Source organism: Protobothrops mucrosquamatus, unplaced genomic scaffold, assembly GCF_001527695.2.
Source record: "Protobothrops mucrosquamatus isolate PMUCROS unplaced genomic scaffold, P.Mucros_1.0 scaffold1617, whole genome shotgun sequence".
NCBI lineage: Eukaryota > Metazoa > Chordata > Lepidosauria > Squamata > Viperidae > Protobothrops > Protobothrops mucrosquamatus.
Window position 1 is genome coordinate 1,997 of NW_015387778.1, and position 72,089 is coordinate 74,085.

Here is a 72,089-nt window from a genome sequence, read left to right on the forward strand (position 1 = left end):
GAATTCCAAATTTAGTATTTGCTTGCCAAATCTCTAAAGCATAAATATAGTTCTATATAAAAGTTTAGACTCATTAAAACATCCAGTGACCAGAAGTACCTACATGCTAATTGATGCAACTCAAATGACTGCTTTATATATAAAACTGCTTTCCAGCTGCCTTTTAGAAAAGCACCTGGATGACCTGGATGATTGAGAATCTCCATAGACTGCTTTATAACTTATAAAAATAAGAAATAAGAATCAGAAATTATTTAATATAGGATTCATGCACTATTTATGTTCATTAATCTTATGGCAACATGATGTTTTCTGTCAAACTCCATCTGGAAAAGAAATTAACTGGGAGATATCACATTAAACCAATAGAAAAGCTTAAATCAACTTAGAATGGTAGAGTCTTTTAATATCCAGTCATCTGAAACAAGATACAGCAAATGGTAAACCTGGCCACTCTTGTCTGTTATGGAAAGCTAAGAAGAATTAGAACAAAGTAATGTTGAATATATACCAAAGTTTAGAATCTGACTGTTTAACAGGAACTATGGTTGTATGGGGGTTCTAATATTAAGAAGTTGGAAATGTGATATTCCAGATGTCAAGGACTGGTTGTCGGATTTATATATATAATCTATATATTTTGAAAAAGGCATTTTCTAGTAAAGTGCAGTAATTTATGTCACAATGGCTGAGACTTTGTGATATTTTGTAATATTTTGTACTGTCAGATTATTGTATCTATCGGTAAACCACTAACTATTGTTAAATATAATATATAAAGTGAGTTTCATCCACCCAAATCAACACTTCAGTTGCCAAGAAAACTGTATAGTTCTGTCCATGAAGTCAACCAAGAGTCAAGCTCAATTCATGGTTGGCTTTAGTTTTTCATGTGAAACAAAGGAACATATACACAAATGTTGAGAATCAGAACAACTTGCTTAAAATATTCAAGATTTTTATTCACTTTATCCAGTAGTTTTTTTTCCATTTTTTAACAGTTTATTCCCTATTTTTCATGGCACTGCTTTAGAACAGAATAAAACTGGATAATAATGTTTGTGGATATTTTTTCCTATTTGCTTTTCTACATGGACATTACACCTATAGTGCAATATTGTACAGAGTTGCAAGTAGGAAATGCTACAAATTCCAACAATTTCCATAGGAGTTAATTTTTCCAATCACAAATCTGTGAAAATCATCAAAACTTTACTCCTTTAACCCATTTGCATGTATTTACAGGCTTGAAAGTTATCTACAAATATGATAATTTGTCTTTTTTTTTCCAGATGCATATATTGCAAATTGAATCAATTATTTACAAGTTAAAAAGCAATCTTTTCCTTCTATACATATGTTATCACCTCAGTAGTGATTAAAATACACTTCTGGTGTATTTTAGTGAAGTCATTTCAATATGAACATGAAAACTTTATGCTGCTCTGAAGCTACAACAAAAGTAAGCTTTCTACATTAATTGCTAATAAAACCTTGCCTCTGGATTTTTTCACAATAAATCAGGTTATTCATCATGTCCAAAATATACCTTTATACTCAAATTTGTTCGAAAGACAATCTCTAGTTTAAAAAATTATATAAACAAGAAACTCATGTGTATACATGTTCATTGTGTAATCTCATTAATTCTTATAAGGAAATAACCAAGATTAAAAGAAATTATTGTCAAAAAGATGTTTGCATTTTTTTAAATAAAGCAAATGGCAAAGAGACAATCAACTTTTCAAAGGAAATTTCATCAGGGAAGTTTCTACAAAGGAAAAAAACTGAACATAAAAACAGCTATTGACAAATTAGCAGAAATGTGATGTCTCATTTCCTCTAAAAATAAAGTTAAATTACTCTGAAGGTAGGCAAAGTAATCAAGAATAGATACACAATTTTGGAACACATGCGTACACTATACAACTTAAAGGAATTTGGATTTTAATTTCATTTTGCCCCCTATATCTGGAATTATCATTGTTTTTGAATGTGATGGAGGCTGATTACTAAGAGGCTACATATATGCACTAATAAAGTAACTGTGTAATCCAATAATTGATATGAGCAGCAGCTAAGATAATTACAGTGAAATTTAGAGAAATGTTTATGTACAAAAATACATTGTTTCTAAGAACTGGAAAAAGTTCTACATATTAAACCTATTTACAAGCTTTGATTTTCACACCGATAAAAACACATTTATTTTGTCCTTGATTTCTGGAACAAATTATACACAGACAAATACATCAGATTATTTCAGACATTTTAAAATAATCATTTATACAATAGATTTACAACTAAAAAGTAATCAGTTGGTGTAAATGTAGTTTGTTGCACCACAAATTCAAACTAGGACCTTAAATTCATCTATAACCAGATTGCAAAAACAATTAAGGCTCCCTGCAGCTCTTGCCTCTTCCGCTTACAGTATGGTATGGAAGCTTGTGTGTATATAAATACACACTTGCTCTTCTACTATATATATGGCTCTGCAGTCCGTAATAAGTTAACTGTAACAGGAAAAGAAACAAACTTTGGTTTTAAAAATATCAAGTGAAATATCCAACAAAATCAATTTAGTAAGACCCAATATATTAACATCTAATCACTAAAGTATTACTTCTGAGGACAATCTTAGACCAGTTTTTGTGTCTTCACTCCAAACTTAATGAATTGTGTGTTTAATTTTAACTTAACCACTTTTGTGCCACTTTACTACTTGCATCAAGGTGTGCATGCATATGTGTCTCTGCATATTATCCCATGTGTTGACAAAATGGTTCTCTATATGGTACAAATTCAAGAGCATCAGCAGACTGATAAATCTGTTATGTTCCAAGGCACAGAAGAAGTTAAGTCTTCAAGAAATAAATATATATCTATATATCTATATATATTCACAACATGTATTATTTAAAATCTTGTAGATCGTTATGGGTTTAAGAATCACTCTATTACACAGAAATTTGGAAAAGTACCCTGGTCCAGGAAATCAGACAATCATGTGACTAGAAAGGCACACACTTTAGTATTTAATTGCCACACTGCAAGACTTACACTGTATGTCAACCTGAAATACTATTTGAGCAGGAACCTAATTATTGAAGTTGCTCAAATTATCAATTTGCAGTAAGCTTCTTTTATTTCATCAGCAGAATGACAGAGGAAAAAAAAATCCCAGAATTTATTTTACACAAAAAATAGCAATATAAACTAGCAGTTACAAGCATCACTGTACATTTAAATTGATACAACTGTCTGCTGTTTCCAGGGCCAGTAAGGACTAAGTTGTCATAGGCCTATTAGTGTTAAAATGTCTCAATGATGAACTATCAGGTTATGAGCTCTTAAAGTGCATTTGTATTCAAGTCTCATGTGCATATTTCTACACATCTACAGAGAAACGTCATGTGACATTGACTTCCAAAATGTGATCATCTTTGCTGGGAATGACAAGGATTTGCATGCCAGAGCTGGAGTTGAAGACCTGTCCAGGGGAAAATGATTGGAGCCGGGGCATGGGCAAACCTTTGTGTTCTGCACTGGTTGTTGAATGTATGCTGCCTCTGCTTTTTATGCTACTGTTGTCAGCTTGATCATCCATATTTTTATCCACAGACAGATTATCATTTTCAATCCAGCTATCTGTAAAAAACAAAAAATTGTGAAGCTCTATTACACATCCATCTGTACATTGTTGATTATAATTAGTTTGCCTGCACTCATTATTAACTAAAATTATCAGAGATTATTTATGAATGCATTTAAAATAGTATATTAACATAAGAAGAAAATCTGTCAAATTTATGACACCAGTTTCACTGGAAAGAGATAGCCTGAAAAAAACCAGCATCCCAACTGAGGCAGATGAACAAATCTAAGTTAAGGAGTTCCTGAGAAGAAAAGAGCTATCTGCTATAATACAGTTTTGTCTTTCTTTTTTTAACTTAGTGCCTTAGCATGAAGGCAACATTTACATATGCTTAATAAAATATCAAAATAAATATTTATAAGATTCAGGCCATTTACTGGAATTTTCAGTGCAGAAGGAATAATTAGATCAGTATTTCCCAACCGTGGCAATTTCCAGGTGTGTGATCTTCAAATCCCAGAATTGCACAGCCATAGATGAAAAATCTGGAATCTGAAGCCCTAGTCCTAGAAGATGTCAAGATTGGAAAACACTGGATTAAATCATTACTCAGAATTTTACCAGCAAAAGGTATATAACCATTGGCAGCATTCGAAGAAGTAATTATACTTCAACTATATGTCATCAGAACAATGGGCTCCATAAGGAACAAGATATAATACCTTAGAAATGATTATTGTTTATGATTATTGAAGTCTCGAAAGCCTACTATTTTTAGATATTTTTAGTTGGGTCGTTGTTTCATAGATATTTCCTTACCAGATTCCTCTGACTTCACTAATGACAAGAGTTTCTAATGTTCTGCTTTCACTGAAAAAGTCCTTAAAAATTCAGGGAAACATTTAGAGATGTATCTGCCTTGAAAAGGGCTCAGTGCCATTTGTACTGTCATAAACCATTTTATTGTAATTTTTGTGTCATAAAATGATTTATAAAATTTGCCAAATTTCAATTCCATGGGAGTCCTATGTCTCAGATTTTGAACACATTCTGTAAGTTAGTCTATTTGAAGTACCTTGATTCAAAAAATGTTGCCCTATAATGCACTATTTTGCCCAGTTAATATTTTTGTTCATGTTAAATTTAACATTTTTTAAAGAACAGGAACATCCACATATATATATCTAACAAAATTAGCCCAAAATACATCTTTTCAACCATGAAGAATTTTGACAGTATAATGCTTTAAAGAAGAACTCTATAGAGAAAGAATATTCTATAATTTTATATTAGCAGTTTCTCACATGACTTAAATATACACATTCTTACCAGCATCAAGCTGCATAAAGTGAGCAGAGTGATGAGGGAGATATTTAAATAGTTTAACATCAGGAAAAGGAAGGTATCCAGCAAAGAGTGGCATTACTTCCATATGCACTTTATGGGTTGCTTGAACTGCTATTGGCATAGATATCACCCCTGAGCTCTTTCCACAGACTGCCCAGTTACTACTGTCATCCACAACTAAAATAAAGAGAAAAATCAACTATTACTTCAACTGGTATGGTATCAAAATGTAACACTGGATAACATCCCGTAAGGCAACCTTTTGTAGATTGGTATCACCTACTGCTTAAATTTATAGATTTAACATGCTTCTAAAAGAAACAATCTTGGAAGTATAACATTTAGAAAATCTAATTTTCAAGCATCCCTGCCTGTTAAGGTAGTAGTAGAACAGATATTTCCACCAGTGGTGGGATTCAAATATGTGAACAACCAGTTCTCTGTGTGGATGCCGCTTCCGGAAGTCCATTCTGGGCCTGGGCAACAAAAAATTAGCTACCGGTTCTGCCGAAGTGGTGCGAACTGGCTGAATCCCACCACTGATTTCTACCATGTAAATATCATCTCTATGGAAAAACAATTCTGTTACAAAGTTTAGGATTATGATTCTACTAGTACTTTTTAAGGAATCGACTACATTTATAAGATTCTTCTCTAAACATCTTCACTTTTCTTTTTACAGTGACAACAACAATCTGATGTAACAAATAACGTGCTGAGTTAGAAGTTGTAAGACCTTGGTTCTAGTCTTTCCTCAACCCTGAGAACTCATGGGGCAAGTTTGCTCTCTCTCAGCTCAGTTCAATGCCACCTCACAGGGTTGCTATTTATGGGACAAACAGAAGGACTGAGCACTGTGTACACTGTCCCTAGTTCTTGTACAAAAGGCAGGATATAAATCTAATAAATACCTAATAATCTGAGATATCAAAAGAAAAGTGCTTGTTTTGACAGATGATGCTAACATTATGGTTCAGTAAGTTATCAACAAATAAATAACCAAACTAAGTCTTGAGTAATATATATTTACTAACCTTCATACATCAGTTTGGTTGTACAGTATCCATCAGTTTCTGTTAATGCTTCATCTTTATCCACATCCAGGAGGTCTAAAAGACGGGTAATTGATACTTCCAATGAACAGAGCGAGCCTGTTTTACAATATTCTGCCCCCAATGGGGGAGAAATCTCAGCTTTCACATTATACAATGTCTGGCAGGAGTACAATAATATTTATGGTCAACATACAAAAGATAACTTTTTCATACCGTTCAAACTGATGAGAAGAGATAATCCATTTTTCTGATTGGATAGAAGACCCTAACTCCTGATCTTCTACAAACACAGCATCAGGGGGAAAAAATCCCATACAAGTCAATTTCTTATATTTAAAACTGATATTTATAAAAATTACTACTGCTGCAATAACATCAAACATTTTGCTAACGACCGTTTTGTAACTCATCTTTGGTATCCCAAATGCAAAACCTTAATGGTGATTGCCATAGACAGATGATAAGTATTTTGAACAATGATTATATCAAATGCTTTATTGCAATCATGTATAGGTTTGCACCATGAGCAGAAAATTCAATGATGATACTGTACTAGAAAGCGTCATAAGACTATCACAATTAAATATATATCCTTCTTGATGCTGCAGTTTTAAAATGTCACTTGCCATGCAACGACAGAAATGGGGCAACTATAAAATATAAACCAATGCATGATGTCCAGTACTGCAGCGGAAAAATAGCATCTCCTACACCAATTTTAATGCAATTTGTCATTACTTATTGCATGCTACTGGTATTACAACAAGATACAACTTACAAAAAAGTTTTCCAGCTGGAATTCATAAGTGTACGGCTTCAGAGAAAATGAGTGATCCTCAGAGAGTGCAGAACAAAAGTTCATTGAAAATATGCACTGCAATGATGGGGGAAGCTCTTTTGTCCACTTCAGTTCCCAGACAAAAAATATTGCTTGTTTACTGTAGATGTGCTGAGAAAGAATTTTTAATTAATATTACATTAGAACTGTGTTGAATAGCAACTAGTAAAACTGAAATATTTTTAAATAAATAAAGCAATTATGAGTTCATTTATGTATTTTCAGAACTAATGGCTTAACTTAGAAACAGTTAATGTTGGTCAGTTAGGGGAGAGATGTATACTGACAGTAGATTACCTCACCTAGTAGTTTCAGGCAGATGTTAAATAAGAGCAGGGGGAAAGATCAGAACGCTGAGAAACCCTTGTCTAGGACAAGACCTCTCCCTCTCAACAGCACTAGTTGGAACTGGCTTCAGAAGGAGAAAGAGAACCATTACAATACTGTGCCTCCCACTCCTAACCCTGCCCTCTGCCAAACTAGTCCAAAAGGATGTCATGATTGATGGTACTGAAGGCACTGAAAGATCAAAGAGGGCTGGCTGGGATGAATGTATTACCTCTATCTAGTCCAGCCAAACATCATCCACAAAATCAACGCCATCTCAGTATTATATCCAGGTCTGGAACCCAAGTGAAAGCACATAATCTGATTCCTCCAGAGCACTTTCTCAACAACTTTCTCTACTGTCCAACACTATTGGATCCAGAAACGGTTTCTTAAGAAGATGGGCACTGCCTCTCTATGAGCTACAGAGACTATCCCTTCCCTCAAGTGTGCATATAGAATCATCTTGATCCAACTACACATTTCATGGAAGGCCTTAACCCAACAAGTGGGACACAGATCTAGTACACAACTGGTCATACTTATAGTTTAAGTCCCTATTGACTTCCTCAGAAGCAACAGGCTCAAACTCTTCCCAATTACTACGGTTACTTTTTTTTATTATAACTATTCTGCAGAAATATAATCAAATGTTTTGCATGTTCCTTAGCTATCAATATATTCTATATTCTAACACGATCTACACAATAGTCTTGCTGTAGCCAATGAAGCAAAACTTTCATTCTCTTTCTATTGTTAGCTATCTGAACTCATGGTTCTCTAACTTTTNNNNTTTTTTTCTATTTCTATTTCTTTTTTGCAAAAACTTTGCTAGTATTAGGAATTAATGCAAAGGTTTAGAAATTTACATATTATTTTTTTAGTATAATTTATGTATGCCAATCTTTCCCAATCTCTAGGGTAGACAATTTTGTTCTTTATTTGTTGAAAAAGTGCAATTAGCACTTCTTCTTATCCTAAATATTTAAGAAGTTCGATGGATTGAAAATAAATGCATGAATAGAAAACTGCAATTCAAATGATCAGAAACAAATTTTCAACTATTACTAGTCAAATAAAATAACCTGTCCACAATACTTTTTCAAAACTCCATCTCTATTGCTGCTTTTCAACTGCTTCTCCAATAATCACAGTAGCATTTACAGTAAGATTATTGAAAAAACAGCAGCCCAAACTGAAGCTAATAGTCTCTCCATAAAGGTGCATTAGAGCAGGGCTTTTCAACCTTTTCACCCATTGTACCACTTTTAGGATATGGCATCATCCGAGTACCACCCGTCGCCTAGCAAGGTGTCAAAAACGTGATACCCCCCCCCAAAGGAAAAAAGTGATAAAGTACAGGTAGTCCTCAACTTACAACAGTTCGCTTAGTGACTGTTCGAAGTTACAATGGCACTGAAAAAAGTGCCCCCCAAGCCACAGCCGAGCAAGACACCTGCCTGCCCGCCCGGCGGCGCTCTTCCTCCTGTCCGAGGTTTCCATTGTTGTGAGCATTTCTGTTGAGGACTGGCAACAGGGGTGGGGTGGGGGGTGTTTGATTTTTATTCCCCCCATCTGCTGGGTGGTTGCAGCAGGTTTTGGTCACTTCACATGACCCACTGTGACCGTCATAAATATGAATCGGTTGCCAAGCATCTGAATGTAAATCACAAGACTCTGGAGAGGCTGCAACATTCCAGCTGATCGGCACTTCGCCAGCTGGATCCTGGCGCTGATCCTGGCGCTTCCGCTGAGCCCTGACAGCCCTGCAGCTCCAGCCGTCTCTCGCTCAGGCTTGTGCGGTGCTGCCACCAGTTCAGCTCATTCCCCTCCCCCGCTACCACTTTTCTAGGATGCTCGCGTACCACCTGCCAGGTGCCAATGTACCACAGGTGGTACCCGTACCACTGGTTGAAAAACCCTGCATTAGATGAGACAAGAGACTCTTGAGGTTCCATTTGTTCTTCCCAAATCCTTTTCAGGCATTACAATAAAATGATAGCTTTCATAATCATTTTTTAAAATAAATACTTATTTTTTTTGAAGCTACATATATGAAGATATTTATAACTTTTAAGATGTGTAACAAAATGAGTGAAATTGAGTTGTAGTTCAAATCTATGTTTTATATTATTACAAGAAATATATGTGAAATAATTACCTGTTCAGCTTTAGGATTTAGAGCTTGAAGACTTAAATCTTTGTAAATGTCAGAACTTCTGAGATTATTGTCAGAGAATTGAAAAGAGATTTCTGACATGTTCTGCACACAAACTTGTATATATTTCCTAAAATAAGAAAAAAATAACTATTACAAGGAGTTATTGCTATATAGTTTAACACACACATCTTTGCACCAGAATTAACCAAATGAAAACAATAGTTTTAAAAAATGAGGAAAACATGCTAATTTAGTCACTAAATCTAAATGATGTTTGAAGCAAAGGTCTCATTTGAATGGTAGAAAATCCCACCACACAATTGACAGTACAATTCTATACATATCTACTTAGAAGAGTCAAACTGAATTCAATATAGCTTTCTCCCAAGGAAGTTTGTAGGTTTGAGGTTGCAGCTTAAATCATAAAAGGACACAAGGGCAGCCTTGGGGTTCAAAAGTATTTCCAAACCTTCCTGCTCATTCAAACTGCCTAACTCATAGTTTTGATAAGAAAAGCTTTTATGGTGGAATAGAAAATGAGAATTTTGAGTAAGTTACCTTGTGCCTGCTGATAATAAGGAATGCTTGGCTTTAAAAGGTACACTGAAGGTAAGTGAAATAATAGTAGAGTAAATTGACCATGGACAATCAATGGTTACCTATATGAAACATATAATAAAATCATCTGATATATTGCTTAAAATTTCTATTTAAATACAAATAGTTTTGTATTTAACTGTTTTTCAATTTTGGACATGGAAGAATAAGTGAAGAGCATAGCATAGAGTAGCGTAGCATAGCACCTCCCATCCAATCCAATCCAATCCATTCCAATCCAGAACCCTGGATTTATTTATTACAGATTTGTTGTCTTGCAATTCTTTCATCTCTGCATCAAATGCCCAAGACAACTATTTTAAAGCAAGCTAATTGGAATAGCAAGCTTAAAAATTTATTCAAACTCTCTCAGGAATTGATGTTTATATATTTAACAAAAATAATGCAAAACAATACAGAACCATTGTAAGATTAGCAAAACATCCCCAGGGATCAAAAAAGCTGTGCAGCAGACTATTAATATAGAAGTATTTGCCAGTTTGAAATATAATATTGACATCTGAATTTCATTTTTAGTTAATTTAAATATTAATCTTTATTCATAATTTCTTACCTTTTGGTCAATTGTAGTCATGCTATTGTAAGATGTCTCTTTCTCTTTGCCTTTTTTCCTACACTCTTTACTTGATAGATTCTCATTTTCCATCATACATATTGGGACTGATGGTGAGTATAAAACTTCAAGTTCAAAGGTAATCACATGATAAGCAGGAACCATCGGTAAACTGATGCTTGTGATTTTTTCAGATGACCGAACAGTTAATGATGCTTCTGATACCTTTTCTACAAATGTAGGAAATATAAATTAGAGACTATAATTTATATCTGAATTAATTAATTATTCAGCTTGTAACATATAAGCAAACCCTGTTTTGACCTCCAAGCAACTGTTTTGAATGTTCCAAGCATGAAATAAAGCATGTGTTTCAACAGTTTTATTTTATTTCTTCTGAGCACTGCAACTGTTTCGAGGGGGAAAGGAGGCAGAAAGAGAACAAGTGTTTTCCAACTAGCCAGCACCACATTAGTGATTAGCCATGCCCCAAATTCTATTGCTTTGGATTGGATAGGCTGAAGTGGGAGTTAAGTACTCAAAATAAAATAGGAATTAAATTCCTTGCTAGTCAGAAAAATAGCTGAGCAAAGTTTTTCTAAATTATTGTTATGAGAAAATTAAAGATTATGTATGTAGAATAGGCTGCATGTGTGTTGTATTATTTTGCAGGCAAATAATCCAAACGTTTTACTATTGGTTGCTTGGTTGCTTATAATTTGGTATAAATTATTATGATTTGGTATAAATCGGTTTTCTATTAATATAGTAATTTTATACACACGCATAACATGTATATATATACATGTATATAAAATTACTTTATTAATACAAAATTGATTTATTTCTTAAGCTTTTTATGGTTATGCATTCTATGCATGTTCTTTATGCCTTGCAGAAGTTGGGAGTTTCAAGTTCAACTGAGGAGGGCTTATTTTGTTTTCCTATGAAAAACTCTAGTTGCCCTCTAGATCACCCTACAACCAAACCTACTTCAGAAACATGTTGGCACTAAGATGGAGAATTCATTATGAAAACACATTCTCATTAATTGGCAACAGCAACAAATGTGCAGATGAATTTTAAGACTTAATGTTGCTTCTAATGCTTTCTAATGCTTCTAATCCCTATGTTTTAAACTGCTAAGAAGAAAGGAGAAGTAAAACTTCAGAAACAGATTTGATTCTAATTATATTTATTTTTATAAATTTATGTATCAAATTTGGAGACTGTCCATCTCACTCACAGAGCGACTATATACATATTATACCAAATCATAATAACATGCAAAATGTAAATGTCACAGAATATTGTTAAATGCCACAAAAATTAAGATCTCAAAGAAAGCAGTGCGCTATGTGTTAACATCTACAATTTCATTGATTGTTAATAATGTGGAATCTCTTTTACCATAGGATTAAAATGCAACAAAACTGAGTACCTTGAGTATAATAACAAAACTAAATACCTTGAGTGTTTGAATAAATCACAGCTTTGCTCTCAGGATGGTACAAGACAGGCATGGCATCAGCATTACTTAGTTGTAGTGCATCTCCACTCTTTATAGTATAGTGGCCAGTAGTCACTGTAAATTTTACCTTCTGAGGAATGCCAGCCAAAAGGCTATCTGGAGAATAATGAATTGATAATAAGGGATGTGGCAAAGGAATCATTGCTTACACAACATAATTCATTCTATTATTAACTCATTCTATTATGTTCCATATTTTTAGGATATTCTCATATATTGTAACAGATACACATTTTAAAAAATATTTAGGGCAATTACATGGCAGTGAAGTTCATTTAACAGTTCCCCTAGACTCATCAAGCTATGATATTTACTTTTGACTTTCAAGCAACAATAATAAAACAGTAAGGAAAAGTTTGTAAACTCTTTAGAACTATCTGTAATAATGCAGTACTGTGACTTCTAATAAGATCTGAGATTTAAACTGCTATTAATGGAGCATTCACAAATATAAAGAATTCACAAACTTTTTCTCAACACTGAAGCTGCTTAAATGTTGTAATCATTAGTAACCATCAGTAACTATTTTCAGGATTTAAATGTGTAAAACAGATAACTAGTAACATCTTAAAATATATGTAAGCTATCACTTAGGAACAATCCAACTACATTTGGTCCAAATATATTATCCTTTTTTAAAAAAAATTGATTAATGGAAGATAGCTACACGGAACTTAGTTCTCACAAGTTAGCTTACAGCTTTTCTGTTTGAGAAATAATTTTAAAACTACAAGAAATAATAAAGTGCAACTTCTAATTATTTACTTACCAGTACATGGTTCCACTTTTAGCTGTGGCTCCTGAGAATAGACATCATACTGCACAATTGGATAAATATGAAGTAGGGCAAATTGCATTTTGCCCACTGAGATGCATAACTGCCTGAGTGTATATGTTCCAGGTTCTTTGCCCTATGAGAACATTTGAAGTATTTATATATTAAAATGTCTCAATGTTTAACTGAAGGCTATTTATACAAAGCAAGAGATTGATATCTCCCTATAGCATATAGCACCAGGCTGGGGAGAGGGGAAAGAGGGGATGGTTTTGGGGGGGGGGGAAGCGTGAGCAATTGGGGCTGTGAGCCGCCTCAATGCTCCTGTGAGGGGAGCTCCGAGTGACCACAACACTTGCAGGAGTGCAGCCCCAAGGGCCTGCAATGCTTGCATGAGTGGGGCTGTGTGTGCGTGCACACACGCACCAGCCAGCCACTCACACGGCCTGGTTGCAAATAGGCCATGAACCGGTAGTGGGCTGTGGCCCACAGGTTAGGGACTCCTGGCATATAAGGTCAGCATATAATTACACAAAACAGAATGCATTTTCATCCTCAAAGGGATATCCATTTAACCTTAACCACTGGTATATTCTATATTTTTATGAACAGAGCAAAAGAACCTAACACAGCTTCAGATGCACTTTTATATTAAATAATGTGAACTCACATTAATTTAAAGAGGAATAATATCTAATTTCTGCTTCCATCCATAAATACTGAGTTCAACTAAATGTGTTCTGCTGTATGTAGTAAGAAAAGCACATATAGGCCAGCCAGTCACATACTGCACTCCATAGTGCAGCTCTATTTTACACAAACAAATTCATTTATAAGAATGGATAAAATAAAATTAATCTACTGTTCCATATTACTAAAATATGCATGCACAAAGAATTCAGGGCATTAGGAATTGTGCTATTTCATGTATATACATGTTTGAATTGATAACTGATAATTACATTTTCACCTATGACCATTTATTATTTGATGGGCTTTATACCAGGCCCTCAATATCATGAGAATTTTCAGATTTAAGAATGGGGTGTTTTTTTGTTTCATATTAATTGATTTCAAACTGAGTTTTGGGTTTGCTTTGCGTTGTTTTTTTCTCTTTTTATTTGTATTTATTTCTTGTATTGGTCAATGTTTTTATGCATACAGTACAGTGATACTTAAAAGCTTGTGAACCCCTTGGAACTTTCAATGTTTCTGCATAAATATGAGCTAAAATACTATCTATATGCAAGTTCTAAAATGAGATAAAAAGAACCTAATTAAACAAGTGAGTCAAAAACATTATATTTGTTCATTAATTTACTGAGGAAAATAATCCAAAACTATACATTTCTGTCTGGCAAAAGTATAAAACATACCTGGGTTCTGAAAGTTATTTTATTGATCCCTGGTTCCAGTATTAAATTGCTACATTTTAATACGTGGGCCCCATCCTCCAGAGTCAGCCCTGTAGGTATTTCCAGTGAAGAGCTGCTCTCCTGCCTTCGTAACAACATATGCACATTTTTGCAGATAATCCCTGTTGTGTTCAAAGAATTATCCGAGGGGCTTCTCTCATACATTTCATACAACTCCAGCCCTGGTAAGCCACTTCTTGAAAGACAGACACCTAGAATTTCATTTGGAAAGTTGATAATACCATTGGAAGTCTTGTGTTTTGTAAGCCATTCAGCTGTCTTCCGGTAGCTATTTTTTTCAATGCTGAAATGGACATTAATAGCAATATGATCCACGTTCACTGAGATGGGCATCAGATTTACCAGTGTCAGTTCAATAGAGAGTATTCCACCCACATGAACCACAGCATTAGGAGGGTCAAAATGTAGATTCTTCAACTGTGCGAAGGAATGCATGGAAAGCATAACTTTCTGCCCTGGGAATAAAATATAAATGGGATTTATGGTACACTATGCTGGCAGGATCAGTTCTACTGAAAACAACATTTCTATTTATCTAGTTATAATAACCTTAAGGTAAAAAAAAATTCCTGGTGTAGTCATTTAAATATATTAAAATCAATAAATATACATTACCTCAGTGATCCTCAAACCAAAAAAATTTAATCAAAGCCTTGCAGTTTGGGAAAAAACATTAAGTACACCTAAAATATTTTTAACCCTACATTTTGCTGAATCAAACACTTAGATAAATAGTAGCTTTAAGTTAACTAAATTAAAATAAGGGGATGAATATTCAGAAAAGTTAATATATTATGCAAATTACACTCTGCTTTCTTTCTCTTGCTGTATGCAAACTATTTTGCCATTTACCATTTTATTCTAGTATGTTCTAGTTACAGGGAGGTATAAAACTTTTGAGTTAAACCTATTTGAAAATATATTCACTCATTTTTCTGGCTTCTGTGGTTTCAACAGATATTACTCATGTACTTCAACTGTATTTTTCTGCTGTAAAGACTAGAAACATGTTGCTCTAAAAACATACAATCTAAAATTGAATTGCCATTTTTTGTAAATGTGATATAATTGATGGATTTACATAGAATTTAAACCTAACTGCCCTGAAATTACATGTTATCAAACAAAATAAAAAGGCAGGCACAAGCAAGAATCTTGAGAAAATTAAGACATTATCTTGACATTCACTGAATGAAGTTGATAGCTTTAAAAGTAGTTTGCTTGAAGTTTGACAATAAAATTCTCTCAAATCTTACCTTCTGTTTCTGAGGGTTGTTTGGCAAAATCTAGTATTTCTTGGCAAAAATGTTTCCGCTCTTCTTCAGTTAAGTTATTATCACCAGCTAAAAGACTGCTTGTCTGAAGGTAGCTGGCACAAGATAAGGAAGGATGGGAAAAGAATGTATATACAAGTCTTGATTTAAAAAATCAGTTAATTCTTTTATCTTCCATTCATCAGAAATACTAAAAAGATAATAATGCAATAATTTTAGTAGTTCAGTAGTGATTTTGCACTGAAATAGTGCAAAAATCTTTTTTCTCTATATTCTCTATATATTCTTGATGCTTTATTTAAAACTGTGATTCAAATATAAACATGTGAAAATATGTATTTAAAGCAATTAAATGGGAGAAAAAGAGATCATACATACAGTACATACATACATACACACACACACACACACATACATACACACACACACACACAGATGTAGTCCTCAATTTACCACAGTTCGTTTAGTAACCATTCAAAGTTACAGCACTGAAAAAAGTGACATGACCATTTTTCACACAACCATTGGCGCAGCCCCATGGTCATGTGTTCAATATTCAAACATTGGCAACTGACTCGTATTTATGAGCCTGTAGCGTCCCAGAATCATTTTGTAACCTTCCGGCAAGCAAAGAGAGATTTACCTAACAATGTAACTAATTTAACAACTGCAGTGATTCCCCTAACAACTGTGGCAAGAAAAGTTGTAAAATGGGGCAAAATTCGCTTAACAAATGTCTCATTTAGCAACAGAAATTATGGGCTCAGTTGTTGTAAATCAAGGACTATCTGTGTGCATGTGTGTGTGAAAATGAATCTATAGAAAAAAATATCAATTTTTGAAATAATCCCCTTCTTCTAGCATATTACATTTGATATGAAAACCTTTAAAACTGTAAAAAATTATTATATATACCTATTTTCTGAAACACTAAATATATAACTAAAGGAACATGATACATAATACCTAGCTAGAAAATGATTTTTTTCTTAGCTTCATTTAGAATGGATGTATCTACTATAATTGTTAGGGAAATCAGGATATAGCAGGCTTCCATGACCCTAGTATTGCATGTTACACTTGACTTAACTATAAATGAATAAATAAAAGAAGACATATGTCTGTGGCTCCACAAACCCTGGAGTTCATTTCAGGGATTCAATGGCAAGGATAGCCAAATAGGGTTTAGCTACAACTTTTAAGCAACTGGAAAGGAGTATAGAAATAGAGGCAGCAATAAATCTTTTCAACAATTTGTAATCAAAACTAGTAACTTTCAGAGTGGCTTAAAAATCTGATTTCTCAATTGTAATCTCCAATTTGTAAATCAACATTTGTTTTCAATTTGTGCATTTATTTAAAACATGTCCTACCGCATCTCTTAATACTTCAATAAATATTAGTCCAATTCAAATAGACTCAGGAGGAGTCTATTCAAACTCATGAGTGTGCTATATATTTACATTTTTGACCCTGTCTGCCCTCAGAAGCTAAGCAAAGTCAGGTTTGTTTAATATTTGCATGAGAAACCATCAATGCCTCCCAGGAGAAGATAACTAGATGGTAAGTCAAGTCTATGGCAAACTGCTTTTATGCTGCTACCAAAGGAACTGCACTGATGTACTCACATAGTTACCAAGAGTCAAGTTTGATTAAAGGATATCTATCTTTAATTTCATAGCAACATGAGCTCACACAGCCTTTTGGAAATTAACAATCCTGCTCCTCTCAGATGTGTTTCAGATTCTACTACCTGCCTTTACTTAATACAATAAATCCAAGCACACATAATCAGCAATTTTCCATTCCTTTTTTATAAAAGGATACTTTTCAGTTTGTCCAAGATGCTTCTGGCATTCTGCTAGTTGCTTCCGTGTATGGGTAATAAGCAATGTCCACCCTTCAGCAAGATAAGTTTTTAGTGCACCTTGAAGATAAACCTCAGCTTTTTGAGGACTCTTCTTTTTCCTTAGGAACAAAAAATCACCAAGAGGAAGGGAAGAGAGGAAAAGACATTAAATGCATTCATATATAGCTTTTGTATGTTAACCCTTTTCTTTAGCTACTATCTATTACAGCTATCAACTAACAAATAGGTGGCAAATTCTTCATTTAGTATAGTAAATTCGCTACTAAACATGTAAAGCCAGTTAGAATATAACTGAACAATATTTTCAGTTTATGGTAGGCTATGTACTACTAGACAAAAAAAGAACGGCTATTAAATTCTTCCCTACACATTTCTTCACATGCAAATAAAACATTTAAAGTTTCAAAATCACAAAAGTATTCTTATTCCCTATCCTAGATCTAAGGTAATTTTCTTTGTATTGTACAGAGAAGCCATTAACTTAACTATTGATCAGTGTATTTTATCAGGAAGAACTTTATAAAAAGTGCACACTTTAATATACTTTAGGACTCCTTTTGCCCATTATAATAACCAATAAAATATTTAACTGACAAACACACTGCTGGTTCAACAATCAGAACAGCATAGTTTGGCAGTAATTAAGTATTTTCCCCCAATACAGAATATGTGCTATTTCATGCTGCTACAAAAGCAGAATAAAACATGGTTTGGAAAATGTTATCTTTTAATATTTAATAAGGCTGCACCATCCTGTAATCAGTGGGATATTTAGCCTCTGCCAATATATGGGCAGGGAACAAGGAAGTTACAGTTCTCCAGCTATTCAAAAGCACTACAGTGTGCTTTTATGGTTAAAGGTGAAATGCACATAGTAGTTAGAGATACCCTTTTCAGAATATTACGATATGCAACAATTCCAATAAGTTTATATACATGTAAAACTCTGCCAGATCCTTTCCAACAAGCTTTGCTGAGCGATTTCTTCCAATATTTTTGTACATTTCAATAGTAGCATGAGAAAGATCCTGTGGAAAAGAAACAAAAGGACTGAGGATACACTATACTGTTACGACTCATCCTTGTTTAACATCAGGTTTAATTTAGCTACATTCAGGAACATAGAGTTCCTAAACTAGGTCTAAGCAAACAGATCTCCAAGATTCTGTAACTTTAAAGTATTCAAGTCACCATTTAAATGTCTTGAAAGAGCTAGTTTGGTCCAGTGGTTAAGGCGCCAGGCTAGAAATTAGGAGCCTGTGGATTCTAGTTCCACCTTAGGCATGAAAGCTGAACTGGGTGACTTTGGGCCAGTCACTCTCTCTCAGCACAAGACATAAGGCTCAGGTGACAAGCTAGTCTTTGACAATTCTTGTCAAAACCAATGGATCAATATTTGGTTGATCTGAAAAGGGCAAATCCTGCACTTGCAGAAAAACATTAGAAAGAAAAAAATAACTGGCTTAAAAATTAGAATGTTATGAAGTTAAAATCTATGCTGAATTTTGGTAACTGCTTACAGTTTAATCATTTTATGATCTGTTCTTGAAGATTTTCAGTCATCTAATTCCTTGGATCATTTCCCCCTCTATTTAAGCAGGGTATTTACTCTCCTCTAGTTATATACCATCTACTTCTACACTAGGACACAATCCTTTTGAGTACAATATCATGCCAATCATCTAACCCTGGAAATTTAAACTTACTCAAAATAAATATAATCAGAGTCAGCAAGTACCTCTGTCTCAACTATTGATCCTGCTCATCTTGCAACTGCTTGATGGGACACATTTTCTCTTGATGGAAAAGACCAAGCCAAATAAAAGTTATGTAATTCTACCTTCTGTGAATTTTACCACATTCACTGTGTGATTCTTTCATCTTTTTACTTTAAACCTATCTGAAGAAACATTTGTTCTTAGTATCCTTTACGAGGCTCAGCTCATTCTGAGTTTTTTTTTCTTTCCTGATATCTTCTCCACTGTTCTGCAGGGAACAGTATTCACTTCATGTAAACAAATCAGAGCTACAAACCTTAGAATTCCTAAAAAAAAAAAAATTACTACTTGCATTTGGCCTATTCTTATCTACTTTTCCATGGATCGTGAAAAGGGGCATTTATGCCATGAGCTTTTTAATGACAGAGCACTTTTATTTATTCAGCTTTCTAAGTGTTTTCTAATATTGAAAAGAAACAGTTGACTACAAAATTAAATTAGTTTCAATTCCAGAATTCACATATACATATAATATTTGGGGATGGGTGGACATTTTGATTGATGTTGTTAGCTGAGATGTTTCATTTTGGATGTCCAAATTTTTACACTCTATAGTCATTTTACTAAAAGTGATTGAGCTGCTAACAATTATGCTACTTTTCAAACCAGATTTTAATTCATATTGTAAATACTAGTTATCTAGTTAACCATCCTCAACATATTTTATAAATGCATAAATACATAAACCATACTTACCAAATAATGCTTTTCAAAAGCTTCTACAGATGATAACGCTTCTTTGAGTTTCTTATAAGGAGACTGTGCTGTATTGGCTTCAGAAACAAAACGGAACATAATAGAAAACATAAGATTCAAAAGCATCATCCACAGCTTTGCACTAAGTGTTCTGCTAAGGATTTCAATTTTAATTCTCACTATTGATGGATGGAGGAAACTCAGATGTAGCTATAATGCTACAGCCTCCATTAGAGGGGAATGTTCTACGAGCATCTCTGCAACAAAAATCCATGCTATGTTTGCAAAGATAGAAATCTGCCACCAGCTATTACAGGTAGAAAGTTAAAAATGGTTTTTACATTCATATCAGATTTGGTTTTCAGTTCCTTTATTGGATCAAAGAAGCACTGCTATGTGGACTATGAGCACTTATGTTCCTCAATTTCCCCTCCCTTATAAGCCCTCCCTCTTGGGACAATACATTTGTGACAGTACAATTGCCTATAAAACATTTTCGATATTTTCAAATGCTGGGGATGGGCTGGGGGAGAAAGAGCAAGTACATTGGAATTATAAAGCACAAATGACTTGACAGAGAGAAAAACTGGCCAGGAGAAAAGAAACAACCACCTGCTGATTAGGAGAGAAAAACATATGTGGGGATGTTAGCTTGGCAGGCTAAAGCAACAAAGCCAAACCATGCCAAGCTTTTTAAAAAAGGGAGGAGGATCAGCTGAGAAACTGGGATAGAGGAGTTGTGTTTCCTTCCCAAATGTCTATGGAGATTCTCAATCATCCAGGTCATGGTTGTCCCAAAGATGCTTTTCAAAAGGCAACTGGACTTTCTTGGGTTTTTTTCCTGAAAACCTTCCACTTCTCATACAGGAAGCTTCTTGATTGAACTGAAAAAGCTTCTTGGATGAGAAGTGAAATGTTTTCAATGAAAAAAACCAAAAAAAGTCCAGTTGCCTTTTGAAAAGCACCTTTAGGCTCCCGTCCCAGTTGCCTTGTGGAGGCAAAAGATTTTCCAGTCCAGAAGACAAAAGGCATCTCCTGCCCTCATACTACCTATGCTTTGGAGGAGGAGGAAAAAAATGGAAGAAGCCCAGCAAGACAAAAGGAGCAAAAAATAAAAAGCCCCATAGATAGAAACCAAACATGAATGAAGGTGAATATACATGTCCCAGGATAATGCTGCAGGACCCAATCTGGGTCAGTCACCGGGACCAAAGGTTTTGCTGAGGAGCCCCGAACTCATTGGTAGCCTCACACTGCAATGAACATGGACACACAACTACTAAGATTATTGGACAAGCAGGCACTAAAACAGCCAGGGAAGTGATTAAAGCCTGGGGAACAGGCCCCTCATTATTCAACAGGAGTGCTGATTTCCCACCAGCCTGTCAAGTACTTAGAAGGTGAGGGCTGGGCAGCACAAGCAAACGACAACCAGCAACTTAAAAGCCAGCGATCAACACACCCCAATCACATCTAAAAAGCCACATACAACAGGCACCATATAAATACCACACACAGAACAGCACACACTCTGCTAGAGAGAAGTTCCTTGAAGATGGGCTCCAGCACAAGTCTGAAAGCTCAGAAAACAAAACCTCTGGTCATGGCAACAGACCCAGATTGGGTCCTGCAAAAACCCAAAAACAATAAGATATTTGCCTATAAACCAAACAGATATTCCCTTTTGTAAAATAGTGTTTTTATTTTGTAGAATAAAACTCTCTCCGGGGTACTGAAGGGAGATTAAATAAAAATTTCTAGTTTCCAGTGCTTATTGTATCTTTGTTGAGTTTGAGATCAATCCAATCAATGGTATTCTAAAAGAACCAATGACAGCAGGAAATTTCCCTCAGTTCAGGCATTAAAACATAAAGTACTAGGTCAAGGGGAAAAAAAAATCTATTATTTTCTGCCCTGGCTAGTAAGATCTGATTACTGTGGATGATCTATCTAGTTATTTACCTCCTTAAACTGGTACAGAATTCTGCCCTTTCTAGAAGTGGAGATGCTTTGAATCCCCCGCCCCTTGGAATAGGAATCCTGATCCTTGCTTTTTGTCTCCAACCAACAAAAGTAATAATAATAATAATAATAATAATAATAATAATAACAACAACAACAACAACAATAACAACAGTGATGATGATGTTGGAAGGTACCTAGTCCAACCCCCAACTACCTTCCTTTATCTTAAGACAGGGGTGTCAAACTTAATTTCATTGAGGGCCGCATCAGCATTGCGGTTGCCCTCAGGGGGCCGGGTGGGTGTGGCCAGGGTGGGTGCAGACTACTGGGTGGGCGTGGATGGAGTGGGTGTGGCCTACTGGGTGGGTGTGGTCAGCTCTACATCGTTCACGTCAAGGGTGCCTGTGGGGGCCTGGGCAGAAGTGGGATAGATCTGAGGGTCTCTGGCAGAAGGGGGTGGGACCAGGGCAAGTGCCAAGGCATGGTCCACTGGAGGAGCCACACTGTTCCTCTCAGGCCATGCGGGGGGGAGGGGGCTTATGGAGCTAAGGCTGAATGTGTTTCCGCATAGATGGCCACCACAAAATTGTCTCCCGGCTGGCCTGGGCCAGGGCCAAGGCAGAGGGGACCGTTCCCTCATTGTTTCCAGGATGGCATCGTGGGCCGCATGAAACCACTTCGCGGGTCGCATCCAGCCCCCGGGCCTTGTGTTTGACATGTCTGTCTTAAGAGGATACTCTTCAGTTTTTCAAGTTTATTTTAATCAGAATAAAAGTATGTTAAAAAGAAATAATCACTAGTGTGTATCCAAACAAATGCACAACTGTTGATTCTAAATATTAATTATTACTTGAAAAGCATCAACCTGTTTCATAAGCAGATACGTTGATACCTGTTTCAGGACGCTCAGCTCCAAGTCCTGCCAAAAGATCAACTGTTCTGTTAAGATCTTCTGAATTGGGACCATTTTCTGACACAAGTCCACATAAGTACCCCAAAGATTTCAACTGTAAGAAAATTATAAACATGAAGTATCTTCATTTTATGGTAATAATGTATATTTAAAAAACTTAGAAGTTTTTGTTAAAATTTAGAAGATGGTTACTGACAAGTTTCAATAAAAGCTAACAAAATTTAAATCTGCCTCTTAATATTTTAACATAGTTAACTGTCTGAAATTTACTGAGCTAAAATGTGCAAAGCTTTATTTTGCAAATTTAAAAAACAAATTTTTTTTTTCAAAACAATAAATACGAGCTACTTGCAAGTGTGATATTTTTAAGAATTAATTAGGAAATTATTTTAAGATCAATTAGATTTAACACACATAGACCTCTTAACAAGTCCTTTTTTCAAAACCTCATCATACTGACTGAAGTAATGTTTTGTATGGGTAAATATGATATAAAAGCAAAATTAATTTTATAACGTACCAATAATAAATAGTTTTTGGGAAAAAAACATTAGTTTTGGAACCAAAAATAATTTCTTTGGCCTTAAATAATGAAGATGCATTAAAAATCTTGAGTGTGAGAGAGATTAAATCTATATAAGTAAATAGAATTAGAAGTTCAGAGGTTGAGATGAGCAGCTATAGAAACTGAATAAATAAATAAATTTCTTTGTAAAATTTTAATACAAAATTATTCAAACCAAGTTCCATAAAAGTTTCAGAAACAACAGTCAGCTTTTCAATAGTAAGGTTCTTTCATGTTTAATAGCTTTCCAAATTAGGGTGTTTTACAACAAGTTTTTATGCCACGGCACAGCACAATGATATTTCCATTACTTCACAGTCAAACATCTCTCATGTACAAAAGATGAAAGATACAGATATTCTTATTAAAGATACAGATGTGCTTATTAATAAGATGCAGAAGCCCAACACTATATTATATTTTTTTTCTATATCCAAAATCAGTGTGCAGGACAAGACCCATAATATGGTCTGTGAAGGATGAATATAGCAAAACATGATGAGGCCATCTATTGGAAGTGCAGTAATGATTGAAGCTAAAGTTCCTTAAGATGCAGTGGGGTTTTTTGGCTTTCCTATGAAACACAGAAGGCACCAAAGAAATTAGACACAACTCCTATGCTGCTGGAATTAGATAAAATGGGTCTTAATTTTTGTATTTTACAAAACTATTTGTGAGTGAAGCCAGACATGCTGGGTTTTCAAAGTACATAGAAAAAAAAATATACAAATGTATTATAATGTTCTCAAAGGATAAATGTATTATCTTGTAAAAGAAACCCAACTATTAAGATTGTTATAAGGGAAATTTATATTTGTTTGAGATTAACAGATTTCAGAGATTAAGAAGAGAATATTGTATATGCTAAGTATCTTCATCATAAACATTTCAGAGTTATTCAGGGAAACTAAAGAAAATTGGGCAGTGCTAAATTGCTTTAGTTGGGCTACTAGAACCAGACTTTTTAAAAAGAATCTTTCTCTCGGGTCTTATGTAACTCATTTGAATCATTAGGGTTCTCTCATTAGGTGTACATTCATTAACTGATGAATACGAATTCCTGACTAGCATCACAATTTTAAGTTCAAGAAGATGGTTTTTTTTAAAAATTTCTATTATTAGAAATTCTGGCAGAGGACAAAAACTTGCAATTATAGCAAAGTGTATCACAAAACCATGGCTCTCCCATTCAGCTGCTCTCCATAAAGAACAGCCTACATGCTCAAGAAGCTTCTCTACAGAGATATACTGGATGTAGCAAGGGGATAGAATTGTGCTTGCCACATACCTTCCCCTGACGTCTGTACACTGAGTCATGTTTGCACAAGAATATATCTATGTGGATATATTAAATCTAAATTCATATTCTCTATGCCATATTGTCAGAATGTATAATCTATAAATATATACTATATGATTGCATAGCTGTATAATTGGTTTCCATACACACTGGATTGTACATAAATATATAATTATGTAAACATAATTATGTAAACCCAGCACATGATGTATAGAATAGAATGCCATACTGATAGGGTAGCATGACTGAGATGATACTAATTCTCTCAGCATTTATAATCTAGTATAAAATAATCATCTAGATAGAGTGTTTGTTTATGTGTGTGAGAGGGAGTTTTCATAGAGAAAATAAGTTGCCAACTGGACAGATGAAATTAGATACACTAACTTGAACCATAGCCATACAAATAAATTCTGATGATACAATATTGTCTAAAGAAAATAAGATATTCTGCCATTCCATATATTAGCATATCACTGTATCAATAAAACTTTAATACTTCAAAAGTAAAATGATACATAGAGGAATATTTTTAATTAAAGATATCTTGATTTTAACAAAAATTATAGAATACTTTCTTATTCTAAATCTATTTTAAATGTGATTTTTTTTGGGGGGGGGGTCACAGTCTTACTTCTGCTCACCTTTTCAGTGGCATAACTCCATAATCCAACTGTATGGGAAACATTAGAATCAATTTGAGACCGATCACAACAACCTTCTATTCTTTGCAAAACCTCAAGGCAGCTTAAGAAGACCCAACAATCCAAAGCCCCAGGGGGAACAGAGACCTTAAAATAAAATCAGTTAAGAGATCAATCAGTACGAAGTTTATTATTACAGAATATAACTTACAACAAAAAAATTATTTTTGAAAGATTTTAATGTGTTCTCATACAATACAAAACTAGCTGTGCAGAACAAAATACTGCTTGCTAAACGAAGAGGACAGAAATGTAACGTTGCAATTAGTTTCTTTAAATTAAATATAAAGAATTACACATTTTTTTTAAATAAATAAATAAACAGAAACAAGAAAGAATGTAGGTCCAAGTACCCGTAATGCCACCAAGAAGGAAGGAGGAAAAGGAAAAGGGATATAGGGGAAGACAGTCAGAGAAACTAAGAGAGAGAATAAGGGATTCATCCAAATCAGACAGCCATCAGATATTGACAGCTAAAAAGTAAACAAGTCCTATTTTCTAAGTGTATGCTAAAGTCCTACACAGACAAAAACTGGCAAAATATGTGCCAAATATAACAGAAGAAAACAAAGAATTACTTATCAACAATTATTTTAAATGGTTGCTCTTAAATGTAATATTTAGACCAAGATTATCATTTTTAATCTCATGCTATGCTTCTACAGCCCCATACATTGCAAATTGGGTGTGTAAGATGGGGAGAGCAGCAGTCGTGGCAAGAGAACCTCTGGTTTTTCAGTAGTGTACTACGGACCACACAAAAGTAGATAGGGCTAAAATAAAAACTAATTTTGAATTTAAAACATGTGTTAAATTAAAAGCGGTAATGTGAGTCTTCTACATGTCAATGCTTCCATTCTGTTATTTAACATGTAAAATGTAATCCTAAACCTCAGATTCTTACTCAAAGATTTACCTACAAACTTCTTTCCGAGATATCTTCATGTATTTTTACTGACCCAACTAAATATTCCAACTTCTGCAATTATGCCAGGTAGATTTACAAGTGCCCCATTGTAAAAGGCTATACTCCTGCCTTTTGGGGCCTGTTGTGTGCTTTATTGTACTCTTTTTTTAAAAAAAATTATTCTCTATTAATAACACTTTTTTTAAGTTACTACCCAGATAAATCAGACACCTTATATGTCATTTTCCCCCCTATCTGATTCCAATTCAGGCATTATTTATAAGGCAGTGAAAATTTGTTTCTTGGACCATGCTTTAAAATGTATCACTTTTTCCAAATGGAGATAATCACAGTCAAAGTCAGAACTATAAGGCTAAAAAATCTATATGAGCAGAAATAACTTCCAACTTTATGAAGTTAATTGTAAAGAAAATGGAAATAATGTAACAATGCAGCACTTTTGAGCTTATTGTGAACTGAATCCATACTTTTCCTCTGCCTTAAGAAATAAGCAAACTTCAGCATTACAGTTGCTGAATTACAGTTTCTAGCCACTACAGCCGCTACACTGAACGATGCAGGACAGGGGGAATTCAGAAACTTCTAACGTGGCACAGATTGCATATCCCGACCCTAGGCAATGTTTTTAACTTCTAATGCAACAAAAGATATTTTTTTTAAAGTTTCTATATTTTCTGGCATCCAAAATATGAACTCCACCACATTCCTAACTACATTATCAGAAACATTACAGAAAGTCACAGAAGAAAAAAATGTATATTTATTTTTATACATTCATTCCACATTTTTTCCTGAGGTAGAATGACTTCATCTTATATTCATACCTAGGAAGTGACCAACACTATCTGCCTTGGTTCACCTAAAATACAGGTCCTCCTCAAGTTACAACAGTTCATTTAATGACCATTTGAAGTTGCAACAGCACTGAAAAAAGTGACGTCTGACCATTTTTCACACTTATGACTGTTGCAGCATTCCCATGGTCATGTAATTTATATTCGGATGCTTGACAACTGACTCCCATTTATGATGGTTACAGAATCCCAGGGTCATGTGATCACCTTTTGCAACCTTCTGACAAGCACAGTCAATGGGGAAACCAGATTCACTTAACAACCATGTTACTAATATAACAACTGCAGTGATTCACTTAACAAATGTAGCAAGAAAAGTCATAAAATGAGGCAAAATTCACTTAACAAATTTCTTGCTTAGCAACATAAATTTTGGGCTCAATTGTGGTCATAAGTTGAGGACTACCTGTACTGCCACAACTTATTTTTGTAAAACAAAGACTGAATAAGTTGTTTAAAAAGTCATTTGGTTGTTTATAAAACAATTATTATAGACTACTTAATGGGCAACGTTGTTTTTCTCAGATAAAATCTAAGTTTACCAAGCTATTAATTTCCTGTCCAGTCTCAAGTCATCAGCCAAATGTTGGTTCAAATATGAAAAGACAATTATTGCAGATAACAATGAGCTATAAAACAATTTCACCTTTTTTGCCTTAAATGATTCAATTATAATTTCTGTACAAAACTATAATCTCCTTCCTGGAACTTCTGAAACTAGTGATTAACATAAATCACTAACTGCTAGCAATCCTATTTGAAATTGTACATCATCTCTATACCCTATCATAAATGAAACATGGAGACTTAAGTTTTACTTGTTGGATTGAATTACCCAGACTTACTTCAAGAAGCTTTAGCTCTTGTACACAGTTATGAAGAAGTTCTAGTGCTCGCTGAGATACTTCCCATGGCCTCTGAAGAAAGATTAGTAATGTGCATTGACGAGAAAAAAGGTAACTGCGCAGATCTAACAGAGTGGCTTCCTGGTTTTGAATCAGTTCTCTTTTTTCCATATCTATTGGTTTACGAAGAACCAACCCATTCCAGCTTCGCACTGGCTGACAAAAAAAAGTCAACCAATTTGCCCCATCTATGACAAGCAAATATACACAATAAGGAACAGAACATGTGAAAATATGTGAATATTTCCAAAATGTGGTTTGTTTGTTTTTACCAATAACAAGTTTAAACAATTCCCATGGTCTTTTAGAAAGATTTACTGAAATGTTGCAAAGGAAAAATAATCAAGCATATACAGAAATATACTTTTTAGCTACTTACCACCAGCACCAAAATTGACAACATATTGAGAAAATAGGGCATCCAGCTCATCATATTGCACCAGGGCATCTTCAAATTGCTGAAGCATTTCAAATACGAAAGCCAATTCTTCCTTTTAATACAAATAAAAAAAAACATTATACATACACACACACACATATATACACATAAGCTAGGATTATAACAGAAAAAAAAATCAAACAGCAACTTAAATTTTGCAGGAAAACCTTGTAAATGTTATTACTCTGCTGCAACATCATAATCGTTTAAATACGAAGTCTATAAGCCAGTGATGGTGAACCTTTTAGAGACTGAGTGCCCAAAAAACGCCCCCACCCCACCCACCCACAGGGCCACCCACTGCCTCCACAGATCGCCCAGGCGTCTCAGCAGCGCCATGGTGGCCACACCCTCCACCCACACTCTGCAGCATCATCTGTGCGCGGCGGGGCACAAGGGCGGAATCGTCTTCGCTGCCCAGCTGCCATGTCCTTGGCTGCGCTGCTCTGTGCGGGCCGTGCCCGGGGGCAACTGTCCTCCGGGGGTCTCCTGGTGAGGAGGGGGCCGGGGGGAGGCGGGGCTGGGGCGACAGTGTGCGTGCCCACAGAGAGGGCTCTTAGTGCCCCCTCTGGCACACGTGCCATAGGTTCGCCACCACTGCTATAAGCTCTCTGATAAATAACTCAGTTTGACTTTGGTTTGGCTACTTATGCAATCAATGCTAAACCAGAGCTTTTGCTTATAATTTTAGCTTATAGTCGTTTTAAGAAAATATATTTTACCATAAAAAAGTTCTATTACATGAGTAGCAAAGCAAAGTGATGTAAAAATATTATTTTAAATAATTGTTTTTCCATATATTGTTTTACTTTACCTGGACCATAAAATAGTCACAAAAACTCCACCCTGGTTCTGTCCTCTTCTCTCTCAAAGTTCTCATGTCATCCTCAAATTTGCCTAGGTTTTTGGTAAAGGACATGAGAAGAAGTGTCCTAAGTTTTGTCAAGAAGGCATTCCAGGATTCCTGAGAGCGGGAAGTGTCTTTCAAAGGATCAGACAGAACTACACATCTGTAGTAAGATGAATAAATGAATATTTCAGTCAAAATTACACAATCAAATGGAACAGTTTCTTTTTTCTTACCGGCACATGCCCCTGAGCCAATTTGGCACTTTTTCCAGAGGAGGAATCACCTTCCCATTTCTGCCCCATATCTTTAACTTCAGATTGCTACTGATGTTATCAAGGTTAAGAATTCTCTTTCTTGTTCACGAAATGCACCACATCAGTCATATGTTGCTGTGACTTTCTCAGATAACTGCCCAATGATCAAACTCTTCTGCACAGTTTTTTCACTAGAGGCTACTCCTATCCCAATTTTGTAAATGTAAACATTTATGATGCTTATCTTTATATCACAGTAATAAACAAACATTTAATCATTCTATTTTTTGGCTGTTCTCATAATTGCCCAAGAAGTCAAATTCAAAGTTCAAGGTTGTTTTAATCGCTCAATCAGTTATACAACATACAAGCTTAATAAATTGTTGTATACATTCACATCACCACACACTACAAAATCTACATTCAAAACTCTTAATGTGTGTTGCAAAGATACATGTGATTACTACAAAATCGTAGATAAATTAATTCAATAATATCACAATAACATAATGGAACAAAAGAAAATTAGAAAAATCAAACAATTACAATGGTGTCTCTCGAGCAACTTATATTTGTTTGGTTTTGATAATGATGATTTTTATATAGTTACATTTTGCTTGTTTATATAATTAATAACTGCTTTTCAAAGATAAAACATTCCCAAAGCAGGAATTAATTAGCAATAAGGCTTAAATAGAAGCACTAAGAACATACTGCTTCACAGTTTTCAGTGCATATTCAGCAATAATTACCACAGATCTATGTTACAATATGAAAAATCTTACCTGTCACTCTGCTTATTACAGAAATCATTTCGTATTTTATCTACTATAGACGTTCGAGGAAGGATATTTGTTTTGTTTTTTTTCTTGGCATCACACTCAACCACAACAATTAACCAATCCATTGAACTGTGAACTTTCAGAACATTCTGCCACTTAGTGATGTCATCTTTTACAGTAGCTTTATATACTTCTGTATCCTAAGGGTATAAGTGATGAATCACAAGATTACATTTGCTGGATAAATAAGCTTGAACTGCTTTTTTGATAATATCGGAGGAAAAGAGTTCACAATTATCAAGCTGAATTAGAAAAAGATCAATATCGTGTTTTTACACAAAGAAAATCTTCTCGGACCACAAATATATTAAAATAAGAACAATTTGTTTTTAATTGCCTATCCCACATGTGTACTATGTGCATCTTTATAGATGCATGTTTCCATTGTCTCACAATTTAATGTTTTATTTTATAATATAAATACAGCAAGGTACAAAATCAAATATACAATATCTTCAGCCACCAAAATATGTAAGATTTATGCTTTGAACACACAAGATTACTTACACAACATTCTGTCCAATAAATATGGAGAAAAGGAAATGTCAGAAGAGCTTTGTTCCCTTCTTTAGGTAGTAGCTCTTCTTTAAATTGTACAAAATTAGATTCCAGATGGATCATCTTAGGGGCCCGTCCATATGACCTGAATAATATTTAGAACACTTACATTAGTTGACGATACTGTCAGGTCCAAATAACCAGGAACAGGAGTTGAGTTCAAAGCACTAAGAGTTTATTCTTGCTACCTATCACAAGAATCTGAGCAACTAATGGTCCAAACTAAATTGGTGCTAGATAAGGGGTCAACGGAATTCACAGGGGGCTGGACTTGGGTCTCTTGTGGCTACACAATGACTTCAAACTCATTGTGCATATAATCCAGCCCTCCAGCTCAGCTTGCTCATATCCAACATGTATACTGAACAAAGCAACAAGAACAGACAGCATGCAGATAAATATGTATAGAAAAGGTAAGAAGGAAATGGTACTTAGTTTGGATATGCAGATGTAATACTTTATATAAAGTGTCATGCAAATTTATAAAATTTCATATAATTTTCTCTTATAAAAAACTAAAATTTATAGAAGTGTCTAGTGAAAGAAAAAAATGCTCTGCCGGTTATTTATGATTCTCAAATGTTTTTCCCAAAACATAGAAACATGCATTGAAATCTCCATGCCTTATCTCAATTAAACTTTGTCATTTAATTATTTTAACACATAATATTTTTGTACATGATATGCTTATGATATTCAAAGATTTACTGAACTAAAGCCCAAATTCACTTCAGTTCTACTTATCTATTTTAAACACAACAAAGAACGTATCTTCTTGCCACATGCATTCATCCTTAGCTTTTGGTCTTATCTCAACTCATGTCAAGAGATAAAAGAACACTTAACTGTTATTTTATAATAAAAAATTATTGCTTGCTGTTTTGACTGTATGTTTGAATAGACTTTATTTGTACAATAAATTGCTCTACACTGGTGGTACATAAATATATGAATGATGAAAAAAAATGTATTACCGTCTCCATTCCATGGGCTCTTTTGGGAGCTGCTGAGAAAGTGTTGGATACAGAGAACTGAAAAGGCTCTGATCACCAGCACCTAAGAGACAAAAATATTAGAATCTGAACATTATTTTTGTTCAAATAAAGTATTTAAAATAAAGCTATATGTATTAGATATCTTGATAAACTGGCATAACCATTGGCCAATGTTTTCAAAGAAATACCAGTTGTTTTTGCATTTATATTTCTCAATGAAGATATTAAACTTTTACAGATAAATGTGCAATCATACAGATCAGTGGTTTCCAACCTTTCTGGCTCCATGGACCAGCACCAGCGGCGGGGAACGGGTGGTTTTGCATGTGCAACGTAATCTCACACATGCGCAAATGAAGCTTTGCTCACTTACCCATCGCTTGCATGGCCAGTTCCCAATGGGCCATGAACCGGTACTGGTCCATGGCCCAGGGGTTGGGGCCCCCTGATATGGAAAAGTCAGAAATAGCTTCTTTGCTGATATAAGTCCAAAAAAAAAAAAGACAAGCCCCAAGAACAAAAGAAGAAAGAAGAGAGAGTACTTCTAATACGAGCAGGAAATAATTTATTATATGCAAGCTCAATGTGATTTCTGACCATTCTTTTATAAGGATGCTACAAAACAAAACCACACAGACAGCTTGTAGATTTTATCCATGTAAAGAAATACATCTATATCTAAATTAATTAATAGAAGAATAACATTCAGTACAAAAATTGTTTAAGTTTACAAAAAAAGAAAAACAGAACATCGGTAGTCCTTGAGTTCATTTAGTGACTGTTCAAGGTTACAATGGCACTAAAAAAGCGACTTATGACTGTTTTTCACCCTTACAACCATTGCAGCATCCCCAAGGTCACGTGATCAAAATCTGGATGCTTGAGAACTGGTTCATATTTACAACGTTGCAGAGTCCTGGGGTCATGTGATTAACTTTTACGACCTTCTGACAAGAAGAGTCAAAGGGGAAGCCAGGGGAAGCAGTTAGTAACAACTGCAGTAAATCACTTAACAACTGTGGCAAGAAAAGTTATAAAATGGGGCAAAACTCAATTAACAAGTATCTCGCTTAGCAACATATGATTTGGGCTCAATTGTGGACATAAGTTGAGGACTGCCGGTAAATGGTATTTTTAATTTTACTTATTTTATCTCTAAATGTTTGAAATGAATAAATCTAGAACTAATCATAGTGTAAATAAAAATGTATGCTTATATGGAGAAAATGCTATAATCCAGCTTATAACTGCAGCATCTGTTGCATTTGTTTAACTTCGAAAAGTATCAAAAACTACAACTGGTACAAAATGCCAACTATCATATACCGTATATACTCGAGTATAAGCCGAGTTTTTCAGCATATTTTTGTGCTGAAAAATGCCCCCCTCGGCTTATACTCGAGTCAGCGTCTCGAGAACTGAGGAAAGTGAGTACCGTAGTTCTTTTTTGGGGGGGGGAAATCTATGCAATCACTAAAAGTCGACACCGGCTTAATCTATATCCAATAACGTCACAAAATAGTTTTAGGCGGCAGTCTTACAAATGTGCATGAGCAAAATGAGTTTCGCGGTTCGGTCAAAACGTTTTGGGAGTTGCCTTCTTAGACTTTAATGACAATAATCCCGGAAGTGCGACTCCCTCCACGAAAGAGAAGCCCGGCCAGGAACCAATATAACCCCGGGAAACATATGGCCCCTACTGCAGCTGCGCACCTTTGGCCTCACGGTTGCTCTTTTAAGCATTCCTTCTCCGTCGGCATTGCTTGTTTAAGACCGCCTCGTTTCTCGGTCGGGTGTGGAGCGGAGGCTGGGCTGCCGGATCCCAAAGGCGGAGGGGAGGGATCAGCGAACACACGTATCGCCGGCAGGATAGCAGAGAAACGCGTGTCCCGCTAGTACTTCGGGGGCCTGGCCTCTTGCGGGGCTGCGTGCTGCACGCACCCCCTGGATTTACTCAAGGTGCATCCGGGGAGGGAGGGAAGTCTCCTGCTCGGCCGCTTGCTTGACTTGCAGCCGATTTCCAGGGAAAGCCTCTTTACAGCAGGCTGCCTTTGGGAAGCACTGCCTCCTTCCATTCATCTCTTTGCTGCTGGAGAAATTTGCAATTGCCCGTGCGAGAGGCAGACGACAAGGAGAACGGATTGGCACCCGTGGCTGTGGTGCGATGCTGGGGCTCCCTCTTCTTGACTAAACAAGCTCTCTTCCAGAAAGACTTTGCCCAGGAGCCTTAGAGAGGAACTTGAAAGTGCCTTCAAGTTGTCGCAATGCTAAGGTCAAGCACTAAGGCAAAGAAATGTGTTCCTCGCCTCTTTAACATTTGCGTAGCTTTTCTACTTCCCACAGTGCCCTAGAGGTGGTGAAATTGGGCAATGCTTTCTTGCTTCAACTGCCTGAGAGTTGTTGGATAGGCAACCTTGGCTGAAGGGATAGGCAACCTTGGCTGAAGCTCTGTTTGGACATACAGATGATGAGGAGAACTCCAGTTTTGAAGGATTTTAGCTCTTGTGTGTTAGCTTGGTTGCTGATTGAGCTAAGGTTGTTGTACTTTTAAAGTTACGGTATTTTTGATACCATATTGTTTTTGTTGACCTCCTTTTCCACTTACAGGGCTAGGTTATTGTTTTTCTTTGAAATAAATATTCACGTAATTTTATTGGTATCTATCTTCATTTTTTACATTTACCAGTAGCTGCCTCATTTCCCACCCTAGGCTTATACTCGAGTCAATATTTTTTCCCAGTTCTTTGTGGTAAAATTAGGTGCCTCGGCTTATATTCGGGTCGGCTTATACTCGAGTATATACGGTATGTAACTATACTTTGTATTTGATGGAATCAGAAAAGAATTACACATTCTGAATGAATGAAATTGGGAGGGAGGTGTAGCTCGTCTGATATGAATGGATGGGGTGGAATGGGACAAGAGTATGAAAATATATTGTTCCAGCTGGAAACCTAAGAATGATTTAGAATGATTACTAGTTAAATTCAGCTTAGAAAAAGGCATTTGTTTCAGCATACCCATTCATGCATATAGACTACAAAAAAATCAACCTAAAAATATGGTTGTTTATGATAAAAGATTTTAGAGAATTGGTGATAGTTATAAGGTGATGAAAAGTTCCAAATTTGGGTACAGATCATTTGGTAGTGCCAAAAATTTCCTCTGAAGACTCACTCTTGGAAATAAGGAAGGAAATAAGTGAAATAAAGGAAAATGAAAAAAGAACGTTTGCAAGAAAATAAGAATCCTGTAAGTATAACAACTTCCATTAATTTCACCACAGAATGGATGAAAAGTGGATATAAGGATATAAGACACAGAAGTTACTTGTTACAAACTGCTATAGAAACATGTGAATCTATGCTAACAGAAAATAAGAAATAGGATTCTTAAAGGATGATTGGAAGTACCAGAATATCTGTGTAACTGTCTTTCACAAGTCAATTGTAGATCTAACAGATTAATAATTTTAGAGGACCTTGATAAAAACTTTACAGTAAAAAAAAAAAAAAGCCGCACTGAACCCGTTGGAAGGTGCCCAAACCTCTGTAAGCAGCCAGTTTTTTCCTTAATTTGAACCTGTAAACTATTGCACTTTCAACTCCATTATATTTAAAGTTGTATAATTTGGATATTATGTCATTTATTTTCACCCAAACAATATTGCAGAAGTTAATGAAAAGGAGTCTCAAGTAGCATGAATTAAATTAAGAATAAAAATAATGAAATGAAATTAGGAATGAAACTAAAGTGGGGGAATTCTGTCAAAAATATTTTAGAGGCTTGTTTGAATAACCATAAAATGTCAGTAGAACTAAAAACAAGCGCTATGAATTTTAGTGTTCAAGAAAAGATTGATAAAATGGAAATAATAATCGCTGTAGGAATGTTAAAAAATGGAAAGACTGCAGGTATAGATGGTATACTTGGAAAATGTTAAAAATGAATATGGTTAGTTTATGCAATGGCTCTTCAACTTCATTAACGAATAAAGACTGCATCTCTGATAATTAGAAGATGGTTGCCACTGTTCCTTTATACAAAAGGAATGAATTAAAAAATACATGGAACTGAATTTGCTAATGGTATCTGAAATGTGTTTGGCAGAATTCTGATTGAAATAGCATAAGCTGTGGCAATCTGGGAAGGGCTCAGTAGCTTTATGCAAGGCTGAGAGACTGCAGAGCAGAGTTTTCCTTTTCAATCTGTCAGTGAGAAATAATATTCACTGTAAGTTTGTTGATGTAGCACAAAGTATATGATAAAGTGAAAAGGCTTTCAATACAGAAAGTTGCATTGAAATGTAGAGCTGAGGTTTGGCTAGTGAATACAGACAGACATTAAACATAGATGGAGTAACACAAGGAACTGTGATATCTCCTTGGATGTTTAATGAAATTAAGCATAAAAGAAAGCTTCTGTTAATAGCCAAGACACACATAAATTTGTAGGTCTTTTGTATGAAGATAATGATGTATCATGATTGAGAACTCAAATAAATGAATATTGGATTCAAAGATGCAATACAGATCTGTAAATTAACTTAAGACCAAGTAAAATTGAATTACTACAATTTAAATTTAAATAACTGGATAGAAAAATGTTAGTTTATTTAAAGTAAACAGAAAAAACAAAGGAAGGGGGAAAAGGAAAGACCCCTCCACATCCAAAGTCTATTTATAAGGTCTTGAATTATATAGTTATATAGAGCTTTACACAAAATATTTAAAGATGGCCATGTTTCATTAAAATTGTCCATGCGCTATGTCAGTAAGCAATTTATTTATATGTTGCAAATAAGATCTTCAATCCACTACATAAATTTGTTTTCAATGTTGAAGATGTTGGCAATAAGAATAATATGGAAAGAATTATTCTCACTGCAATTCTAGAAAACAATTTACTTTATACAACACAATGCAGTCCAGTAAATTAAAAATATTTTTGTTAAATAAGGTATAATTTAAGTTCTATTAATATTTTTGATACATATATTAAGTCTTTTAGGTTTAAACAAACTAAAAAATTTCCTATTCACATTTTATTTTATTTCGTTCTCAGAAATTTTAAGACAAGCAAACGTTGGTACAAAGTAGGGATATTTATGTAGTTTCTTGTAGGAAATGTTTATCAAAAGCATAAAAATGGTTGTGTATAAGAATGGGCTCCTTTTTTCATTTCATTACACGGAAGTGAGAATTGGATTTGAATGAGGAAATGTAAAAGTGAATGCTGTAGGAATAGGTATTTAATGAGTGTCTTACGTAACTCTCAGAATACATAAATAGTGATTTCACACACCCCCGTAGCTTAGGGTGCCATAGCAGTAATAGATCAGCACCATAGGGAACAAACAATTAATCGGCATCATGACTTATCAAATGACAGGATTATCACTTGAGAATTCTCTTTTCAATTAGCTAAACAAACAGAACTTCCTCAGTCGATATATATTATAACTATGTAAGGTTTTTCATTACAGAAAAGAGCTGAGATAAAATGAAAAATCTGAATATAATTTACTCTACTAGCCCATTATAAAATTTCTGGACCAGTGCTGTGATGTTTTTCCAACTGAGCTTTTATTTCCAAATTATCTTTAAGTATTACAAAACAAATATATTTAATAACCTTGATTGGAAGAAATGGATGCTGAATAAGAGAATTGTTTATATTCAATGTCACTTAAGCAATCGTTTCCCATTACAGTACTATAAGTAAAAAGTACAAAGCATATGCAATAAACACAATATTTTTTCAAATATTTTGATAAGGTCATAAACTTTCAATTTATTTCAGACTTTGCACTTATCAAGAGCAAGGAACTGCCAACATACACTTAGCAATTCTCCAACTGCCTGAAAAGATATATACTTTATGCCTGCTCTGTGGCTTATCACAGCCTTGAAAGCTCATTTTCTTATTAGAAAAAAATCAAGAGTCCTGGATGGTACTGTCCTTGCTTACCTAGCCTTGGAGGCCTAAAGCAAAATTCCATGTTTTTTAGATGGCAATTAATATGGATTAGTTTTATTTCCTGTTACTTCATGGATTTTTCATCTAACATATTTTACTGTTTGGGCTATTATTAAAATGTAATCCTAACACTGTCCTTAATGAAAGGCATCCTCAGAATTATATACGGAAATCTATAAATATTGATAAAATAACATAAAAATTAGAGATCATGCAAAATATTCTCTTCTTTTCAGAGATAAAAAGAAAAAGATGAAGATAAAAAGATGAAAACATTACATAATGAGAAATGAATGGAACCATGGGTATGATCAAAGTTATTAGAATGGGTATCAGACAAGACCTGAGATTTGAGTACAGATCTTGTTAATTGCTATTTTCCATGTGAATTAACACAACTCTGATCTTCCAAAAATATGGGGGACAAAGATTTAGTGATCAGGGAGCTGTTTCCATGAACAAAGATGGACAACAGACAAACCAAACCTTTTTGTCAGAAAAAAACCGCAGCTACTGAGTTTTAACTAACATAAAAAAATTGGGTGAAGCAAATTTAAATCTCTTTCTATAAAATAAAAGCAGCAGTTATATAGTCATGGGTTACTGAAGTTACAACAAGCCACTGAAAATAATTACTGAAAACTATCCTTCCCCTATCCTTACCACTTTCTACAGCGGGACGATTGAGAGCATCCTGTCATACAGTATCACAGTCTAGTTTAGAAGCATCACTGCTTCAGACAGGAAGGCAGTGCAGAGAGTGGTGAGGATGGCTGAAAAGAATATTGGCAATTCCCTCCCTTCCATCCAGGACATAGCACATAAGCGTTGCTTGAGCAGGGTCCACAAGATTCTCTGGGACGCTACACATCCTCTTCACGACCTGTTTTCCTTGTTACCTTCTGGGAGGAGGCTCTGTGGTATCCGAAGCAGAACATCCAGATTCAGTCACAGATTTGTTCCATACAGTATTAACCTTGTGAACTTTAAAGCTTCCTCCTTCCATTATGTATTCAAGATGGATAGCGATTAATATGTTTTATATGTGTGTTATGTATGTGTACACTTTGAGAGCAAGCAACTAAATTTCATTTTTAATGTGTATCATTGTGCCCACAGGAAAAAATGACAATAAAGGTTATCTAATCTAATCTATCTAATCTAATCTATTTATTTAGTTTAAATATTTATAAACTACTCAGAAAGGAACTTCTATAGTAACAAATCATTTTTAAAAATCTTTTGAATTAGCAATATTTACCAGCTAAAACTAAATAATATTTAGATAGAAGATATTAATTTTGAAATAGTTCACAAAGATCATCTTAGTTATAGGTAGCAGAAAAGACCATGAGCCTTTGATCCACCTAGGTTTGTTTTATTGAAATTTTTTCCAATAAATATGTAAAAAAATTAATACTAAAAAGAAAAGCTCCAACATGTGGCATAATTTTTATTTCCATTAATGCAACTAGCCCTTATATGTACTGTATCTAAGTATGTATGTATTTATTTGATTGATTGATTTGGTATGGTTGCCCATCTTAAAACAACCCTGGGTGGCTCACATGCAGGTAAGGGAAGGTGGAAGGGCAAAGAACAATTTGATATATCCTCCTTTGCTGATCAGCCAACCTCTTTAGACTTGAAAGATATGACCAGGATCACTTATTCAGGGAAGAAAAGCAGAAATGTGTTTTTCTTTTTGGCTTAAGAAATTTTTTTCTTGATTATTACTGAGAAAGCTTTAAATACAATATTTATAAGCTACTTTATGCCCCTAAGAAGTTCTGACCATCGACTTCCTGACATTCTCCTGTTGACTGAGACAGATAGGAACTGAAATACAAAACATCATTACAGGCAATCTGACCTGCAAAATTATATTTGCTACACAAACATATACACACACAATCTTAGTGTTTCAAAACGGAAGTTATAAACTCACAGCATAATTTTAAAAGTATATCATCTGCTACATAATACTCTGCGTAACATGCCCAAAACCTGCTGGCTCTGATATTTAAATCACAACAGTCCCATTCGCAAGATCATATGTCAGATATTGTACCATGCAATTCAAATACCAATACTAAAGCATGTAGACCATTGGAAGAGGAGCAAAACTAAATGCAACTGGGCTATTCTTTTGTTGTCCACAGTAAAAACTTGTTTGGTCTAGTGTTTAAGGTATCAGGCTATAAAGTGGGAAACTGTGAATACAAGTCCCACCTGAGCCATGAAAGTCGACTGGGTCATTTTGGTCCAGTCACTCTCTCTCAGCCCAAGCCACCTCATAGGATTGTTGTTGTGGGGAAAATTGGAGGAGAAAGGGGTGTTAGATAAGTTCGCTTCCTTGAGTTATTTATAAAAATAATAATGGCGGGATACTAAATAAATGAATGGATGAATGAAAGTAGAATTCACAGTCGCAGAAGCAGTAACTAGAACTCTCGGCTTGTATGTTAACCCTTTATGCATTGTGCCATTATCTATTTTAGGCTAACTTTGCCCCTAACATACATATATTGCATATTATGAAATTTGTATGACAAGGACAATTAAGAATGCTGCTCTGTAAATCATAGATATCTAACACCTAAAACATTGTCAAAGATGTATAAAGGTGTATCAAATACAGTATCTGTTAGAAATGTAACTGTGAAGAAAGTACTTTCTATCATCACTGGTGAACCTGTGATAAAGCAAAGAAATACTGAAGCCAGATTTTTTATTTGATTCAGAAGATTCTTACAAGAAATACAACATTGAAAGCAGATTTTTTTTTCTTTTAAGATTATTGGCTAAAGAAATTGAAAGAAAATTCAGAACTTTATTATTATATGAGTGAAAATCCTATATGTGCAAAAATGAAAAGACATACCAATTTCCATAATGGAAGAATGGATAGAAAAAGTGATGGAATTGGCAGAGATGGCAAAATTAACTGTTCTTAATTAAAGAACTCATCCAGTTTTGTTTCCATTTAGAAACAGCTTCTGAACGTTATGCTTCAAACAGAAAAAAATGAAACTTTGAATAGATTAACTCTAAATGGCTATTATTTACTAAATATGTAAAGCAAAATCTGAGGTTGTAACATGTACTCTATTGCACTGAAAAAATTTGGAAGTCACTATTTTTTCCCCTCTTTATCTTGCACTACTTTCCTCTGTTCCTTTATGTTATTTATATTTTATAATAAACTTTAATAAAACAAAATACGCTGTTCTGTACATGCATAATATTGCATATGAAACTAGTAAATACAGGAGGTTGGACACGTACCTAGTATAGCTTAATACAGCCATCAAGGCAGACGGCACATCAGAGCAGCTTGCCTAATTCACCCCAAAGCTAGATTTGATATGAAAACTAAATAGGGGAAGGACTCTCTAAATATATTTTTCAGTAGTGGCATATTTTGGACTGTCATCCTGTTCTTGGCAATGCTATCCTATTCCTGGTCAGTAAATAAAAGTCCACCAAGATGCGAGCTTAAAAAAAAAAAGCATTGAAGTCTAGATCAGACATGTCAAACACAAGGCCCGGGGGCCGGATGCGGTCCGCGAAGTGGTTTCATGTGGCCCGCAAAGCCATCCTGGAAACAGTGAGGGAATGGCCCCCTCTGCCTTGGCCCAGGCCAGCTGGGAGTCAATGTACAATTTTGTGGTGGCCATCTATGCTGAAATGCATTCAGTCTTAGCTCCACAAGGCTGTCTGGAAACAGCGAGGAACCAGCCCCTGCCACGTCAACCCCGCCCCCTGGGTGCATGCTAGGGAGGTGTCACCCTTTGTGAGAAATGAAGAAATGCACCATCGCCTGGAAGTGGCCAGCAAATGACCCTCGCCTACTTCACAAATCTGGCTTGATGGGCTCTGGGGGAGGGGTTTCAGCAGGCAGCGGGGCGCTCTCCTCACAGCGCCGAGAGGCTAAGCCAGGCGGCGCGAATCCAAAAAGAAGCGTGACGCCACCCAGCCCCCAGCCTGCCCGGTTTTGGCAGGCAGCCGGGCGCTCTCCTCACAGCGCCAAGAGCTGAGCCGGGTGGCACGAATCTGATGAGAAGTGCAATGCTGCCTAGCCCCCAGCCTGCCCAGTTTCAGCAGGCAGCAAGGTGCAAAGCTGATGAGCTTCACACCGCCGGCTCAACCTCTCGGCGATGTGGAGGAAAGCGCCCCACTGCCTGCCTTCCAGGCGATGGTGCATTTCTTCAATCCTCACGAAGGGTGACACATCTCCAGCTGCGTTTCTTGCCTGTTTTTCTCCCTCCCTCATCTCAAATATTTTCCCACCACTCTGTACTTAGGAAGCAAGGAAGGAAAGAAGGAAGGAAAGAAGGAAGGAAAGAAGGAGAGGGAGGGTCTGAGGGAAGTCCTACCTTAGTCCTGCCCTGCTGCTCTTTCACCATCCCCTTGCCCCCTCCCCCTGGCCTATCCTGGAGGGTCTCCCATCCTATTGCTAAGGAAGCTTTGAATACAAAGCCGGGTCTCCTCCCATGGAGAAGGAATGGGCCTCCCTCTGACTTTGCCCTCGTACCCATGATGAGCAACCTGGCTAAGGAGAGCAAGTTTGTTTGTTTGTTTGTTTAAATTTGTATACCGCCCTATCTCCCTTACGGGACTCAGGGCGGTGAACAGGCGATAATAAAAATCACAATAAATATCTATTCTAAAATCAGATTAAATAAATAAAGGCCTGCTCTAAAATACCCCATATAAAAACCTGTACTAAAACCTAATTAAGACTATGCCAGGCCGGCCGCACGGAATAGATGGGTTTTCAGGGCTCGGCGAAAAAGGCGCAGGTCCGCAGTTGTACGTAGGTCGGGGGGTAGGTCATTCCAGAGGGCAGGAGCTGCCACAGCAGCAGCAGCCTTGAGGAGGAGATGAGTGCAGCTGGGCACCCCCTTGGAGAAGTGGGGCTGGGCTTGGTGCCACAGGTGCTCGAAGGCTAGGCTGGGCATTTGACCTCTGCTGCCCAGGGCTCCGGGCAGCCCGCACCACCATCCAGCCCCCCCGCATGGCCTGAGAGGAACAGTGAGGCTCCTCCAGTGGACCATGCCTTGGCACTTGCCCTGGTCCCACCCCCTTCTGCCAGAGACCCTCAGATCTGTCCCACTCCTGCCCAGGCCCCCACAGGCACCCTTGACGCGAATGATGTATAGCTGGCCATGCCCACCTATTAGGCCACACCCACTCCATCCACGCCCGCCCAGTGGGCCACACCCACCCGCCCCCCCGAGGGCAACCGCAATGCTGATGCGGCCCTCAATGAAATTGAGTTTGACACCCCTGGTCTAGATGCTATCACTGAAAAATTCTATCCCATAAGGTAATCTCCCAAGTAGTCTGATTTTATTGTGGGCAACTACTGTCTTTTAAGCCATACTTCTATTTTGCAGCACTTAAGGTTCAAGCCTTGTATGAAAGTTGTGTAGATTTTAAATTTGCAATCAATTTGATTTTTAAATTAAGCTATGGTCTATACTTAAGAATTCTACTATAGACACTTAGTTATCATACAAGTTCCTTGACAACTGCCACTTGAAAGTCTATTTTAGGGCTACTTTACAAATAAATTAAATACTAGGACACTAGGCGAGATTGAATTTTGCTGCCTATTGTTATACTAGCTCCCTGGTTTCTTATTTGAATAACATAGCCCACTAGCTCCCAAAACTGGGAAACAAGCATATGCTATATTTCTTTATGCAGATGACACTCTTTCATTTTCTCTAAGCCTGGCTGTTTTCCTTAAAATGGAGCCTCCTTAAAATAGAGCCTCCTTAAAAATGGAGCCTTCCAAAAAATTGTGAGAATAGGACCTGCTTGAAGAATGGCATGAGGCTGCTAAGCCTTGCATTGGCTAGGCATATCTGTCGGAAGTTGCAGAAAAATGGAAAGGTCAACTGGGTGCTGCTCCACAAAGAGATAGAAAAAATTTCCAAAGACCCTGCCAAGTAAATGGTTTTAAGGTTATAAATTTATAATCACAAAACTGATTTATAATGTATACTTGCTAAAATCAAAAAAGTGATTTAAATCAAGCCAAATTACATCATGGAAAATGATTGGAAGGATAAGCAAGAGACTATCTTTACCTTTAGAGCTGCCTGAACTGAAAGTAATTTTTCCCCTACATGACAATCTAACAAAGTTCTTTTTATTAAGTTAAAAGCAATAATGACACAAAATAATTTAAATCACTATATTTTATCAAGTATAGATTATAAATCCTGTGTTGTATATGATTATTAACAGTGAGTCTACTTCTAGAACATCTCAATTATTTTAAAAGAATTATTCTTTTCTATCAATTCATCTATATCAATTTATTTGTATATGGTTGTCTACAGATTTTATGTAGACAGATGTATTCACTGGACCTCACATTCACCCTGCCCAAACTCTGCTATAGCAGATTTCACAGAAAAACTATCAATGAAAGAAGAGCTGCGTTTAATAAGTTCCACTGCCACTACAGTGCTGATCTTCTCATTAAGAAATCCTTATAGTGTACAATTTTTATGCATTCATATATTCATTTAAAACATACCGAGCAACTTATATAAAATGATACAATAATACAGAAATTAGAATATGGTACTTAAAAATGCACAATATAGAAATGTAATCAATTTACACAAGTTATGCTATTGTCCTGGAGATCCAAGTTAAAGTACAGATAATTCTTGACTTACAACCATTTGTTTAGTGACCATTCAAAGTTACAAGGCAAAGACTTATGACCATTTTTCAAACTTATGACCATTGTGGCACGCCCATGGCCACGTGATCAAAATTCAGATGCTTGGCAACTGGCATGTATTTATGATGGTTGCAGTGTCCCAGGGTCATGTGATCACCTTTTGCGACCTTCTGAAGAACAAAGTCAATAGGGAACTCAGATTCACTAAACAACTGTGTTATTAACTTAACAGTTGCAATGATTCACTTAACAACTATGGCAAGAAAGATCGTACAATGGGGCAAAACTTAACAACTATCTTGCTTAGCAATAGAAATTTTGGGGTTAAGTGGGGTCGTAAGTATTTTGTGTCAATTACTCTAAACAAAATGGAAAGCTGTACTACATAAAGATTGGAGGCAGCCAATATAAAAATAAAGCTGATGAACTTGCTGCTCTGTAACATTATTAATCAGCAGACAGGATTTTCACAATGCAAAAATTTCAGCAAGAAAATACTAAATATATAAAAATTTCTTCTTCTTTCCCAGTCTAATGAAGGCTCCAGGTCATATCCTAGATTAAAATTCCTAATAATTTATTTTAGAAACCACAATGGCTAGACTCACACAAGCACTAAGCCATAATAAGCAAACCAAAATGTGGCTACAATTCAGCCACAGAACACCCACAAATCAAACAATAATCTTTATTTGTGCTATGTAGCATATTATTAAGATCAGTAGCATGCAAAATATTTTACAAGAGGTAATTATAACTGTTCCTTCAAAAAAAACCTGTATCAGCCTGCAATTGTTTAGTACCTTTACTTAAATATTTAAATATCATACAAGCTAACACTATCATATGATTGCTTAATTCCTCTATTGTTTATGTCTACTTCCTCAGTGAGATCCATTAAGTCCAGAAAAATAGGACAACTGGGAATGTTTATTAACTCACTGGAGATGATCTTGTTCAAAGTCCTCCATGAAACTCCACATCCAATATGTAATTTGCAAGTTAAATATTGTAGATATAGACAACAAATTACCTCCCAAAATATTGAAAATACCTTTAAAAGTACCATGTTATGGCAGTTCCTAACATTTTAAAAAACTTAAGAAAATAAAAGTCTATCTATAAAAGTCAGTGACAATCAGTTTACAGTGGAAAGTACTGTTTGCGATCACTTTTTCTTTGCACAAAATTCTCTTAAGCCACTGATTTGAAATTTGTCACATAGGTATCCTCTTATAAAGAATCTATAAAATATATTCCTCACTATAATACAAACAAATATAATATTCTTCACTAGGCCAATTACTATCTCTCAACCCAAATCAGCATTAAATTCTGTGATAGTCCAACTAATAAAAGGCTCTTGTTGCATCATGCATTGATAAGCCTCATTAGAAGGACTAGGCAAAGAACTGAAAATAATGAGCAGATTCTGCAGGACCAATCCTAAAAAATCCAATATTCCTCACTATAAAAAACATTTTACTACAAAATGTGGCAAACAAGAAAGTTACGGACTCTGAAAAATAGATGGTCATATGCTGAAAGGACATACGACAAAAGACAGATATAAAACCACTTCTTTATCTCTCCCTAATAATCCATCTTATGTTAGTTATCTAAAATGGATATTGGAGAGATTTTTTTTAAAGAAGTCATTTGTTTTATTGACTACAGCAAGATCTTTATATAGATCATGCCAAAAGCTGAAACATATTAAGGCTAATGGATATACTAGAATAACTTATTCTTCTTACAAACCTTTATCATGAATTAGAAGCTACTGTAAGAAATGCATCTGGAGAAACTGCAAAGCCCAGCCAGAATAGGAAAGGAATTAAGTCAAGGACTAATACTGTCTCCACATCTCATACAGGGTGTATATTTAAAAATGGTGGGATTGAAAAAGATGAGATTTGAGATTAAAACTGGCAGAAATACTAACAATATGAGTTATGTAGATTATGTAGATATGTTTTTGCTAAAGGCAAAAAATATTTAGAAGAGCTAACTATGAAAGTGAAAAATAGAAAGTGAAAAATCTGAGTTAATGTAAAAATATTAAAATAAAACTAATATCAGTCAGCATACTTAGTGAATTTATAGTTGGCAGCAGAAAACTGAAGTTTTGGTTTGGTTTATTTTCTTTTCCAGTTCAAGAATAGCTAAAGGAGAGACAGTGTACCGACAAAATAAAGAGATTATTCCTAAGAAACTGGAAACAGCAAACTTTGGTAAAATCATGACTGATAAATACATTTTAGGACAAAGATCAAACTAGTTAAATTAAAGGTTTTTTTATGAATGGTCATTGTTATTAATGGCAGCAAACACTGAAAAAGACTGAAAGAAAAAAGATAAATGCCTTCAAATTAAGTAGCTGAAGACCGTTACCGAGAGTACTATGGACTGAAAGAAAAAAACAAGCATTCAATCCTAGAAAAAATAAACAAGAGTTTCTGTGAGACAATAATCAGCAAGCAGAAACTTACATATTTCAGATACTTGAAGCAAGCAGATGATGGACTGGAAAATAAACTACTATATGGTTAACAAAGTTAAAAAAGACAATAGATAAATTGAATGGATGAGATAAAAACACTATTACTGAATAGCTACAAGTTGAGATAGCAAACACTTGCCCATACAATAACCAAGAATGGAATAAGTCACAATGGCTAATAACTGCAATACCTCAAAACTCCATTCATTGATTTCCATATGTGCTATCTTTGATTATATTTACATTCCTGCAAATGTGACCTTGTTGATTTTCTTTTTTTTAAGTTGTAACTGTTTTCCTTTTCTGTTTGCCTCCAAGTTTCCCAAATAGAAATTTCCCAGAATTTGGTATAGTCAAAGTAAGCTTCCTTCAGGGAAACAGAGAATCTATTATTTTCAGAGCTCATGGTAAAATAGTAGTCCTGGTACAGGCACACTAATTATATTTCATTTTCTTTGACAACTTTGAGAACTCCATTTTCAGCAACTTAAATTTATCTCTAATTGTGAACATGTCTTACTGATTTAATTTAATTTAAAAACTATACTAAAAGCAAGTTTAAGTAATATGTAATAATAATAATAGAGTTGGAAGGGACCTTGGAAGTCTTCTAGTGAATCTAGTCCAACCCCCTGCTCAGGCAGGAAACCCTATACCAGTGATGGCGAACCTTTTAGAGACCGAGTGTCAACATATTTGATGCAGTTGATATCTGAAATTAAATTTTCATATATAAAACAAAGGAACATTTTTAAAGGCAGCATTAAAAACATTTATGGTTCACATATTAAAGAACTGAAACACCCAATAATGGAACACCAATGCATGCAGTTTTTAAAAACTTTAAATTTGCTTCATTTAATTTAAAATTTAAAATTGATTCATCAAAATATCTTATTTTGAGTTTACTGGATACTCCAAAGAATGTATTCAAAAGAACGAGCATCATTATTTTCTCTGCTGGCGATGTAAGAAATTTCAGGGTTCATTGGGTCAAATGATTTGGTCATATGGATTACTAACATCTTTCTGGAATAATATTTAATGTAAATAAACATATATATATGGGAATATATTTTAGTGTTAATGTTAATGCTCTGTTGACACTTTGGAATTAAGCTATTCGTGAGCAATTATGATTGTTGCTTAGAGAATTGTTTTCAGGAATTTGAAAAGTAGCATATTCCTGATATTTAAGCCTGAATTCCAGAAAATGTGACAACCTTTTTTAAGAAGGCCTATGTTTTCCTGTGGCATAAACTATTTGTAATGTTAGACAATAATTATTACTTTATTACTGCTAACTGTTTACATTTGATTAATATATAACATAAATTGATGGTTTCCCCTTTTCTGGTTTTGACTAGCATAACAATAATATTTGCTTATACCAATGACAAAAATTAATCTTTATTATTTGTTGTTAATTGCGAAGTCGTGTCCGACCCATCGCGACCCCATGGACAACGTTCCTCCAGGCCTTCCTGTCCTCTACCATCTTCTGGAGTCCATTTAAGCTCACGCCTACAGCTTCAGTGACTCCATCCAGCCACCTCATTCTCTGTGGTCCCCTTCTTCTATTGCCCTCAATCTTTCCCAGCATTAGGCCCTTCTCCAGTGAGTCCTTCCTTCTCATTAGGTGGCCAAAGTATTTGAGTTTCAACTTCAGGATCTGGCCTTCTAAATAATCTTTATTATTATTATTGTGTTTGCGATGTATTTATATTTTATACATGAACTAGAACCTATTTTGGATTTAGGTAAAAAGTAAAGTGCATAAATGGAGAAAATAGAAGGAGGAAGGAGGATTAGGTATGTTTTCCACTTTGTTATTTATAAAAAATAATAATTATAAAAATAATAAAGGTGGGCTATAATAAATAAATACATACATACATACTAAAAATGGGGATTTAGTTGCAAAAAGTGCTATCACATTCCTAAATTTTGCCATCGTAGTCTAACATAGCTATTCTCCTACAATATGAACATTAATTTCAATAAGCTATGTAATGGGTGCAGACAAGCTTGAGCAATCCTAGTTAGACCAAAACACACATACAAGTAACTGAAATTCAATATCTTATTTTACTTTATTTGTAAGCTCCCCATTCCAGAAAAGTCTTAACTATCTAAACTGCTAGTAAGAAAACTCAGGAGCATTTAGCTAAATTCCTGGATAATACAACTCCTCTCCCCTTTGAGATTAACTAGCCTAAAGACCCTGCTTGAGCTTTTTGATTTTACAGTCTTTCCAGGGAAAGAAATAGAAGATTAATTCAGACAGTCCACTTCATTCAGATGGTCTAGGACTTTTCAAACTAACTGCTGGTTGATGGCTTTAAAATAATATTGTGTTTTCTTTCACTAGTAGAAACTAGAAGGCATTCTATCTGCCTAGTTGAGAGAGAGGAAAGAAAAAGATTGTGGCAGTAATTACCTGTGAAAACAATTTATCCTACATGCACCTTAGGCAGAGCTGGCTGGGTAGGTGGGACCAAGGATAGGGGCGGGAGGGGGGAATTCCTCATACTCATTGACAGGCATTTGTGAGTTAAAAGGCATGTTCAGGCCAAAAATAATAACAAGAAGCCAGGAAAGACAGCATCACAAAACCCTGACAGGTAATTGAAGAAAACCTATGCACTATATCTTTCTCAGTTATGGGATACTGAAGTGACATTCTCTCCCTTGCAGACCTTAAAGAGTTAAGGATTGCTGAAATAATATGAAGCCCTTTTACCAATGTAAAGACTTTTTTTCAATATACTTATGTCTGTGAAACAGTCTTTTTGTCAAGTAGACTTGCTACTAAGAAGGCAATAAATATAAGCTTACAAATATTGTAAGCTAGTAGAGTAATCAAAGAAATATGTTTCCATCACCCATTTTAGGCAAGTTATTATTGTTCATCACACATATCACAAACTAACTTAACATTATAAAACATCAGGGCTAAAATGGTAAGATTGAATACTCTGCATGAATGAAAACCTGCTAGAAATGTATTTTTACTCCATTCCTATAACTCAGATTATTTCTGCTCTGCTCATTTTGAAGAAATATAGATGATGGGACAATATATATCTTTCAATATATATCAATGTTATATTTCTAAATTAAGAATTATTTATTCTGCTTCAAAATATATCTATATTATTGCTTATGTTTATCTCTTTAAAATGTGCCACCAGTAGCAAAACTGATGGTATAAAAACACTCTACCTTGAAACTGAAAAGTGGAAAAGTCTCTTAACGTTTCCATCTTTTTACATTATAATAGTTATAACATAGCCCTCCAAATGACAGTAGCCCAGTTAGGATAACCTGTCATTTCTTAGGACATCAGCCTACTACTTTCATATGTAAATAAACAACTGTGTTAATAAATAGCACATAGCAAAAGGCTTGATAATGCAAATTTCCCATAGTTGTATACATCATACAACTGAGAGATCTGGGGCCAATGAACTCTCTGCTTTCCATCTGAGTTTCCCATAACCAGATTTCTACAATTCCTTTAGCAACTCCCTTTCTATCAAATCCACTTTTCCTAGGTTTGTTTTGCTCCGAGAGGAAAAGTGAAGCTGAGATATTCGGTACGTCCATGGGTTTGGGATTCCTATGAATCTGATTATGTACCCATCCTTCTAGCTAAAAGAGACACGTGTAGAATCGTTTGACATCCGAGTACAATAAGTGTTAATAGATTTTTCTCCAAGAAGTGCCTCCCGTGCGGAATATTTGAACAAGCACTGAAGAGAAAGAGCCTCGGGCAAGGGCTGCCCCCGTGCACCGTCGGTACCGTAAGCCGAGCCTCGGTGGTACACGGTGTTATAGGCTGAAGCAAACCTCGGCTCTCCGGTCCACCCCATTCAGGTTGACCCGACACCTCGCAGGACACCCGCAGCCAAACCTCCAGGCAGTGACACCCGACACACGAGCGCCTTCCCCCGCGCAAAGAAAATCCGCCTTTCCCGGCGCCAAAGATCCCCGCCCCTCGCCGGTGACCCAGGGCGGGGGATGCACGGAACGACCCTGCCGCAGCAGACTCGCCCCCGGCCGCACGCCTCCCCTGCCAGCTCACTCACAGGTCACGATGGGCTTGTTCTCCATGGTGTAGATAACCGGCGGCTTCTCCACCGTTGCCCTGTCTTCTCCCGGCGCCCCTTGAGTGGCCGCTGTGACTGCTACCGCCCCCGGCGCGAGGTCCATGGACGGGCAGGGAGTTCAGCCCCGGACCTTCCTGTTCCGAGCCATAAAGCCGCCGCGCCCCGCACGCCTGCCGCCTCCGGCGAAGAGACCCTCCTGAACCCCTCCCCTCCAACCCCAGCCGGCCCCCCTCGTGCGCTAGTCTCTCGGCTGGAAGAGCGTTCCAGCTTCATCCGCTTCCTGTATCACCGACGAGCATTACCCCTTCCGGCAAAGGGAGAAGCGGATGTTAAAGGGGAGGGTGGAATCTGCCGTGACCTCCGATTGCATTTTTGTTTTTAAAGGGGAGTGTGCAGTGGAAAGGAAGGGCTGGGAGAAGAGCAGGTAAGGGGGGTGGGTGGGTGCCTGTCATTCCGGAGAAAGGTTTGTTTGCAAAGGGAAGTGGGCAGAACGGAGCAGGGCTGTAGATATTTTTCTTCTGGAAAAGGAATAGTAGCTTGCATTTTTTATTTCGACATAATTGTTAGGTGATTTTTTTTTTTCCTCCCGAGGCACCTTCTTGATTCCATCCTGGCAAATAGGGGCATAAGATGCACGTCGGCAGAGTATTGTTGCACTTGTTGTTAAGTAGAATAAATAAATTTTACAAATCGGTCACATTTTACAGCTGTGAATATTTTTATTTATTTACAGCAATATTGTAAAGCCTGATGTGTCATTCTCTAGACAATATACAGGTAGGCCTTGCTTACCAACTGCCTTGTGCTATGACCCTTCACAGTTACCATGCTACTAAAAAAAAAATAGCTGCGATAAAGGCACGCATTTGCAATAGTCGCAGCATCCTTCAGACTTATGATCACTATTTGCAAACTTCACAACTAGCATGCATTTTTGGTAGTGATAAGCAGAGCTAATACGGTATTATTAAGTACAGGTAGTCTTCGACTTACGAGCACAATTGAGCCCAAAATTTATCTTTCTAAGTGAGACAGTTGTCAAGTGAATTTTGTCCCAATTTACGACCTTTCTTGCCACTGTTATTAAATGAATCACTGCAATTGTTAAGTTAGTGACACGGTTGCTAAGTGAATCTTGGTTCCTCATTGACTTTGCTTGTCAGAAGGTCACAAAACTGAATTGTTGTAAGTTGAGGACTACCTGTATTGTAGTTCTTCTAAATAAAAACAGATGTATTTTATAGATAAGAGATAAATTATAAAACAGTGGTGGCGAACCTATGGCACGGGTGCCAGAGGCGGCACTCAGAGCCCTCTCTGTGGGCACGCGCATCGTCGCCCCAGTCCTAGGCCTTCAGCTGGGTTTTATAAAACCTTTTCATTTTAGGCCTCCGCCACCATGTGCAAAAAAAAAAAGGTTCAATCAATCAGTCAATTTCAACTTCTCGCGGGGAAAAAAAAGATCTTGCAAAGTTGGAATTGATTGATTGAACTTTTTAGTCCCACCCAGTCTTCCACTACCACCGCAGCCACGCCCACCCAATGGGCCACACACCCCCAATTGGCCACACCCACCCAGCACCCGACGATGCATAAGTGGGTTTTGGGTTGCAGTTTGGGCACTCGGTCTCTAAAAGGTTCACCATCACTGTTATAAAACATTCTAACCTTTGTTTGGGGATTGATCTATCTTATCTAAAAAAATCCCATGCATTTGGCTCTTATACATTGTTATTCTCACTTAATGACCACACTTGGGGCCAGCAGCAGTCACTAAGTAGAAAATAACTTGGGCTTATTTTATTTCCTCTTTGGTCACTAATTAAAGCAACATGGTAACTAAATAGAAAATCATAATGTGAAAGTTACTCCACTGTAACTCTGAAAGGTCGCTGCGTGAGGCAGTCCGTAAGCATGGGCTATTTTTACTCAGTATTCAGTGATAGCTGCCTATCAATTTGCATGTGTTCAAGTAGTTTTTTACATATACAGTGTAGGCAAGATATCCAATTTTTTAGCTCTATGAAGGCAACATATATTGGAGTAATAAAGTTTTTCATGTTTGATTACTGCAGTAAAGTAAAAAAAAAAATCCTGCTTTCTTCAAGGTTGAATTCAGAAAAAAAAGAACCTGCTTCCTAATGCTTAAGCAGACTTTTTTCCTTCTTTTCCTTTTCCTTCTTCTCCTTGCCTCATTTCAATTGAGTTTTCTTCCCTCTTTCCTGTTCCCTTTTCCCTATCCTTGTCTTAACTTTTCGGGAAGGGAACTATATAGAGGTAGTGCTCTTCGCACTTATGACTGGTTGCCAAGTGCCTTGTGTTCACATGATTGCCACTTGCAATCTTCCCTGCCAGTCTCTGCAGAAAGTCAACGGGGAAGCTGGCAGGAAAGGTTGCAAATCACTGCCACCTGCCTAGATGTCTCTGGGGGCTGATTGAAAAAGATCCCTGCCATTTCATGCCTGCTCATCTCGGCAGTTGAAATCCAAGTATGCATGAAGCCCAAAATCCCTGTCTCCCCGCCTTCATGGAGAGCCCCAGAGAGCAGGGAGAGAAGGTCACTCAACTCCATGCCTGCTTGAACCTCTGCAGCTGAAATCCAAGCATGCATGGAGCCCAAAATCCCTCCACGACCAGCAAGGACTCCGTTCGCTTAAGGATTCATGAGATCAAATGACCACAATGGGAAGTGCTGGGATTGCAGTCATTAAATGAAACAGTCACTTGGGTGTTGTTTAATTACCACTTTGCTCAGTGACCAAGACTCTGATCTCTATTGCGGTAATTAGGCAAGAACTACTCTGAGTGTACACTCTTGTCTCCATATGTGACAGTGATTTGTGTGTATGAGAGAGAAAACAACTGATTTACGCAGATGACAGACCAACCTGAGAATAAAATACTTGTGAAGCAATATTGCTATAGGAGTCTATTCTGTCTATTCTCTAAACTCCTGAACTTCCTATGAACCTTTGGCTTTTCTTCACAAATGGATTGTATGTACAGTCAACATTCACAGTTCAATCTGGCCAATTATCAAGAACCAGATTCAATCTTGCAGGTACTATACACTAAGGGGAAAAAAATGATCAGGTGGAGCTGGGCAGGAATTCAGTTAAGAACAAAACTGGGGTATACAAACAAATATTTAACATAGTAAATAAGTGAATGTGAAATGCATTTCTGCTAGTAGTGGCCATTCATGGGAGAAAGAAATTTTTAGCAAACAAGAAACATACATTTTTGCACTACAATACTGCTGCCCCCATCCATCCCCATCCTAATACTGAAGATAAATCCTTCTGAACCGTTCTGTCTCTATCTATCTACAGTACTTTGCAACTGGCTCTTATTTTGGCTGGCAATGTCTTCAAAAGGAAAGAGAAAGAGCTCCACTTCAATTAAGGAAGGAAGGAAGAAGCAAAGGAGAACCATCAATCTTGATTTGAAAATGAAGATCATCAAAGCACATGACGAAGGGAAGAAGGTAAACATTATAGCACAAGAAGAAGGGCTGGCCCATTCCACCATCTCCACTATTCTGAAGGACAAAGAAAGGATCAAAAAAGCAATTAAAGGAGCATCAGGAACAGATGCCATCATAACAAGACATCGAACAGGCCTCATCCACGAAACAGAAAAACTACTACTACTTTGGATTGAAGATCAAATCCAAAAGAGGATTCCGATTAGCCTTTCTCTCATTCAGGCAAAGGCGCGCAGCATTTTCACAACACTGAAGGAGAGAGCGGGTCAGGACTGTACTGAAGTGTTCACTGCCAGCCGTGGCTGGTTTATGCGGTTTCAGCGAAGATTTAATTACCACAGCACACGCAGGTCACGTAAAGTTGCAAGTGTTGATGAAGCTGCCAAACGTTTCCTGGATGAACTTGATGATATTATTGCAAAGGGGAGCTATTTGCCTGAACAGATATTCAATGTGGAGGAAACCTGGTTATTCTGGAAAAAAATGCCAGACTGGACCTATATCCATAAAGAGGCCAAAGCAATGCCTGGATATAAAACATTTAAGGAGAAAGTAACCTTGCTATTGGGTGGAAATGTCTCTGGATTCAAGCTGAAGCCATTTCTGGTCCACAAATCGGGGAACCATCGTGCATTCAAAAACGTATGCAAGCGCAAACTGCCTGTTTATTACCGATCCAATCAGAAGGCTTGGATGACACAAGTCCTCTTTGAGGATTGGTGTATGAATTGTTTTATACCTCAAGTAAAGGAATATTGCTTGCAAAAAAAGATTCCTTTTAAAATTCTCCTACTCCTTGACCACAGACCTGGACATCCCCCACATCTCCACAATATCTACCCAGATGTAAAAGTGGTTTATCTACCCAAAAACACCGCCCCTCTCTTACAGCCTATGGACCAGGGAGCTATCGCAATATTTAAAGCATACTATTTACGTGCAATGTTTGTCAAAGCCGTCGATGTAATGGAGGAGGATAAGAGGGTGACATTGCGTGAGTTTTGGAAAAACTACAATATCCTCCATTGCATCAAAAACATTGCAGCCGCGTGGCAGGATGTGACTATGAAATGCATGCAAGGGATTTGGAAAAAGTGTTTAAAATGTTTTCCTGCTCTGGTAAATAATTTTCAAGGAGTTGACCATAACAAAGATTTGGATGAAATAAATAAGGAAATTTTGACACTCATGAAATCCCTTGATTTAGAAGTCAGTGCTGAAGATGTGAAAAGTTTGATAGCCTACACTGAGGGAGAACTTTCAAATGAAGATTTAATCGAACTGAAAGAAGAATTGGAAGCACGAAGGATCAAAGAAGAAGAGGAGGAGGAAGAGGAGGAGGAAGAAGAAGAGGAGGAGGAAGAGGAGGAGGAGGAGGAGGAGGAGGAGGAGGAACCAGAGGAAGAACCAGAGGAGGAGGAGGAACCACCAGGGGAGGAACCAGAAGAGGAGGAAGAAGAAGAGGAGGAGGAGGAACCAGAAGAACAACCAGAGGAGGAAAAAGAAAAAAATGTAGAAATTCAGTCCAAAAAGTTCAATGTGAAAGCATTGGCTGATGTTTTCTTGGCTATTAACCAAAATTTATCAAAATTACAAAGTATGGATCCAAATATAGAACGTTTTGGAAAGGTGTATCAGGATATGCATGAAATCCTAAGGCAGCGGTTCTCAACCTATGGGCCGCGACCCCATTTGGGGTCGATCGACCATTTCACGGGGGTCGCCAAGCAAGGCTGTCCGCCATTTTTTTCCCCTTTTCCGGCGGGTGCTTTACCTCCCTTGAGCTGGGCCTGCTGGTGGTCGGCCTGCTCCGTCTCTGCCGCTTGCCAGCTACGCCTCGGCCGGTGCAGGGGGCGGAACCACGCATGCGCGGCGCTCCCGGGCAGGGAAAGTCCTCGACTTATGACCGGTTGGGTAGTCCTCGACTTACGACCGGTTTAGTCCTCGACTTACGACCGGTTTAGTCCTCGACTTACAACCGGTTGGGGGTCACGGCATTAAAAAGGTTGAGAACCACTGTCCTAAGGTGTTATCATGAAATATATGAAGACAAAAAGAAAAAAACTTGTGCAAACTAAAATTAGTGGCTTCTTTAAGAAAGTTACTCCTTCCATGACTACAGTTCCTCCCTCATTCCCCTCTCCAGCTGGAGGAATAGAAGACCGAGACAATCCTCAACCATCAGCCAGCTATCCCAATGTATCCAACTTTTCCAAAAACATGAGAAAAGACTATAATTTTGAAGGACTTTGGACAAGTCTGATTTTGTACTCATTTTGTTAAAAATGTTCAGTTCTTGAAAGATAAAAGAAATTGTGTTTGGAAGGTAGAGGTAAAATCATAATTTGCAGGCATTTGATTATTTATTTAGTGACTGCTTTACTTGACTTAACTGAAGGGGAAGTACTGCAAAATCATAAGCCCTGTCACAGTCACATAATTTTCTGCTTAGCGACTAAATTGACAGTCCTAATTTTCTTAATTGTAGTCACTAAAAGAGGACTAAAAATGTCAAAATTTCAATTTTAAATAAAATAAACTATAAATAGGACTAAAATGTAAGTTTCTAGTTAAGATTTTATTTAAACTAAGAAAATAGCTTTATAAGTGAATGATAATTATTAAGAATTTAGGCAGAATATTGTAGGATTTGGAGGCTTCTATATAAAATGCACAACAGTTTTATTTTTGCAGCAATGTCTTGAAATCATGTTCGATCAAAAATTAGTAATTATCACTAATATCAGATGCAAAGCATTTTCACACTTGTGGCCCATGACTTGAGCAATTTGAAAGCTGGTTAAATCTATTGAATGAGCACCTGTTTTCCTCACAACCCTTTCCTCCACACATTAAGGAAAGCAATTAGTATTTTTCCCCACTCACCTATGATGCTTAATGAGCAAAAACCAAGTCAGAGGAACCCATCAATCACTTTCCTTTAATTCCCTACATTAAAATCAGAAAAGCATTATTTTTGTTCCTGTGGCAGTACATGGTAAAACCAATTGAATTTGTACTAGCCTACTTTTCTGCTGCCTTGAGGAGGGGCAGAATGTGCATTAACATGGTTGTGAGGAAGAGTCTTTATTTTGGAGTAAAATGCATAGAATTTGTTGTAACTGTTATACTGTTGTGTTGTGTTGTCTTTTTTTTTTTTTTTTTACGATTCTGAAATTTTAGTGTGTTGTATACAGTCCTGGAAGAAGACTTTAAAAATAAGCTGAAAAACTGCACATAAATTTCTAATAATAAATATTAGAAAATCCTATAATATCGATGCATTAGTTGATGTGGTTAATCATACAGAAATCCTTTCACAAAAGCCAAATTAGAAAAAACTTAACATGCATATGGATATAGCCATTTCTCCAGATGGAGCTACTCTCAGTGTTGCTATTTATTTAACCAAAAAAAAAAAACATTCTAGGAAGATCTAGAATTGTTTATTAAAATTTCATTATATACAGATGTGACCAAAAGTATTGATACCCTCTGCTTTTTCTTAAGAGTCACCAGTTTTCATGAAATAAGTTGAAAGTGATATAAGGAAATGGCATCTATTATTCTTTAGTCCACTGTCCCAAGGGCAGATGCTCTGAAACTGATGTATGACTTAGCATATTCTTATAATGAAAATGGCATGGGCATACAGTACTTATTAGTACTCATTAGAAGTTAAAATACATCATTGCATGTTAATGGTCTGTTAGGCAGAATCCTTAACTGGAATCACAGGTGTCTTCAATCTTATAATCAGTTGCTCAGCCTATTTGAATGGAGAAAAATTCTTGGGCACTTCGTACTGTATGCAGCACAGTGACTATAAACAAGAAAAAGAAAAGCAGAGAGTCGTCTGATGAGGAAAGGAAGATAGGAATAACCAAGCATAGGAAAAGGAAAAGCTAGAAAACCATCTCCATTGAGTCTTATTTCCTGTGACCAAAATGGCTAATAGTTTCAAGTTTAAGATCCATGGGACTATAGTCAACTAGCCTTGACATTGCCACAAGAGAAAAATTGACCAACAATTAAAACAAAAGGGTAGTTCAAATGCTGGAGAAAGAACCAAAGAAGACTTCAAAACATATCCTGGCTGACTTCCAAGATCAAAGTATAACAGTATCAAGTTGCACCATCCATTGCTTTTTGACTGAAAGTGACCTCTACAGTAGAAAACTCAGGAAGACCCCGCTTCTGAAAAACAGACAAAAAAGCCAGACAGATGGAGTTTGCAATGGTATATAATCTATCAAAAATGATTATTGAAATTATTGAAATTTGGTGAGGGCTAGTAGCAAAGCAGAACAGAGGAAGGATAGGGAGTGGCAGTAGGGACAGGAAATGTTATGCTAGTATAACATTTTGCTGGTTCAAGGATGGCTGACAAATATTGTAATTGAACTGCAGAAAAAAGTTTAAAAATCATAAAGGCTGTAATGTTTGGCACATATATTTTGCAGTTGTGTTTGTGTCATATTTATTTTTGAATAAGGATGCATGTGAATGTGAATGCCAAAGTCTCTCTTTGGATCCAGATGTGAATTGAACAAGCCTTCACTGATGTGGTGCATCCATAACAGGAAGCAGCTGTCAAGATAAGATTATGAAGAAGGCTACTTTTGTTGATTCAGATCACAGGCACGTCTGTTGCAGCATTCTCTTTGGACATTGGTCAGTAATGTTCCCCTGGAAACCTCCAAAGAGATTGTCAATGGTACAATGGGACGGGAGGCAGTTTCCCCTTTCATATCCCCATGATGGGAATGAAGGTATTTCTTCTCTGTTATATGCACAATAGCCAACATCTATGATATCTATCCATGGAATGCCCTGTCAGTCACACTCTGCAACTTGTGCTGCACATGTATTTCTCTACCAGTTTCTAGTATTTTCAGCTCCCCATGTCAATAAGGGTAAATGTTGGTCCCTGGAGAAGCAAACTAGCATTCTAGAATCATGTTTCTATGCTAAGTGAGATGTTGTTGCTGTCTGAATCATGGTGCTGCCTTAACTATATCATCTGATTTCAGATTTTCAGACCCAGGGGATGCTGTCCTTTCTCTGGTTTTGCAATTCCTTATTGCAAAACCAGAGAAATTCCATGGTGTTTGGGCACAATTAATCCATGATTTTTAGTATGGCAAGGTCAACATACAAACAATAATCCATGTAAATTTTATATTTGTTCATTTATTTCCTAGTGGCCTTTTATGCCTTAGGTTTTTCATTTTTATTTGTGCTACTAATAATTCCTTCCTTTAGATTTAAATACTTTGTTCCTGAATATCAGAATATTTCTCAAATCATAATAGTGATATGGGAGACAGAATGCATTTTAGGAGAGAGAGGAGGGTTACAAAGCTTAGTATGCATTACATTTTTCTTATTGTTTCTGTTTTGCTTTGAGGCGGCAGGTAGGAAGATTGGATACAATAATATTCAAGTGGGTAACACTAAATTATATATTGGAAGCATATGAAATATAAGTACTTTAAGCCCTTTCAGAGATTATAGCAGATAAACCCCAAAACTGACTTTCCCAGGATCCCATGGAAGTTCAGATTTAGGTGTGATTTAGAGAACATGTACCTCTTAATTAATCACTTCTCTTAATTTGAGAAAATGAGAGAGAAAGAGAGCAGAGAGCTGTATTTTCCCAGACATTGGCATAAAGTTTATGTCAAAGACATTTCACAAATAAAGAGATAATGAATAAAGAAGATACACCTGATCATTTCAGTCTATCTCCCTACACCAGATGGCTAACTTTGAGATTAAGGATTTAAGATAAATCAGGCTATACTAAAATAGTTTGTACAAAACAAAAGCATAAGAAATAAGTTTATATTAATCCATAAGCCATTGGTAATCAAAGAACAAAATGTGCACATATGAAAAAGGGATGTACTCCAAAGTGCTTTTCTTCTGAGATTTCTACTATAGCAATAGCAGTTAGACTTATATACCGCTTCACAGTGCTTTACAGCCCCTCTCTAAGCGGTTTACACAGTCACCATATTGCCCCCAAGAATCTGGGTCCTCATTTTACCGACCTCAGAAGGATGAAAGGCAGAGTCAACCTTGAGCCAGTGAGAATCGAACTGCCGAACTGCTGGCGGTCAGCAGAAGTAGTCTGCAGTACCGCATTCTAACCACTGCACCACCAGGGTTCTATAGTTCCTTAAAGAGGACTGGTTCCCTTCAGAAGCTTTAGTTTTGGAAGTCAAATTGCTATTAATTGATAGTTCTCTCTAAACGAGATGTACATAACTTGTCCGAGTAAGCCTATATCAGTGGTTCTCAACCTGTGGGTCGGGACCCCATTTGGGGTCGATCGACCATTGCATGGGGGTCGCCAAGCAAGGCTGTCCGCCATTTTTTTTGTCCGCCATTTTTTTTGTCTGCCATTTTTTTCCCCTTTTCCAGCGGGTGCCTTACATCCCTTGAGCTGGGCCAGCTGGTGGTCGGCCTGCTCCGTCTCTGTCGCTTGCCAGCTACGCCTCGGCCGGCGCAGGGAGCGGAACCGCGCATGCGCGGCGCTTCCAAGCAGGGAAAGTCCTCGACTTACGACCAGTTGGGTAGTCCTCGATTTACGACAGGTTTAGTCCTCGACTTACGACCGGTTTAGTTCTCAACTTACGACCGGTTTAGTCCTCGACTTACGACCGGTTGGGGTCGCGGCATTAAAAAGGTTGAGAACCACTGGCCTATATATTTTTAAACCTTTACATCAGAAATGTAACTTTGAATAATATTTAAAGTTTTGCTATTTCTATTTCCTGATCTTGTGTTCCAACTTGAATGTTGATGTTTTCTATATTTTAAATGACACCTTCATGTATTATCAGCAGGATTTCTCCAAAGTTTGCAGAACTATTATTATTTTAAATAGGGAGTCTTTAGAATTGCCCATTAAGGAATGAGTGACAGTGACAACAGAACGCTGGGAAGAGAGAGGCAGATAAGGTACTGAATGGAGTGTAATAGAGGAGGGCATACTGTAATTGAATGAATGCAATAGTGAATAGGACCAATCTATACTGGGGCATTTCATTGTAAACCCTACCCAAATGTATATTTTGAATTTGTGGGTAAAGAAAATTAATTGAAGAGAAAGTATTAGATGAGAAAGAATGTTCTAGTTGGGTATTGAGACTGAAAAGCTGCCAAACAGCATTTTAACATAAGCGTATTACATTGATCTCTGATCAGAATGATCCAGGCTTTCCAAATAAATTATGAATGAATAAAACCATTACGAAAACAATACAGACTCCCTTTTTGTGTTTATTTTAATCCTGTTCTAAAAGGATGAGGTATACAGCTGTAGATTTCAATTAAAACGTGAGAAGAGAAAGAAGGAAAACAGTTTAAAAGCGTTCCAGTTAAGAGTGGTCGGTGCTATCATACGCCTTTTTATCATTTCAATTTGCCTTAACAGCTAACATATGAATAAACAGTTACTAAATCTGCCTCTCTGATCTATCACATCCCAGCACCTAAATCTAAAGAAGATTGCCCTAAGGATTTTGCAATGAATAAAGTGTTAGACTCATCCTGAAGGTTTACTCACTGATTGATGTGGCTCCATAGCTATTTTTAATTTATCCTTCTCCTTGAGATCTTAAAGAAAAAGAAGAAAATGTAAAAATCCCTCTGAGTTGAGCTGTAGTCTTTTTTTTTACTACTTTCACTTTGACCTCTTTAAAAGTCTCTATTACAGTAGTAAGAAATTTCTATGAAATGAAAGCCTGTTTATGGCAGCATATAATTCAGTCAAATAACTGGAAGAAAGGACGGGAACTGCATATATACAATATCTTGAAAGTCTCCATTAAAACCCTACAGGGGACAGGACTGCATTATTTGAGGGATCCCCTTTCTCTGATTATGTTTGCTCATCTTACTAGGTCCAGCAGAATGGACTGCTGCAAGTCCTTTCTAGGAAGCAGTATCATTTAAGGAGATCCAGAAGACGTCCCTTCTCTATCATGGTCCCTGCATTCTGGATAGCATTGCTCCCAAGATTTGGATGGCCCAGACCTTGTCAATCTATGGGAAAAACTTAAAACCCAGTTTTACTTCAGGCACTGGGGCTAAGATGTTAGGTGAGGTCGAGTGAGAAATTTTGTTTTTATTGGGCTTTGGCATGTTGTACTGTATATTGCATAATGTTTTGACAATTCTGTTCTTGTGATTATTTTAATTGTTCTTTTTGGATGTTCGTATTGATTTGTAATATTCTATTAGCCATCCAGAGTTGTGAGAACAACTGTATAAATAAACAAACGTTTCCTTCTGCATATCGTTACAATAGTCCTTGTTTAATGACTACTTCAGCAACCATTCGAAGTTATGACGGCATTGAACAAGTGGCACTTAACAGCCAGTCCTAGAGGTTCCGGACATCCCAGCATCCCATAGTCATACATTTGCAATCTGGGTCCTTGGCAACTGCCTTCCACTGATGAAAATGGTTGTGTGATCACCATTTGCAACCTTCCTTACCCACAAAGTAAATGGGAAAGCCAGCAGGGAAGGTCACAAGTACTCTGGCAAGTCACTCACACCCCTCCCCCACCCAGCAGCAGCTACCTCTGGCCCTGCCATGCTTGCAGTGCACCTCACACCTTATCTGTCTGCCAGCCTGCTTGCAAGCCACCCAGGACTCACTTAACGACCTGCACCCCTTGCTTAATGATGGCAATGGGGAGTGCCAGGATTTCCATTGCTAAGAGCAGCAGTCACATGATGTCATGCTTTAGGACCACATTGCCCAATGATGCCAATTCCAATCCCAATTATTTTTGTTAACTGAGGATTGGATTGGATAGGGTGGGCAAGCCCCAAGTCCCTTCCTGAAATGTTGCTATTTAGTGGGGCCTAGGAAGCGTTCCTTTTCCATGGCTATCCCTACCTTATGGAACACCTTCCTCCTGACAATCCACAGCCCCCACCCTGATAGTCTTCCAGAAGACCATTAAAACTTGGCTCTTTACCCTGGTGCCAGGGTAAAGTAGTAGAGCCTATGGAAGGTTGTGGGGCCAAAGATCGGGCCATAGCAGACCATAGGTTTCCTTAACAATTGCCATAAAAAAGTTATAAAATTGAGCCTGTCACATGAGTGACCCAATTAATGACCATCACAAAGCACGACATGATGGGCAAGCTCCATTACTATTGTAAGGTGAGGACTGCCTGTAAGTCATGTTAAATACTCTAGAGATTATATCAGCAACAAAATTAGAACTGGACTTCTTGTAGCAAATGACAGTTGAGATGATGTTTTGCACGTTTACATGCCTATCTGGGCAAATATATTGAATTCTTAACAGAAACGGCTTAGACCAGGGTTAGAGGTGGGGTGCAAGGCAAAGTAAGAGATTTGTTAGTTGCAACCTCTACTAACTTTACTTTCTGTCATTGTGCCCTGCTGCTTAAATTATTTTTACATTTTTATGTTACATTACAGTTTGTATTTTATATTTTCTTTTATGCAGTGCAGATTGGGTCTGCAACCCATAATAAAGTTACTTTTAGTTATGGAGTGTTGTTTCAGAAAAGTCCTAGATCAGTGGTGGCGAACCTATGGCACGCGTGCCAGAGGCGGCACTCAGAGCCCTCTCTGTGGGCATGCGCACTATGCCCCGGAGATGGCAACCATCCCTCTTCAAGCAGCCGCCTGCTAAATCGCCGAGATCCCACATGACCGGATGCATCCCAGCACGGCTGGTTTCCCTCCCCCCCCGTCCCGTCCCTCTTGGCCTTGCATGCTCTCCTTTTCCCGGGCACGACCCACTGCATCGCCTCCTCAGCTATTGGCCAGCTGTTGAGCTCAGAGGTGGCTTCTCTGAACTGCTGGCAGCGGACTGCGGAGCCCTAGAGTGCACCAGTCGAGGGGCCGGCAGGCTGTGGCTGCTGACGGACACCATCGGTCCCCATGCGCTCACTGGCCTCTGTGTGTGGGGGCCGATGGTGTCAGGCAGCAGCCGTCCTGGCCCCTGCATCACCTTGCCCTGCAACAATGGCACCTCCGCCCTGCCTCGCCTCCCCTCATCCCGCAGGACGAGCCTCCTGCCCACTGTCCCACCCACCAGAGACCCCCTGGATCTCCCCCAACCCTGTCTGGCCCCCACAGGAGACCCTGCCCATGAGCAACATTGAGGTGACCATGCCCACCTTGGCCACACCCACCCATTCTGCCATGACCACTGCAGCCACGCCCACCCAGTGGGCCACCGCTCACCTGGCACCCGGCGATGCATAAGTGGGTTTTGGGTTGCAGTTTGGGCACTCGGCCTCTAAAAGGTTCGCCATCACTGTCCTAGATCTTTCCCACCAACCCAGCTCCTCATCCGCTTTCTCAGAATATTGCTCAGTTTACATTCAGTAATAGTCAGAGTGACAGATCTCTAGACTAAGGCCTCCGTACTGGCAATTTATCCCTTTGGCAATGTGAATCCCACATTCCAGGCATCTGTCTATTTAATTTCATCCTGCCACAAGGTCAGTTACTGATTGTTGTGGTTGTTTTTCCTGCCAGAAAGTGATGCTTGTGGCAATAGAAATGGAGCTGGGGAATATATCACTACCTTTCCTTCATTTGTCCTGTATTAAAAGTGTAAGGACAGCAGCAATTACCAGTCAAGAAATGATGCACAATAGGACTTGACCATCATCAGAGGAATGAAATTTATATTAGCCTATATTTGGGATGATTCAAGGACTGAGGAAATGCAAATTAATGTGGCTGTATAGAACAGTTCTAAGCTATAGTGTATTTTGTTTTTGCTTGGTGTGTTATATGAACCCAGTCACTGTTTTATTATTTAGCCATTGTTTATTTTTAATGCACTGACCAAACTCAGTTCATTATGGTTTATTGACTAAAATGTTGCAAATACAATTTGTGAGTCATTGAATATCTGTGCAGAATTAATCATGAACTTTTGCAGTTCTTTCACTGCAGAGAAATGACATTAGAAATAAGCATGCAAGGATAAACCATATTAGGAATTTGGAAGCAAACAGGAAAAATAATGTACTGTGCTTCAATAGTATTCGGCATTTGTAAAATATGCATTTCTAGATTTTACTCATCCATGTGAGCATTCAGCATTTCTAGTTTCTTCTTATCCATGTGAGGAATATTTTCTATTAGCTTTGGAGTAATGATGGTTTATTGCACCCTAATGCTCTTTTTCCTTTCCTTAAAAAAATGAGGGAGGGGGGAAGAAAAAAAATGTGATGCCTCCTATCCAACCTATCTTAGGCAGAAGGAATTATTTTCAACTTAAGTATAATTATTAGTCTGGAAAGTACAAGACTGGAAGACAAAATCTAAAGAAGAGTACAGGTAGACCTTGACTTACAAAAGTTTGCTTAGTAACTGTTAAAGTTACAATAGCGCTGAAAAAAGGGACTTAGGACCATTTCACAGTTACGATGTTTGCAGAATCCCCATGATCATGCAATCCAAAATTCAGATGCTTGGCAACTGCTTCATATTTATGACTTTTGCAGTGTCCCAGGATCACGCTATCCCCTTTTGCAACCTTCTGACAAGCAAAGTCAATGAGGAAGCCAGATTCACTTTAACAACCAGGTTACTAACTTATCAACTGCAGTGATTCACTTGACAACTGTGGCAAGAAAGGTCGTAAAATGGGGCAAAATCCATTTAACAAATGTCTCAATAACATACATTTTGGGCTCAATTGTGGTCGTAAAAAGGAAAACGTGCTGGGAAAAGTTTACCCAGAGTTTATCAAATAGGTAAGTTACTGGTCTTACAGGGGAATAAAGAGTATTGTACTTACAACCTTATGTTTAGTGACCATTCATAGTTACAACAGTACTGGGAAAAGTGACTTACAGGTGAGTTTCACACTTACAACCATTGCTGCATCCCTGAGGACATGTGATCAAAATTTGGATGCTTGGCAACTGGCATATATTTATGACGATTGTAGTGTCCCAGGGTCATGTGATCAACTTTTGCAGCCTTCTGACAAGTAAAGTCAATGGGGAAGCCACTTAACCACCGTGTTACTAACAATTGCAGTGATTCACCTAACAACTGTGGCAAGAAAGGTTGTAAAATGGGACAAACTTCACTTAACTGTCTTGCTTAGCAATGGAAATCTGGGACTTAATTGTGGGTGTAAGTCGAGGACTACCTGTATAGAGAAACTAACTCATCTGTAGGGTGAATACAAAGGAGTTTGCTGCCTGCATTTTGCTGGTAATTATAAAAATATATGGCACCTAATATCGGCCAAGTTCTTAGGTACCTGAAGCAGAGAAACAACAGTACATGAGTTGTGTAAATGATTTGCTCCATATGTTCCTGATGTTTTAGCATTATGAAATGGATTCAAAACTGAATTGTGAACGGTTATTTTTTTGTTCATATTGTAGGACATCCTGGAAGTTCCATCAGAAATGTTAAGGCAGTTTAGTCCTGTGATATAAGATGTTGGATTAGGACAGGGAAGACCCAGGTTTAAGATCACCTTCAGTCATGGAAGCTCACTGGGTGACTGAGCCACTCTTTCTCTCCTGACNTCCCCACAGGACTCAGGGCGGCTCACAGCATATTAAAACAGTATAAAACATTATCCCCAATAAAAACCAATTAAAAACAAATATTTGTCGCTGTGTCTTATTAAAATCATTAAAATTGTCCCTATTTAAAATTCACCCTAGGCCAGACCCGCTTGCTGAAAAAGCCATGTCTTGAGGGCGCGGCGGAAAGCTAGGAGATTTACTAAACTTATATGCCAGCTAACTCTCAACAATTCTGGGCTTTGTCACCTCATAAAATATGGGGTAACAATGGAAATAATAATATTTGATTTTGTCAAGTTTCCAATAACAATGATAAAAATACCTTGAAACATTTATTCAAAGCTGCAATCAAATAAACTAAATCGCTCAATCTAATGCCATTGTGGTTGGGGAACCTTCTAATCATTCTTATGGATACTTAATAGGATTTTCTTTGAAACAATCATAGTTTGCTATTTTTTTATTTGGAGTATTATTATTGAGTCATTTTAATGAGAGGAAAAAAATAATTAAAATAATATGATTGAATAATGGAAGAATAGGCTGTTCTGGTTTCCATTCTTGCAATCAATTACTTACATAAGAACTGCAGATGTTAAACGAATGTTGTTTATTTAATATTCTTTGGGATTTAAAGTATAATTTTGGAACTGATATAACTGATGGAATTTTTAAAAACCCTCATGCTGTTTTGACAGCTTTGAAAAATACAACAATTTGATAGAAAAGATTCTGAATAATGTAAAATTTGGGTATCAAAGCACAATGAAGAAAAATACATATTTTTAGCAGGCACAGCCATGATGGCATATTTTTTCTTAGAAATATTTCTGTGGACCACTCAATGTTTACTGGCTTTCTCAAAATGAAAACTGGACAAGGAGAACTAGGGGTGTGTACTGTATATGTGTGTGAATACTCAGTATTGCAGCTGTAGGCAATAGGTAAAAGACAGTAATTTAGCCTTTCAGTAGAGTTTGACAATCTATTCAGCTGCTATCACACATTCTCTTGTACAGACTCCAAAGAAAATAGAAATACATTTAAAACTTACCAGAACAAGCAATCTCATTTTAAGAATGTCAAAATATTAAAATCTAACAAGTAAAATCTTATATCGTCGTATGAGAATACTGAAATCTCGTGAGATTAACCCTTGCCTAAAATTATATTTAGTATTTTATGAGATTTTTAATTGTTTGTACATTTTAATTTGATTTGGAGATGTCATGATAATCTATTAATGTCTGTGTCTGCTGTATCAGTGACTTCTGTCTTGTAGCATTAAAATAAGATTGGGCAATTTTTGAGACTTCATGGCTACAATACAGCCTCCTGGTCTTCTAGAGGATCTTCTTCTAGATCAGTGGTTCTCAACCTTTTTAATGCCGCGACCCCCAACCGGTCGTAAGTCGAGGACTAAACCGGACATAAGTCGAGGACTACCCAACCAGTCGTAAGTCGAGGACTTTCCCTGTCTGGGAGCACCGCGCATGCGTGGTTCCACCCCCTGCGCCGGCCGAGGCATAGCTGGCAAGCAGCAGAGACGGAGCAGGCCGACCACCAGCTGGCCCAGCTCAAGGGAGGTAAGGCACCCGCCGGAAAGGGGGAAAAAAATGGCGGACAGCCTTGCTTGGCGACCCCCGTGAAATGGTCAATCGATCCCAAATGGGGTCGCGACCCATAGGTTGAGAACCGCTGTTCTAGATCTTCTGGGGAATGAAACAGACGGGTCCAAATATTTTAGCCCATTTGGGAGGGATAATAGTGGCATTTAAGGCTAGGAATGGGACCAGGAAACTTTGGGAATCTCACATTACCATTAACTCTCCTGAACTAAAAAAAAAAAAAAATCAGCTTTAAATCATTATATTTGGGGCTAATATGAATTCATTTTCTTTGTCTTCTAAGGGTGGGGAAAGGTTTGCTTCCTGAAGACCTCCAATTCCCTTTCCCTTCCTCAACTTCAACCACTCCCCCAACGCATTCAAATGTATTAAAATTAGTTCACAAACTGTAATTCCAGGCAGATTTTTATCTGCCTAGAATTACAGAAAGAAATGGAAATGGTTGCCTCCAAGAAATCAACTGCTTCCACTCCCATGCTGAAATGAAGCCTGGAGACCCAAATTTCAAGTCTCCGGTTACCATAACCTGTTCTTCTCAGCACTCTGACAGTAAAGCCCCTACATCAGTGATGGCAAACCTTTTAGAGACCGAGTGCCCAAACTGCAACCCAAAACTCACTTATGTATCATCGGGTGCCGGGTGGGCGTGGCCCATTGGGTGGGTGTGGCCCATTGGGTGGGCACGGCTGTGGTGGTAACAGCAGACTGGATGTGACTAAAAAGTTCAATCAATCAATTCCAACCGCAAGAAGTTGAAATTGATTGATTGAACCTTTTTTTTTTTTGCACACAGCGGCGGAGGCCTAAAGGAAAAGGTTTTATAAAACCCAGCTGAAGGCCTAGGACTGGGGTGATGGCACGCGTGCCCACAGAGAGGGCTCTGAGTGCCACCTGTGGCACACATGCCATAGGTTTGCCACCACGGCCCTACATCATAAATATAAAAATGAGAAAGTTATTTTTTTTCAGATTTATAGACTTTAGCAAAAAACATGTTGAAAGTTAATAGAGAAAGGAGTGGTGAGAATAGCACAGATATCTTAAGTTGCAAGACATAAAAGAAGAATCTCTGTCGAATTGAGCTTGCCTTATGGTGACTTAATGCACACATCAGTCTTTAATGCAGCCAATTATGTAGTATGTTTGTTATTGCCTTCTTTTAGGATCTTTTTCCCCCCAGTTCCAGTGGTGACACTTGACCAATCTCAACTGATCTCAGAAAGCAACGCAAGATCAAATTAATACATAGGATAGAGACCACCAAGGAATTGCAGGTCTCTTGGTTATATTTCAGGTTGGAAGGAAAGAATTCTAGAAGGTGGCAAAGGCAAACCACTTCAGTAATACAGCTAAAACTGCATGGATGCAGTCATCAGGAATCAAGGCAAATTTGGAAATGTCTACCCTTAATATAAAAGCATTTATCACCCCACCTTTCTTGAAGATGTCTTGCTAATGATTTTTCATGAATACGAATGTACAATGTAATCTTCCTTAGTCTACCTAACAGCCAAGGCCACTAAATTTGGTTTTCTCTAATCTGAATAATTTTCCAGCTTCTCTTGACACGTCTTGCTGTATGCATGATTGGCTTTGTTTAGCAATGGTGATGAATGGCAGGGCTGACATCTGCCCATCTCCGATTGGCTGTTTATAGCTGTTGTGGACATGTCCCCCCAAAGTGTCTGCCATGTGCCCTCCTTGGCCATTTTGATTTGTGCTGTTGGACTGACATGACACCAGGAGAGCAGTAGTATCCATGTTGTTAGAGAGGAGAAAGAAAACAGAACCTCTCTGAAGTGAACTTCCAGGAAGAATATACTTTTTTCTACATAGGTTGACAGGCAGATAGGTAGATCAGTATTGATACTTAAGGGCTCAGATAGATGTCTCTTTCACCAGCCCACATCAGGGGAACCACTGGATAGATTTCACACACACACACACACACACACAACCTCGGGCAGAAAAATCCATCAATTTTTACACTTGTCCCAAAGTACATTCATAGGAGAGTATCACTAGCCTTATAACTGAAGCAGAATGATTGGTTGTGGGGACAGAGCAAATTATGCTGGGGCAATTTTCTGCTATCTTGCAGAATGGAGGACAGCAATTAACCAATTGCCTGGATGTGCCTTATCCAGTCTCACTGCAAAGCATCTTATGATGGGAAGATTAGCCCAGCAGGGAATTCTGGGGTTTGAAGTCCATACACCTTAAAGTTGCTAAAGTTGTTGAGAAATGCTGCTCTAGTGGATGTTAGTCAGTACTCCCACAGAGGTGTGATTTTGCCTCATGCTCTGTAGTGGAAGTTAACAATATGGGACAGAAATAAATAGGAATGATTCTCTGCTTTAGCCCAGCTCACTAGCAGTTCAGCTCTTGTTCAAAAATGCCACTCTCTTCTGTCAGTCCACATTCTTCTATAGTATCATTGAATCAAATAATAAGCAGTTGGAAACAGTGCATTTTTACAAAGAAATTTTATCTTTCTACAGATGTCCAATAGTCACACTTTTGCAAAATCCACTTTCTGTACAACCCAGTCTGTTTAGTCAAGAAATAATCTACTTGTGAAAATGAAATGAAATATGCATTCTTCATTTAGATATTGGAAATATACAGTTCTTCTGAACCATGGTTTATTTGCATCTGAGTAGTCCATCTTAACTTTATTATTTGGGAAGTGATTTAAAACTATTTAGAGGTTTGTACATGGAAAGTGTTGTGATGTAATTTTAAAAATCCTAGTAAAATGAAAGCACTAAATTAAAACTAACTGGCTTGCCTCTCAATGGTGGGCACCCCGTCACTGGAGGTTTTCAAGAAAAGATTGAATAGCCATTTGTCTGGAAGGAAATAAGGTTTGCTACCTTGGGTAGAGAGGGGGTTGGACTAGAAGACCTCCAAGGTCTCTTCCAGCTGTATGATTCTATGAATATTTCTATGGATTAGGGTGTCAGATTGCATCAAATTGCAGGAGACTTAACAATATAGTTCCAATAAAGTGACAGCTAGCTCTGTATAGGCAATTGGCAGTGGATAAGGTGAGCTGGGTTTCTTGATGAACAGAAATATCTTGTTCTCCTAAGAAAGCTATGCTATCAAGCTTAACTCAATAAATCCACTAACTAACTACCCAAACAACCAGCCAGCCATCTGGGTT

General features: G+C 37.1%; 2 protein-coding genes across 2 annotated transcripts; one reads left to right on the plus strand and one right to left on the minus strand.

Annotated features, from left to right (window-relative positions):
* Positions 1–3,202: 3,202 nt before the first annotated feature.
* TRAPPC10 (trafficking protein particle complex 10) lies at positions 3,203–51,335 on the minus strand. The gene is made up of 23 exons (XM_029285404.1): positions 51,212–51,335; positions 31,909–31,990; positions 30,884–31,019; positions 30,320–30,516; positions 29,245–29,440; positions 28,371–28,482; positions 27,932–28,179; positions 25,245–25,391; positions 22,715–22,829; positions 19,858–19,934; positions 18,320–18,411; positions 17,341–17,481; positions 15,496–15,608; positions 14,180–14,694; positions 12,798–12,939; positions 11,966–12,124; positions 10,498–10,727; positions 9,885–9,985; positions 9,327–9,453; positions 6,779–6,949; positions 5,980–6,157; positions 4,928–5,122; positions 3,203–3,651 (listed from the first exon to the last, which is right to left on the minus strand). The coding sequence occupies exons 1-23, from the start codon at positions 51,333–51,335 to the stop codon at positions 3,413–3,415; spliced, it is 3,837 nt and encodes a 1,278-aa protein (XP_029141237.1). The 3' UTR covers positions 3,203–3,412.
* Positions 51,336–54,683: 3,348 nt separating this feature from the next.
* Positions 54,684–58,579, plus strand: LOC107293439 (tigger transposable element-derived protein 1-like). The gene is made up of 2 exons (XM_015822592.1): positions 54,684–56,018; positions 58,433–58,579. Exons 1-2 carry the CDS (start codon positions 54,684–54,686, stop codon positions 58,577–58,579), a joined length of 1,482 nt encoding a protein of 493 aa, XP_015678078.1.
* The last annotated feature ends 13,510 nt before the right edge of the window (positions 58,580–72,089 follow it).

Excerpts from the sequence above, each read along its gene's own strand:
- LOC107293439 (XM_015822592.1), top strand. The coding sequence starts at position 54,684 with ATGAAGATCATCAAAGCACATGACGAAGGGAAGAAGGTAAACATTATA. Across the intron at positions 56,019-58,432 it reads AACTGAAAGAAGAATTGGAA|GCAGAATCCTTAACTGGAAT; the intron begins GCACGAAGGATC and ends ATGGTCTGTTAG.
- TRAPPC10 (XM_029285404.1), bottom strand. The coding sequence starts at position 51,335 with ATGGACCTCGCGCCGGGGGCGGTAGCAGTCACAGCGGCCACTCAAGGG. Across the intron at positions 12,125-12,797 it reads AAAAGTGGAACCATGTACTG|ATAGCCTTTTGGCTGGCATT; the intron begins GTAAGTAAATAA and ends ATTATTCTCCAG. Across the intron at positions 10,728-11,965 it reads GATTTATTCAAACACTCAAG|AAAAGGTATCAGAAGCATCA; the intron begins GTATTTAGTTTT and ends CTACATTTGTAG.